General features: G+C 38.7%; 1 protein-coding gene across 3 annotated transcripts; it reads left to right on the forward strand.

Annotated features, from left to right (window-relative positions):
* The first annotated feature begins 20,934 nt into the window (after positions 1-20,934).
* Positions 20,935-59,255, forward strand: mdfic (MyoD family inhibitor domain containing). 3 transcript variants are annotated; one of them, XM_052030330.1, is made up of 6 exons: positions 20,935-21,299; positions 21,613-21,747; positions 29,128-29,262; positions 46,018-46,278; positions 55,835-56,127; positions 57,879-58,007. In XM_052030330.1, exons 2-5 carry the CDS (start codon positions 21,663-21,665, stop codon positions 56,104-56,106), a joined length of 753 nt encoding a protein of 250 aa, XP_051886290.1. In that variant the 5' UTR covers positions 20,935-21,299; positions 21,613-21,662; the 3' UTR covers positions 56,107-56,127; positions 57,879-58,007. The 3 variants fall into 3 exon arrangements, with proteins under 3 accessions (XP_051886290.1, XP_051886291.1, XP_051886292.1); XM_052030331.1 differs by having other exon boundaries at positions 21,617-21,747; XM_052030332.1 differs by lacking the exon at positions 55,835-56,127 and having other exon boundaries at positions 57,879-59,255.
* Positions 59,256-72,089: the final 12,834 nt, after the last annotated feature.

Below are 72,089 nucleotides of genomic sequence, written 5' to 3' on the forward strand. Positions count from 1 at the left end.
CCCTCAGTTTTACTCCCGGATGGATGGCATAAGTTATGCAGTCCCATTCATCTGAATGAGAACACCAACCTTAAATAAAAAGTAGGCCAGGTAAGCGGTTTATTTATTTTAGTTAATCTATATTTCTAAAAAATGTCTAATAAATTGAAGTATTTAAAGTAAATGTATTATTTTTCTGCTTTAAATTTTTATTTTTTAAATTGTTTAAATCTATTTGAACTGTTTTTTTAATATATGATTATTGGAAACAAACAATTAACAAGGCCTTTGAAACAGTGGCATACTGGGGGAGCTCAGAAACTCTCACCTGAACCGAGGTACTGCTTGCAGCCCATTCTTCCTTGTGATATAACCACGATATCTAGACTGCCAGGTCGATTGTATCCCTGGTTCTAGACATCTTCTACACTTGAACACAAGCCTTATTTATTCAGGCGGAGAATGGCCCTTAGAAAAAAAATTTCCATTGTTCCAGAAAATGGCTCCAAAGAATGGAACCCCATCCTCACCAATGGTGCCATCTTTTATTAATCTTCTTTATTTTTTCTCCTTAATCTGCTCAATGCACGGTACAAGGAACAATCCTGAGATTGAAATCTCTGAGGTATTATTTTTAAATCAAAATGCCAATATATTCAGCCTCCCCTGCAAGAATACAAAATGACTTATTTCTATGTCATTGCCTTGAATGTTAACAACATATCTTGACCATTCTCTTTCCTTTTCTGGCATTTTTATAGCCATGTCACCATAGTGATTATGCTACTTTTGTCATAATCCAGATGACTAGACTGATGATCTGGAGACAGACATTCAAAGTTCCCCATAGCAGCTGGAGAAGGTGGTGGGTTGCCATCCTTGAATCTAATGGGATAATCGATAGGAATCTTTCAAACTTTGGTGAGACTAGAACATTACTAAACTTCCATTGAAGACTAAATCATCCAATTCTTGAAAGACAGAGCTAGCCACACATGCCATTGGTTGATGAAGTAGGGTCATTTATAGTTCCATGACTTTGGTTAGAATGCTGGGGTCTTAAAGCTATTGAAATTATTGATTGTTATGATATTACATCTTAATCCACAGTCAAGATCAACATTTGCTTCTATCACAAGCTACAGTTTCCAGCTTACCATGATCAATGTTGAAGGCTTTCACATCCTTTTTTATCAACAGCTTTTGAGCTCCCCTTCTGGTTACCTCCCCACATAATATTTCCTTTGGAATTCAGCTGTCATTCATTCTGTGCATACACCTGAGCCAGTGAAGTTTTCTTCATTTGATGAATGCTGGAATGCTTGGCATCTTTGCTTCAGCCAGAACTATTATGTTGGAAACTTTTTTCTTCCAAAGATGCCAATAATACATCACTGACAATGAAGATGGAAGTTGTTAAGTCTTCCTTCTTGGTAACTGTAGGTCATCCAAGTTTCATTGCCATACAGCAATATACTACGAATTCAGACTTTATAGATCAGCGTGTTAGTCTTGGGGTGAGTTTGTTATTCTTCCGTGTCTGTTTTGTTAACCGGTGCATGTTGGTAGCTGCCCTCACAATGTGAACATTGAATTCAAGAAAAATCTTGTCTATTAAAATGGATCCCAAGATGCAACATGTGTAGATTGTTTCCACCAGAGTGTTGCTGAATCTAATCATGGACAAAGACACAAAGCTTTGCATCATTAAGTTTTCTTAAACTAATGGTGGGGAAGAATATACAGTAGCTATGGGCAAGACAATCCATGAGATGCTGAGGTTAAGCTCCGCCAGGGCAATGAGAGGAGCATCATTAATAGAGAGGACTTGTCTCACATTTATCTTGGCTTTCAGACTAAATAGCATGAGGAATTTTCCATCTGATCGTGTATGAAAATATATCCATTCATGCTGACAGGGGAATAGAGAAGCATAGAGAAAAAGATGCCAAGATAGCATTTGCCAAATGACATGCTGAAGTTTGCATCATGTACAGTATATGCTGTGGGGTAGAGCCATCTCTTCAACAGAAGAGGAGGAGGTCATGGAGATATGGCAACAAATGATATTTTCCATCCTTGAGAAGATTAGCTGAAATTTAATCCTTACTAGGTGCTTTCCTATATTCCATGAAAGCAAAAGCCTTTCCAACCTTGCTACAGAAGGCTCAGCATCAAGTGCAACCATAACAAGTAGCCGTGGAAAGGCTTCATAGACAGACTAGGAGATAGTCATCAATTGTGAGCATGATTCAGAACAGTGCCAGTGAACTATATGCATGTTTCTGTTAGTGTTTTGCCATCTGAAGATTTCAGGGGGGCAACTTAGGTGATGGTAGGGCCAAGTGTTCTCTGTCATTTCTTGAAATCTTAATTTGTTGGCATAAGTTGATTTAATATAGGTTTGAAGAGAATTCTGCTGTTTTGTGGCAACTGTTTTGGCTAGTTTAAGATATTGTCCTTAATCAATCCTTAATTTGTATGGCAAATAACCTCTGCTCTTTGCTTCAATGAGTAGCGCTGTTTTTGTTAAGTAGGTCACAAACCAAACTTTATTTCAATTTTTGGCCAAAGCCCCTCTGACATTGGGTTTAGTTGAGATAAAGCCCTGTAGAAACTACACGCTGGTACAATTGAGGCAATAGATGGCATTTGTTATATCTGAGACCAAGCCTAATGTTGCCATTTTGCCATGTTCCTACCCAAGTTCATGGAAGATCTGTGAATTTTCATCTGCATTATTTTTATTTAGCTAAGGCTAATCATCTCCTCAATTTCTAAAAGCCTTTGTGGCATTTTCAAAGTATGATTTCTTGCCTAGAAGTGAGTGAAATGAAGATGTGGTAAGAAGCTGCCAGAAATATTGCTGATATAGTTTCACCATAAATGGTGTTTGCAATGTGAATCACTTTTTTATGACTTCAATATTTATTATTCAGAAATTATGACAAAGGTCACTATCAGTTGAAATGGTTTTCACCAAATATCTTTCAAGTGTAAGTTATATTACAAAAAGTTTTCTGAAAGAAGCTGGACCCTTGATGAATCTCTTAGTGCATAAGTGACCTGAAAAAGATCATCTAAGGGCAAGATAACAAAATGTAAAGGATGATTCTGTGGGAAAATTGGTCAATTTCTATTACTACTTGAAAAATGGTCAATTTGCTACTGCTGAGCTGCACAGGCAGAAAGTATAATTTAGCAAAAAAAATGGTTTATGTCCTCATTTATTATTTTCTGGTGTACGTACAACAAGGAACATTAGAGCTCAAAGTAAGCCAGATTGATACCTGACAGAGTTTTAGTTTGAAATATTATTCCATGTTTATGAAAAGCATTATGTAGCTTTACAATTTAGTGTGTGTTATCCTTATTTTTGATATCTCTACAGGATTGACACCAAAATTATTTAGGGTTGGTTGAGGGGAAAAGCAGTCAAGTAAACTGTAAAGCTTGTTTCCCTTATATTAAGGGGCTCCTGAAGTGAAAGTGAAAAAAAGTTCAGCAGGCAGGATGAGGAAGTACCAACAATGTGATATTCAAAACAGGTAGAAAACAGATCAAATTAGAAAAATCAAGGATAAGGAGCTGGGAATAAAGTACTTTAAATATAAAGAAGGGAGATTTTTTATCTTCCAGAATGTAGAATATCTAGAACTAGAAAACAGATCTTCCTAGATGAATCTGGTGCTAATATTATAAAAGTTATCAAAAGAACACTTGCATTATAACACATACACAGTCAAAATAGTGAACCTCTTTACAGGTCAATTATGCTGACTTTGGCCAGTAGTGTGCACAACTGCATCTACTCTTTATAACGCGGAAGTATGGAATACCCTGGAGGTCAAGTGGCTGTGCACCAGACCTCCACTTCACCAATGGATTCAGACATGAAGGCAAATGCAAAGTATGGCTCGATCAAGTGATTATTTTTATTCATGTCTTTTGGACCAACCCTTTGTCAGAGAAATGGAAGTGTAAAAGGTAATACTGAATTTAAATTGTATCTGTCTACATAGGAGTATTACTGGTAAGGCCAGCATTAATTGCCCATTCCTAATTTTCCTGAAGAGGTGGTGGTGAGCTGCCTTCATGAATTGCTGCAGTCCTTCTCATGAAGGTAGTCTGACAATGCTGTTGAGTGGGGAGTTCCAGGTTTTAGAGTCAGAAATGACATCAGCCAGTTTATTTCTTACTATTATGTTTTGATATGGCAACTTGATACAACTGAGTGACTTCCTGGGCTGTAAGAGAGGGCCATTTGAGTCCAATGCAGCACTGCAGGATTATAGTAGCATGTTGACCATAGCAAGCAAGGTTGTTAGATATCATTCTTTAACAACATGAATGAATGATGGGTTTTTACAATAATCAGGTAGTATCATGATCAGCATCACTGATAGCAGGTTATAATTCCAGATTGCGTTGGATCATCCTGGACCCAGCCCACTAGCCAGACTCACTGTTCGTGGTGTCTGCCTGCACTTAGTTTTTGCAGATGTGGAAGGCTGGATGAGCTGACCTTCTGCCTGTGAAAGCCATTGTTGATTTGAAGTGAGTTTCAAACAGTAAGTATGCTTCAGGTGCTGCAACCTGAGCATCTCAGAATGCCTTGACTGCCACTGGCAACCAGCAAAGTGTCAGAGACAACAATAAACTATTTAAATAGATCTATCTAATTAAAACAATGATTAAAACATTTCAAAAAAACCAAGAAATCGTTAAAAACATTTAGTTGGGTAAAGTAAGATGTTTACCTGCACATACCTTTTTCCACAGGGTCAGGGACTCATTCATCTGGACGCAGTCACTGTTCTTCTGTCAGTCCTCCCTGGCTTAAAGCTGAGAGTCAGAAGTAGTGTGACTCCAGATCTTCCCTTCAGTGAGTCACCGCTCCACTGCTGGACTCACTGATGAACCCAGCGATGGAATGAACAGTCAGATGGCCTGACATCTGATATCCAGTTCACCTTGGACTTCTGCCTTCCATTGTGCATGTGCTGAAGTCCGAGATTGAGGCATGGACTGCTAAGTATCAAGCTGCACAACTTAGGTCATTATTTATTAAAATGAATATAATTTCCTCTGCTGCCCTGCACTGGCAGTCTTCAAATTCATTTCTTAGGGTCATTCATTAACATAACCATTATGCTACTCTTCCCAGAGTAGAATCAGTGTGAATTTACTGGATTAATTTTGGCTATGAGGACCTTTGTACAGCTTAGGTTGATCACTTCTGGCCATTCCTTATCCTCTAGTATGATCTGTCTGGTTTGCAGGCATCCGGAATTCAAACATTGCAATGACATCATGCCATCAATGGAATTATTGTACTGCCACTTTTAATGTTAAATTAGGTCATTGCCTGCCTTCAGCAGGAAACTTGGTCAATTTCAAAGTCAATGAAATGTCACTGTTGCCGGGTAAGAGTAATGCAGCTTTGGACATGTAGTGAGGACTTGGCCTGATTTTAACCCCTGCCCTGCTCATGTCACTGGTTGGAGGGTGGGGGGTTAAAACTGACACCTGAGTAAAAATTCAGAAGAATTGAAATAGCTCAAAAAAATAGAAAACAGGACAACATTCTGGGCCAGAAATTGCTTCAAAGATAATACCTTTTTTAAAGTCAGCTGTTTTATCAGTTCTTAAAATGAGATAAACAATGAATTGTGACCCTTCACAGACTGCAGGACAATTTGCACCATTTCTCCTTATCCTCTGTAAAACGAAAAATTGCAACCTCATAGTGAGACTTTCCATTGAAATTAATTGCATGTCATGAAATTGTTGGATTTGGGCTATGATGCATATTAATCTTGTCATTTAGAGCTCGTAATTCAAGCCCTAAGTCCCTGTTAACAGAAGACTTGTGATTTTGACATGAAACACATCCTTTGAAACCCAGAATATGAGGTTGTGGAATTTCACTTCAGAGGGTGGGGAAACGTTCCTGAAGGTTTTTAAAACATTTATTTTCTGTCAACTGTATTTTTGTGCTGCTTTTGCTACACTAGCCAGGAGCAAAAATAATTTTCCACTTCCTTGCAGTGTACCATGTGCAGCCTGCAGCAGCTGATGGATGTGTGTGCATCATTGGACCTATGAGTTTATTGAAGTCATGCATAGGCTGAAACTGAAACACAAAGTATAATGGCTCATGCGGCAACTTCTAAGCTAATCGCCTGAGAGTCTGAAGAGAAAGAGAGTGCAAAATCAAAGCAACTTTCTTTTATGAGGTTGTGATTGGTATCAATCAAGTTTTGAGAGTAGGGCAAGCATGAGGAGGGCCTAGCAGTGGAACTGTACCCGCAACACTCACCTCCTCCCGCCAACAACAATCATTTAAACAAATGGATCATGTGAGGTTATGGACACACACGTACATGTTTACCCCTGAATGTTAATGGCATGTGCACATGCTCTTCCAAAGAGCCAGAAATTTAACTTCATGCACTGGGGTCCTGATTATAGGAATCTGTCACTGCCAGGTTTAGCAGAGTGAATTGGTGCATGGTTGAAAAGAAATGGGCTTAACTTACATTGGAGCCATCTAATCTTACAAAGTTCTGATCACATAGCTCAGGTACCCTATTCTGGTGGCATGGCACTAGAAATGTCTGATGTGGGCACCTCCTGTGAGGGTGCCCACACATGCTCCTACCCAAACCTAACCATGCAAAGAATGGATAAAATGTCATTGTAGGACATGGGTTCAGATGTGTAACATGAATTAAAATGATTGGTGATAGGGCTTCTGCTAACGCTGCACCCTTCAAAACACCCACCATCAATCTCCAGCCCATTTTATCCAGTCCTCGCACAAGCCATCCATGGTCAGATTCAAAACCACGTGTACTATTATTGGAGAGAATGAAACAAAATGTTGTTGCTTTAAGATCTAGGTCAAAATACGCTGTTTTTTTTCCAGCTAACCTGTGTCCACTTAATACAGATGATGTTTGTGCTGGGAGTGAACATTGTAAAGTTCATGGGATTGCCAACATAGTTGCGACTTGCTAAGAATAACACACTCAGTCATCAAGATGATAATTTCTTATTTTAGAATCTGCACTTGGCACCCGGATCAGTGGCAAAAGCTCGTCTATTCAGGCCAGTAGTTGATCTCCAAATAAACTGCAGATTCTATTGTCAGATGCTCATTATTTCCTTGCACATGCTAGTTATTACTTATTATAGCTCAATAGTACTCCAAACCAATGTGTATGCCTTAGATCCTGTATACCTCCTAGCAATTCAACCATGGCCATCTGCTATTCTGCAGATAGACTTCATTTGAAAATATGAATTGGCATAAGTGTGAACAGTGTTACACACCTGTATTAGCATAATGAGAATCTGATAATGCAGTCCACAACCAGCAAATGTAATACCACTGAGGCATCTTTCACTGTTTCTGGTTGAAAAATACAAATTGTTCCTGTCTCCCTCATTCAGCCTACATCAACATGCATCTTTATATATACAGATTGATTTCAGATCCATCTCACTCATTGTACTCATTAAATATCATTTCTGGGATAGTGCCAAGGTTACCAGCTCTGTATAATTAAAGCAGTTAATGTTCCTTGGCTGAAGAATGTTAATAGCATATTAAGTGTCAAGAAGGTTATGAGCAGTTTCATTGCTTCATTTTCTTATTTGCTCCATTCAAATATTTGCTTTGATTTAGAACTTAAATACATAAATGAATGTTTCTATTTTACCATGCTTTCAAAGCTTCAAACAACAAACATCACTGACCAAAGTAATTCCACTCCTTAAATGGATCAATGGGATGTTAGAGGGCCTCCAGTTGTACTTCCTTCAACTAAATGTCTCCCAGCTAGAGGTCCTAGAAAGTAGGTTAGTTCAAAGGTCAGCTATTTCTTATTTAACTTACAGCAATGGCCATCCCATGCTTCCGGCTGTGTGCCATTTTTACTCCCCTTCCCATTCCCACATCGAGTTATCCATCCTTGGCCTTCTCCACTGCCAGGGTGAGGCCTAACACAAACTAAAGGAACAACACCTCAAATTCTTCCTGGGCAGTCTACAACCCAATGGTCTGTGCAATGATTCAATTTCAGGTCTCCTGTGTTTCCTACACCCACCCCCCCCCTTCTTCCAATCCATCTCTGGTCCTCCCATTTTTGGTCCCTTTCCCATACCTCTCCTCCAGCCCCCTATCACCCAGTTTCATCATCCGCCCCCTCCTGGTTCATTCCACCCACTACCCACATATTTTACCCACTGGATACCCCACTCCCTCCTCTGGTTCCATCTGCCCTTCAACTTGCCCCTAATGGTTCCCATTATCACCTTCTTTACTAATTAGGTTCCAGCTCTGGTAGGCTTTGTGTTCCCACTGATCACACTCCTAGTTGTCTCCAACTTCATTCTCCCTCCCCCACCCTGCCTGGCTCCATATGCCTTTTTTGTCTGCCTCTGCCTATCATTCACCTGCCTCTGTCTCCCAATTCCACCCATACCCCTCCTCTACCTGCCTCCCTCTGCTCATCATCCTTCACTCCTCCATGGACCACCAATCACCCACAGGCCTCTTTCTCGCCACTCCCCTCTTCTTTTTATACTGGCTATCTCCCTCTCTACTCTCAATCCTGATGCAGGGTTTTCACCGAAAATATTGACAATTCCTTCTCCAACCCCCACCCCCCCCCACCCCCCCCCCCCCCCCCACAGATGTTGCTCAACCTGCTGAGTTCCTCCAGCAGATTGTTTGTTGCTCCTCATTTGCTGAATTCTTTACTGCTGGACTGCCCCAGAGTTCGGTGAGAAGTCAATCGACAACAATATGCAACGGTGTATTTCTCTACAGAGTCCTGGTTAAGTATCAATTAAAGCTGTAAACAGAATCTACTGGAGGATTTTTGCCATAAATGGGATTTTCATCCAATTTCTGTTTTTATTTCAGAATTCTAATATAAACTGAGAAAAAAAGGAGACTGGAAAATTTACCTGAAACCAGAACGCAAGTAACGAGGCTGACACTCCACTCCAGCACTACAGGAGTCTTGCACTGTCAGGGGGATGTGAAAAGCACTATTTCTTTGCAACTCATTCTTTATTTGCTGAAGAACAAAGAAATCACAAAGCATACTTAATGTACACATTATAACCTCAGATATTGGCTCCACTTTTGTTATTTTAATATTCCCATGACAATACTGACCCTTGTCTTAAGTTTGATAGAGTTTCTGAAAACTGCAATTACTTCATCATGGTCTTGCTGGATATGTACATTATATGTTCTCTGTTGTTGAATATTGTTCGAAGCTTTAGAGCTGGTGAAATTATCAAACTCCTGAAACAATACTTTGTCACTGGAAGAGGTTACCAGAAGGACAAAAAATTTAAGGATATGCTCAAAGCCTCGTTGTAAACAGGTAACATTGTATCTGACTCTTGAGAATTCCTGGCCCAAAGTGGATAAGGAGCATTCAGGATGGCATTGGGAATCTTGAGTTCATGCATCAGGGGCGCACAGAAGCCCTTTGTGGTTGGAGGAAGAAGCGTATCACCTCACAACTGTCAACATGCCCACCCTATCAGGCACCTCATGTCCCGTCTGTGAAAGTGTCTGCAGTTCTCACATTGGCCTCTTCAGTCATCTCAGAATCCGTAAAACTCATGTGGAAGCAAATCATCTTTGTACCCAAGGGTCTGCCTAAGAAAGAACAAAGAACAATGAAGAATGAAGGAAGTTCTTTACATCAAAACATGCTGCCAATAGTTTCCAGTATGTCTGAAGTGACAAAATTAAAATCAGTGACTCTGAAGATCGTGGGACACTATTGCAGCAGTTAAGGAATTGTATCTGCCAAAGCCCCCAGCAGTGATTCTAATGAAATTTATGGAGTTAGTAAAATGGCCATGAAATATGATGTCTTAAACTCTTAGAACTTAATTTACTTGGCAGTTCATGTTCGCTCATCTCCTTGGGTACATCCTGCTGCCCACTTGTATCAAGTTGCTGAAAACTCTGACTGCCCTCAAGTTAGATTCTTTTCAGCCTGGTCCTGTGGAATGGTGGAAAACATTTTGACCCCACAACTTTCACCTTTAGATGATTGAAAGTATTGCTAATTAAGATTTCTAATCTATGTACACCTTCATTCAAAGGATTCAAAATATACAGTGACTTTTATTGTCTAACTCCAGGTAAGTGAATGATTCCATTAATAATGATGCATGATGTATCATTTCCACATAAAAGGATATCTGACTGGCTGTACATAAATTCTTTTGTGGCCTTTCTTGGGGTTAGTATTCATGAGGCAGTACCTAAGTCTAATTTTGTACAACAATAGCTATACTTACACATTTTTCTGTCTAATATAGTTCAAATCGTCATTTAGACTAAAGGACTGCATTAATTGCAATTAAAATATATCAAATGAGGGAGGAGTTCAGATTTTTATTTCCATTTATTAGTTCTCCTTCATTCTCATGTATAATACCTTGAAACATTTATGTAGGGTATTTAAGATGTTAAAGGTCTGCAAGGAATTTATTCTCACAGAGGGTGGTGAATCTCTATAATTCTCTATCCCAGAGGATTGTGGAGGCTAGATTATTGGAGGCAGATACATTTTCAAAAGATCAGGGAATTTAAGACTAGGGGGGAACTGGCATTGAAGAGGAGGGCTGGAGCAGTTTAGTTTTGATCATATTGAATGGTGGAGCAGACTTGAGGGGGCTGGTGGCCTACTCCTACTCCTATGTTGTTGTGTTCTTGGTACTCCCTCAGAACCACTGGGGCTCTGCTGCCATTACTTATCTCTGCTAAAGGGTTTCCTGCAGTAATTGTTTTGTACAATTTTACAGTAGCAGTTCTGAGGAAAATCCTGACCTAAGCTGTGTGGATTTTCCTGTCAGCACTGCTGGATAGAGTTTACTCATGTGATCACTAACTCAAATGATAACTAAGCAAAACACTTGTCCTGTAGCAGAAGAAGCAAATTTACTTTTTGTTTCAGAAGCCTTAAAATAATTAGAATTAAAATAAAAAGTGACTTTACTGACAAAGTTTCAAAGTGGAGATCAATAATGAGTCATCTGTGAGATTTAGGCCTAGTCCCTTGTTATGTAAACTAGTTATGACACAGCAACTTTGTTCTTGATATTAAGGCAATTACAGATGGACAAATGTCCTAGCATATATCATCATGTGTCTTGGTCACCTTGGACAATGTCTTTTGTCTGACTAGCTATTAATTCTACAGTTTTATGCAATTTCCCCTTAGCTCTAGATGCCCTGAGATTATTGATACTGAGCCTGGACTCTCACTTTTCTAACCAAGAACATTTGTTCAAAAATACACTTGAGGTTATTTTTAATCTGTTGAGGTTAATGCCATCAGTGGCCTTGCTGAAGCTGCCGGCTGCTCCTGTCACTATTGCACACATGGCCATTAAAGACCGAGGAACATCCTTTTCCAATTTCTGCTTTCCTTTCTGATGACAGACTCAGTTACTGAGAAAGATCTTGATAGATGCTTACTCACAGTGTAATGTGAATGTAATTGGGTAGATCTTGACTTTGTGTGATAGTGTAAAACAGATGATAATGAGTTAGCTGCCTGTTTTAGATCTTTCCTGTTTCAGATTTTTGTTTCCATTGACTCAGAAGAACAATTCAAAGTGCTACACAACTAATTAATTCCTTTTGAAATGCAGTTCCTGCTCTTTCGTTGACAACTGTGGCAACTTACGTGCAGCAAATCTTATGAATAACAATAAGATTAATGGGCAGTATTTTGCTGGTGTTGGATCAGGGAGTCATGTTGGTCAGGATGTGACAAGAGCCCTTTATCAAAAAAGAAGAGCTGCAGAGCTTCTTACAGCTGCAGAACAAGCATTTGCTCACTATATTATCTCACCTAAAAATTGTACCACTGAAATGCAACATACCCTCCATATTGCACAAGCATCTGCCCACAACAGATGTTCAAATACTGGAATGGGTCATTGCGCAATGTTTTATTCATTTTCCTGGTATCAGGGCATTAGTGGCTCAGCCACTGTTTTTTCTCAATCCTAATACTCTTGGACATCTAGCCAAGTTGACTCCCACACATCTAAAACCCACATGATATTCTGCTTTGTGTCAAATCAATTCTCTGCAAAATTAACTTGGTTTTCAATCTCTAAGGTACATTGAATGAAGAATGTAAGGATGCAAGTAGACTATTTATCCTCTTGAGCCTGATCAGCCTTTCAATGAACAAAAAAACAAACTGCCCTAAACTGACCTTCCAGGTGAGGCAGCGATTCACACGCATCTCCTCCAGCCTTGTTTATTACATTGGGTGCTCTCAATGTGGCCTCGCCTACATTAGTGAGACCAAGCACAGACTAGGCGACGACTTTGCTGAGCACCTGTGCTCCATTCACCATGGCCTTATGGAAATCACGGTTGCTAGCCATTTTAATTCCCCTCCCCATTCCGACACCAACCTGTCTGCCAGGGTGAGGCCGAGCGCAACCAAAAGGAACAGCACCTCATATTGAAGCTGGGTAGTCTACAACCCAATGACTGGAACATTGCATCCTCCAATTTTAGGTAACCTACTCCCCCTATATCCCTTTTCTCTCTTCCCTTGATCTACCCAGTTTCACTCTCCTCCTCATCCACTCAGTTCCTCCTACACCCACCTCACTACCCACTCCCCCAGCCTCCTACCTTTCCTCTCTCCCACACAATCCATCTGTCCATCACCCACACACCTCTTCCCATGCTCTTCCCATCTGCCCACCCCACCCCTCTTATTTGATTCCAAACTTCACCTTCCTTTTCTATCAGATTCCATCATCTGTAGCCCTTTGTTGTCTCCACCTATCACCTCCCAGCCTCTGTCACTACTTCCACTCTTCTATCTGCCTATCACCTCTCCTCACCTGGATCCACCTACCACTTCCACTATTATGCTCCATTGATTACTTCTCCCTCCATTCAGTCCAGTTGAAGTGCCTTGACCCGAAATGTCGACTGTCCATTTCCCTCCATAGATGCTACCTGACCTGCTGAGTTCCTCCAGCAGTTTGTATTTTGCTCCAGCTTCGAGCATCTGCAGTCTCTGGTATCTGTAGCCTCTCAGAGAGATGTTGGGTGATCTGTGAGCAAATGACAAATGCTTTTGCCTGATACCCCTTAAAACTTTGATTAATAAAAATCTCACATTTAAAATTAACACTTGATCCAGTATTCAATTATTGTTTACAGAAGGGTTCCATACTTCTGCTTGATCCTCTACTGTGAGGGCCTGAAAGCAGACAATGGCATGTTGGGGGTGGGGGGAGGATGGAATCGTAGATTCATAGAATCATAGAAATGTACAATGCAGAAACAGGCTCCTTTAGCCCACCTCGTCCATATGCTAATCCCTTTTGTATGCATCAGGCCCCTATCCCTCCATGCCTTTCCTATCCAAGTAACAAGAAATACACAGGAAGGTAAGTTGCACAGTCAAAATTGCAAATAAAAACATTTAAAAGCTCCACTTAAAATTTCTGCCAATCAAAAACATTCAAAAGTTTATTGAAATCTGTTAAAACCTTTAAAAAAATTGTAGCATGTTCAGGGCAGAAGTCTGCAATATGGCTCATTAACTGTATCTTACTCCGTACATAGTTTGGTTAGTCCCTGATGCCGTACTTGTTCAATAAATAGATGCACCTTCATCAAGTGAGGTAATAATTGAATCTTAACAAACTGTTGATTTCAAGTGCACTTCAACAAGGATTTAGGCTGTTGGTGGGGACTCAAAGATGGACCTCCACAGGAATCTGTCTTTTCCCCTATTTTTTTAAATTTGTACTCCAAAGAGATCCCGTTGACAAATCGCATAAATTTATTCATACTGATGATATTGCATTAAGCAGAAAAAGTGATTCGGTGTATCCTGTTAGCTGGCAATATTAAGTTCCCCTTCCTACCATCTTGTGGCCAATCTCAGTCTCATCTCAGTAATGACATTCTTCTCCTTTGCTTCCTCCAATAGTGAATGGTTACTAGACACAGATATTAATTTGTTGTACTACTTTCATAGTTTACTTGGTGCATTTCTCCTCTCTAATTTCTTTAAATTAGTTTGAGTTACCCTTTACCTGTTGTTCCTAAAGCACAATTTTTAGAGTTTGGTCTATTCTTTGCATTAAGGCACTATTTGTAACATCATTTCCCTTGTATTCTCTTCCCTGTTATCCATTTTCTAGTTTAAACTTCTTGTGACTGCTCTATTTATCATTTCAGATAGGACACTGCCCAAGCTCAGATCAAATGGAATGTGTCCTAATATTGCAGTTCGCTCCTGTCCCAATATTTTAGACAGTATCATATTAAAAATAGAAAATTCTGGAAACACTCAGTAGGAAGAGAAATTAAGTTGATGTTTCAGGTAGAAGACCCTTCATAATAACCTGCTGTGTGTTTCCAGCAACTTCTGTTTTTATTTAGGTTTCCACCAAGTGCTAATTTTTGATTTTTAACCCATGAAGTGGAACTCCTCTTTGTCACATGACTCCTTCGTTCACTTAGAATCATAGAGCCACTTGGCCTGCAAATTACATGCCAACAATCAACTACCCATTTAAAGTAAACCTACATAAATCCCACTTTTTGTTCTCCCCATATTCTCATCAAACCCACTCCTGCCAGATTCTACCACTCATCTGCACACACCAGGAGCAATTTACAGTGGCCAATTAACCTACTAACCCATGTGTCTTTGGGATGTGGGAGGAAACCCACGCAGTCATAGGGAGAGCATGCAAACTCCACACGGACAGCAGCTGTTGTCAGGATTGAACCCAGTTCTCTGGTGCTATGAGGCAGTGGCTCTACCAACTGCAACACTGTGTTCCCCACAAGTTGACCTTTTTAATCTGCTTAACTCTTAAATAGATTCAAGAAGCCAATAGCTTGGTACGTACAGCCAAAAATACTTAATACTTTGTTATTTTATTAAATGATTAAACTTGAAGTGAAAAATTATATGGTTAATATACAAAGAAAAAATAATTTAAGCAGTGGCAATTGCATTTAAGATTGACATTTTTAAATTCTAAATTGGTTTTATCTGTTTTATGTTGCAGGGTAGTGCATTATGATTAATGTTACAGTATGAAGCCAATCTTGACATTTCAGAAGCTTCTTTGTGTTTGTTTCAGAGGATACTATGAGAAATTAAAGCTTAAAGAATACTGGTCCTGAGTTTTTTGGGTCCTTTGCTGCTTTCCGGCATTTTTTAACTTTAAGCATGGAATCAGCCTCCATTATTGTATGATTGCAACCACCATCAGCGATTCTGCTCTAACACCATCTACAAGTCTGCAGATGATACCACCGTAGTAGGCCGTATCTCAAATAATGATGAATCAGAGTACAGGAAGAAGATAGTGGAATGGTGTTGTTGACAACAATCTTTCCCTCAATGTCAGCAAAACAAAAGAGCTGGTAATTGACTTCAGGAAAGGGGGCAGTGTACATGCCCCTGTCTACATCGATGATGCTGAGGTTGAGAGGGTTGAGAGCTTCAAGTACCTAGGAGTGAACATCACCAATAGCCTGTCCTGGTCCATCCACGTAGACGCCACTGCCAAGAAAGCTCACCATCGACTCTTCTTCCTCAGAAGGCTAAAGAAATTTGGCATGTCCCCTTTGACACTCACCAACTTTTATCGATATACCATAGAAAGCTGGATGCATCACGGCTTGGTGTGGCAAGTGCTCTGCCCGGGACCGCAAGAAACTGCAGAGAGATGTGGACACAGCCCAGAGCATCACGGAAACCAGCCTCCCCTCCATGGACTCTGTCTATACATCTCGCTACCTTGGTGAAGCAGCCAGCCTAATCAAAGACCCCACCCACCCGGGTCATTCTCTCTTCTCCCCTCTCCCATCAGGCAGAAGATACAGGAGCCTGAGGGCACATACCACCAGGTTCAAGGACAGCTTCTATCCCACTGTGATAAAACTATTGAATGGTTCCCTTATACGATGAGATGGACTCTTGACCTCACAATCTACCTCGTTATGACCTTGCACCTTATTGTCTACCTGCACTGCACTTCCTCTGTAGCTGTCACACTTTACTCTGTATTCTGTTATTGTTTTTACCTTGTACTACGTCAATGCACTACGTAATGAACTGATCTGTACGAACGGTATGCAAGACAAATTTTTCATTGTACCTCGGTACAATTGACAATAATAAACCAATACCAATACCATCATCAACTCTTCAACATTTGCCACAGATTGATTGCTTGTCCAATATTAAGCCAGGACTGAAGCTGTACGATCCACAGGCATATATAACAACATTTAGCCATCATTCTATAAACAGAACATAAAAGCAGAACAGTTTTGAAGAACAATTATAAACCTGAAATGTTCTTTTCTCCCTCCACATTCAGAGCCTGAAATACTGAGTTTTGCAGTATTTTTTCTCTTTTCTCTTTGCAGTATTTGCAGAATTTTGTTTTTTTATTTGTGTAAAAGTCGGCATTTGTCTCATGCCACTTTCAAAAGAAATCGTCTCCAAATTTAACTTTATTCCCCCTTTCTCATCCCATCCAGCACATCACCTACTTGGTGCCTTGGAACATTCTGTTCTACAAAATGAGACAGAGAAGTACAATGGATGTTGGTCCTGACAGCGGCTGCTGATCATAAGAGGCAAAGCCCCACAAGGAAGAGAAGTAAGGAAGAGAAAAGTAAGTGCAACATAGATACAGACAAAGAAACACAAAAGATTTATCACTAAATTTAAAGTATGTAACCAATACTTTAGTTTGTGTTTGATACTATTAAATGTAAAGTTCAGTAAACATGGATGGTAATTGATCGAACTTTCCCTTCTCCTGCTCACTCCTAAGAAGACTGGTGCCTGCCTACCTATATTTACAACTGGCTGTAACTGCATTACTTCCAGCTGTGCAGAACTCCTGACTAAGGATATTTAATAAACTACAAAAGACCATAATTTCTTATTCTGCGGTGAAACACCTTTACTTAAGGTTGAGAGATTATAGTAACCTTGAGGTAACAGCTGACACCAGGATTTCATTCATTTTCTCTCTATCCTTGAAAACCTTGAGTTGAACACGCTGTATACTCATGGCAATCTCGGAAGTCAATCAGCCTGCAAACCAATGAGACATGACTTCTATCATCTTTCCCTTACTACATCCGTTGTCCCAGTGGTCTACCTGCCAACATCTGCTGATGACTGACCAGGTCTTCCTTCCTGACTCTAGTACCCCATGCCATGAACAATTATGGTTGCAACTTCTCTTTGATATAACAATCCTCCTCACTACCTAGCATGGATGGATAGGCTTCATTTCTTTCACTTTCCCCTGCCTTGTGTGTGTTAGTTGGCTGAGACAATTCTTAATGTTACGATGTCATAATTTCAGAATCCCATCCCAGATGGTCAAACACAACTTCAAAGGTGACCTGGTCAGCAAACAGAAGTTGTATCTCATTGGATTATTAGATAATTGACTCCTGTGATGCTTTTGAGTATATATTTGTTGCTTCAATAAATTTCAAGTATGAAGACAGTTTCAATGAGATCACATATTCATAACGGGGTTACAATTTAGATAGGGAAAATAAAAAAACACTTTAAAAACTTTCGGTACGCTCTCTCTTTGCAAACTAAGCTAATTGCATCATAACATGAAATACCATACAGATGCAAACAAGTCACTCAGCAGTCTTTTTCTGAACCGTTGTAGGCCGTATCTCAAACAGCGATGAGTTGGAGTACAGGAAGGAGATAGAGAGCTTAGTGGAATGGTGTCATGACAACAACCTTTCCCTCAATGTCAACAAAACAAAAGAGCTAGTCATTGACTTCAGGAAAGGGGGCGGTGTACATGCACCTGTCTACGTCAATGGTGTTGAGGTTGAGAGGGTTGAGAGCTTCAAGTTCCTGGGTGTGAACATCACTAACAGCCTGTCCTGGTCAAATCACGTAGATGCCACAGCCAAGAAAGCTCACCAGCACCTCTACTTCCTCAGGAGGCTAAAGAAATTTGGTTTGTCCCCTTTGACTCTCATCAACTTTTACCGATGCACCATAGAAAGCGTCCTATCTGGATGTATCATGGCTTGGTACAACAACTGCTCTGCCCAGGACCGCAAGAAGCTGCAGAGAGTTGTGGACACAGCCCAGCACATCATGGACACCGGCCTCCCCTCCTTGGACTCTGTCTTTACCTCTCGTGTTGGTGTAGCAGCCAGCATAATCAAAGACCACACTCACCTGGGACATTCTCTCTTCTCTCCTCTTCCATCGGGTAGAAGATACAGGTGCCTGAGGGCATGTACCATCAGACTTAAGGACAGCTTCTACCCCACTGTGATAAGACCATTGAATGGTTCCCTTATACAATGAGATGGATTATGACCTCACAATCTACCTTGTTGTGACCTTGCACCTTATTGCACTGCACTTTCTCTGTAGCTGTGACACTTTACTCTGTACTGTTACTGTTTTTACCTGTACTACATCAATGCACTTTGTACTAACTCAATGTAACTGCACTGTGTAATGAATTGACCTGTACGATCGGTTTGTAAGACAAGCTTTTCACTGTACCTCGGTACAAGTGACAATAATAAACCAATACCGATACCAATAATTTTTGACTATTATTATTTCTAAAGATTAGAGCACAGAGGCATAGAGTCTCTGTAATATGATGTATTATGAATAACATACCTCGGTGGATGGGGGTGGGGGGGGGGGAGATCAGGGAAGGTGGGTGGTAGAATCAGCCACATGTCTCCTCATTCTGTTCTCACAGCTTTTACATTTCATAGAGCTCTCTCAGGTAATGCTGGAATAGTACAGTTTTGGTCAAATCCTGGAAAAGTGGACCACAGACTGTTTCTTAATGTAGTGCTGACCCAAAGGTCACCTTCCCCATTAATGTAAGTAGACTTAGCCACTCCTCCTGCAGCTATTGCTGCAGTCCTTTCTGAAGTGGACAGGATGATGGGGATAACTGAGAAGACCAGGTGATTTGTGCTTTTTGCCAGGTTAATTCAGGCAAATGTTCAAGAGAGTATGATACTGGGGAAGGTTACAGAGGAACATCTGTGGAACCAGCCTCATCTCTGACATTTTCTGACAAAGGGTCACAGACCTAAAACATTGACAGTTTCTCTTTCCACAGATGCTGCCTGACCTCCTGAGTTTTTAAGGCATTTTCTGTTTTTGCTTTGGATTTTCAGCATCTGCAGTTTATTTTCATTTTCACTCTTGCATTTTCTACTTTGCATTATTTAACTGAAATTGACACTGGCACAAATGCTCTGGTGCCTTTTCCAAGTAATTGAAAGGGGTGCTGATTTTGGCCATTGACTAACTGTATAAGTGTGCATGGTGAGTCTGGCACAGTATTCTTTCTTTTTGGTTGGAGCGAAGTTAATATATGGGAGCTTACTAGCAGTGGGACCATCTGAATGGTTTGAGTTGATTACAATAATTATAAGTTGTACAGTTGAAATTCTGAGGAAATTTTCTAAACTTTTACTTAATATTCTTTTGAAGAAAAATGCCAAAGAATTTTGATTGTAACACACTAATATAATAGTAAGTTTTCAAACTACTTGCTTTGAAATACTTTTCCTAAAAATATTTTATTTGCCACTTTTTTTTGCTAAACTGGAGAATTTCTTTTCACAGTGATAAAGTTCTTCCAAAAGAAGAATGTAGAGCAAAGCAGATTATGACCTTTAAGTAAATGTTCTGTGTTAGGATGGTGCACTGCGACCTGGCACATGGTCTATAGGGCAGTAGTGATCCCTGTCCTTCTATATGCTTCCAAGTCATCTCAAAACATTTGAGAGTTATCATCAAGGCTGTCTTTGCAAATTCAATGTCAATGCAAGATTATTGAACCAGTATCTGTGTTCTCTCCCAGTCCTATGTTCCAAGCACTGATGTTCTAAAAATAGTTGGCTCCAATGAGCCAGCCACATTGTTCAGATCAGACTCCCAAAACAAGTACTTTATTTAGATCTCTATCATAGCAAGATATTACCAGATAGATAGAAACAATTATTCAAGGATCTTCTCAAAACTTCTTTCCCCACCAGTTGTTGAGATTCCATGGCTCATGGCTGCTCAAATTGCAGAAGGAGCATTAAAGATGCATTAAAGATGATGCTGAAAACCACAGAAGCCCAGGATACACAGGAGGAAAACAGCATGTCCCTAACTTTCTACCTACATGCCCTCTCAGCACCTTCTGCCCTACCTGTGGTGGGCCTCACAATGGCTTCATTTACCACCCAAGAACCTACTGAGCTGGAGTAGAACCAAATCAACTTTAGGCCTGAGGAGCTGGCTAAGGAGATGAGAAAAAGGAAGATACTATACCAGATTACTATGAATTACAGTAACTTTTTTTAAAAGTGCAGTATTGAATGAAAATGTAATTCTACATTTCTCAGAGACACAAGAGACTGCAGGTGTGGGATGCAGGGTCCTGATACAGGATTTCGACCTGAAAAGTTGACAATTCCTTTCCTCCCACAGGTGCTGCGTGGCCCACTGAGTTCCCTCAGCAGATTACTTTGCATTTCTCATTTTGTTGGTTGTGTTAGTGCAATGACAGTGAAAGTTCAAAGGCAGACACTTTATGTCCTGCGCCCTGGGTGCCTGTTTGACAACTGATATCAGAGTTGTCAAATTATCGCATTTAACATCTGGATAGCAAGCAACATTTTAATCCAAAAATGAATCAGCTGTTTTGCACTATGTAACTGTTAATATATGGCTTTCAGTGAAGGAGTGTGCTGAATCTAGCTGAAATATATTTTACTGCAATTCTCCACATAAAGAAAAAAATATATAATTGAACTGATAGCAACCCAGATTAAGAGAAATAATGAGGTGAAATGTCATATTGACTCGCAGTTGAAGGCAGCAGTACACTGGCGGACATGTGGACCCTGCGGGCGCTCAGCGCTCCCGATGGCCCGACTCCAGCGCTGGATACCATCGGCATCCGGAAATGATGAAAAACTGTAGTCTGGGGAGAAAGAGGGAGAAGAAACAGGGGTCCCTGTGAGAAAAAGTGAAGGAATGAGTTGGAAGGCATAGTGTGGGAGCTGCGGGCTCGCCAGTGCCTGTGCGCCGCGCTCTTTGAGCGCCGTTTACCCCCACGGCTGGGCTGCAGCAGTAACCGAGTGGCGCCGTCCGGATACTTTGTAACTTTTTATTAACCCAATAAAATTACCTTCGAAAAATACAAGGGACTGGGATGGTTTCCAGGTACGTAACCCACGAAAAATGTAGGGCCTGGGCTAGCCATGGCGCGCTTTTTGCAGACAGTCCACTGCTTGTCCTTCGATTAATTTGGACATCTGGGACTGTCCCATCCACAGTTACTGTTGATTTTTGTCTTCGGAATTTGAAACAACTGTTGACGTGGTTCATGTGATGGCTCACGGTGGGAACGAAGAAATAATTCTGCAAATTAAACTCGGCACCCAGAAAGGGTAGAGTGGAGAAGCTTTTTTTTAAAATCTTAAACATTCTTGTGGGTGGTTCTCCTGAGTTTTTTCCTCTCCTTGTGTTTTCTAAGGCAGGCTGGTTCTGATTCTGGGAGCTGTGCCTGAGTGAGCTGCTTAGCTGATGTCCCAGGTGAAGGAGTCCCCCGGGCCGGGAGGGCCAGAAGACGACACTTGCACAGAAAGCAGCCTTTTACTCCACACTGATGGTAAGGAGGCTTTGGGGGTGGTGGAACTCAGCAGGTCAGGCAGCATCTGTGGAGGGAAATAAACAGTCGACGTTTCGGGTCGAGACCCTGCATCGGGACATCGAGACCCTTTATTTGGGGGTTGGTAGGGCAACCGTAAGTTGTCTTTTACCGGTGGATAATTCAGCCCTTGAATGTGACCACGGTTCGGTCTAAATTTAAAAGACCAACGTTTGTTGCTTAGTACAATTCAGTATATATTTAATAAGAATTAATTAGAAAAACTATCTTCTCTAGACTTATACAGGACATTTCAGGTTTCTATTAAGCATAGGAATATTTTAGAAAGATCAACCAGGCGTCAATAATTTCAAGTATGCATTTGATTGGGGGAAAAAAAGGAAGTATTTTTAAGGCAGCACTTGGATTGAAACTTGAGTTTTCACAGTTTGCTTTGAACTTAAGCTTTTGGAATATTTTAAAGGTCAATGTTTTGATTTGGTACTTCAAAGGAATGGTTTTCCCCAAGCTTTTCATTTGTTTTAATTGACTTGATTTCACTTTGTGGTACATACTGCATTGAAGATTGGGGTGTATAGTGCACAGGTTCATGGTTCCCTTGGTGGTTTTCGGAGTTACACTGGCACTTCTATGTGTGCAATATAATTTTTGGTTTGAGAATTTTGGAATGTCTGTCTTTTGCAAAGAACATTGGTTTTCTAAAAGATTCTAATGTATGCAAGCTTTCTATTGAAATTTATAAAAAGTGCTGTAATTAAATTTTAAATTAATCAAATCACTTGAAAGCCTCTTTGAAGTTCATTATTGTTGAAGCAGCTGTTTTATATAAGTCCCCAGAAAATTTCATTGGACCACGGTTTGGTGTTATCATCATCTTGTCAAAAGGTAGGAATAACAAACAAGCAATGGAGCACAATTAAACTTAACACAACTGATTTCATGTAAAATCTAGCTCCAGAAAAATTGCAGTTTGAATGCATGAAATTGGTGCTTAGTTGTGCCAGAGTTAAATTTTGGCAATTATTTGTGTTTTTGTTTATTTGTGCTAAGCAGTTGTTTACTGAATAGACATGTTTTATTTCCATTGCATTTATTTATAAAACCTCAACTTTCCTTGGCCTTTCATTATTGTATTGTTGCCACATATGAAATCAATCAGTAACACAGTAATTCTGTTTGAGCTTGGCAGATGTACATATTCTGATAAGAGCAGAGAAATAAATTGAGACTTCAGTTTATGAGTGAAGTTTAAGAGAAAATCAAGTTGGCTTGTTTCATCTGAAGTAAAATAACAGCATTCGGTGAGATTAGAGGCACCACCTGTGAATAAATTGTGATGTGTAGTCGGTTTTTTTTACAGTTGGAACTTTTTATAGAATATATAAATACTTTCACAGTTTCAGTCATTAACTCATTCCCTTTTGAAATTTTTGCTCCTACAAAAACTTTTTTTTTTATTCTCATTACCCATGTTTTAAGAATTTGATTGTTCCCTTTCCTCCAGAGAAAGAAAATGAAAAGAGGTGATGGGTTTTTCATTTTAGTGGGAAGATCAAAGCTATTCTATTCTGTCCCCATCACAAATTCCATTCCTGGCTGCTGACTACATTCCCCTCTTTGCTCTTCCTGTGTTCCCCAAGCCCTGCTTCTCTCTCAACCCCCCTCCCCTTTCCAACTTGTACAAACAAGTTCATCCAAAAATCTGCAACACATGCCCTAACACTTTAGTCCTTTTCATCCAATGGCCTTGTTATCATTAAGTGAAAGATGTTGGGAAATTCCAGGAAGCACTCTCCACACCCCTTTTCCCATGCAAGTCTCTCTCTGGTCTCTCAAATTGTTGTAACTGCATTCCGACAAGTCCCTGGTTCCTGAAGGAGTTCATTCTGGAGTCTTAAAAGCAAAGCAATGTAAATCTCCAAGTCCTGAGTGTTTTCTCTTTGAAGTCTACTGACTTCAGTATTTTACCAGGGTCCCTTGATGCCACACCTGGTCAAATGCTACCTTGATGTCAAGAGCAGCAACTCTCACCTTGCCTCTGAAATTCAGCTCTTTGGTGTATATTTGGGCTAAAGCTGTGACTTAGATCTAGAGCCAAGTGGTCCTGTTAAAACCCAAACTGAGAACGTTTGCTGAATATTGAAATATGTTCAATTCAATTTGCATCAGCAAATGAACTAGCCCATATCTGCATGCAGCAATACCTGGACAATATTCAGGCATATGCCAACACAGATGTGCCAGGCAAAGCTCATCTCCAATAAGAGAGAGCCCGGCTACGTCCCCTTGACATTCAATTACATCATCATCACAGAAACCCTTACCATCAATAACTTAAGGGCCATCACTGACCAGAAATTCAACTGGACCAGCTACATTAATACCACATCTGCAACAGCAGGTCAGAGGCTGGATATTCTGTGGTGAGTGACTTGCATCCTGACAGCCCAGAGCCTTTCCACCATCGACAAGGAACAAATCAGGAGTGTGATGGAATTGCCTGGATGAATGCAGTACCAAAAACTCTCAAGAAGCTTGTTACCATTCAGGACGATGCACTTGAGTGGCCCTCCATCCAGGATGGCGGGAGGTCACAGAGGACCAGAGGAAAAGCCTTTCCACTATACGTTGTCCGAGGTACTATGTGGTAGAATATTGGATCTTTGCCATCAGAAGTGTACCAAATTTGGTTTTCCTGTGACTGATCCACCAATCTCTTTCCTTTCCTTCAAAATAGGAAGAATTATCAGTCCTCATAATGCATTAGTAAAATGGGCAATCATCAGTACTTCATTGGAAAGGAAGTATTGAGCAGTGACATCCTTTTTCAATCTCCCAACAAAGTTGAATGTCCCAAGTTTTACAAAACCATTCTTGTTCTTATTTTGGAGCTTAAAATATCACAGTCAAAATTCAGAACCTTCCCAACATTCCCATGAATTTACCATCAACCATTTTGGCAAAGTGCAAGATCCTGCTTGTGTAATTTGCATCGTAAAACAAAATTCCCCAATTCTGTCCTCGGTTGGACAAATCTTACAAACTTGGTATCTTACTATCATAAGCTCAGTGAAGTAATGGGAAGTGCCATCAGCAATGTTATCAAGAGGTTCTTCTCCACCATCATGATAATTTAGGGTTCTCCTGGTAGCAAGCACTTGGCTCTGGATCTAATTACAGGTTTGGTGCAGACATGGAGAAAAGGGCTGAATTCCAAAAGTTAGAATGACCACCTTTGATATCAAAGCAGCATTTGATCAAATAAGTCTTCAAGGAACTCTAGTAAAATTAAGGTGAATTAGTGTTGTTTAAGTTAAAAGTTAATATTAAAGATTTTTTAAATTTCCTATGTCAGAAATCGGAAAGGAGGAACATAATGAGGAGTTCCCCCTGACTCCAAGTCCTTTGCACGTCACAGGATCAAATTATTGAATGAAACTGTAATGTTTGCAAGGTGGGAAATTCGAGGGAGGTTTTTCACCCAGAGAGTGGTTGGTGCATGGAATGCGCTGCCTGGGGTAGTGGTGGAGGCAGGTACGTTGGTCAAGTTCAAGAGATTGTTAGATAAGCATATGGAGGAATTTAAAATAGGGGGATATGTGGGAGGAAGGGGTTAGATAGTCTCAGGCGTGGTTTAAGGGTCGGCACAACATGGTGGTTCAATGAATTCTTATAAATTTTTTGAAAATTTAATGCACAATTCCTAAACTGCATCATGAACAATCTGCTGAACTTTGCATGTGCCATACGTGCACTGGAATAAATTGATTTGTGAACTCCATTCACAGCATTGTTTAAAAATAAGACAGATAATCAAATGAATCATCAGGATTTTTAAACCAAGACAGTTTTGACCAATATGAAATCTGCTCAATCCAAAATATCTGGACAGAGCATCAATGCAATTCCACGTGTGACTTCTACTTTTTGTAGAAGGAACATGTAGGATGCCATGGATCTGTAAAAGTATTGGAAGATCACAGACAAAGCAGTATTGATGGAATAGCTACAGAAGACTTAGTTTGGGAACTTGAATTGCTTAACTAATCAGTGGCAATAATAGTATTAAGGCAGGCATGCATTAAATGTATTCTGAGATTTAGGAGGAGTAATTAACTCGTGTTTAATCAAGAATTGCAATATAGGCATGTGATAGGCCATTGTGAATAGACAAGCTAAGATAAACTCAAAGATCCTACTGATGGTAATAATGACAATAAGGCAAATGACATTTTCAAGAATTTTGATTCACTTCTGTACCCAAAAGCTATTTATTGAAATTTTGTTCGAGGAAAGAACTGCTTGACATGCCTAAATTTGCCTTTATTGCTTTGAATTTTAATCTTAGTTTGAAATACTGCTGAGGTTATGAATTTACTTTCGCCATAATTTTGAGCTGTAAAGATTAAGAACTTGTCTTGGATTTTTCCTTAATTTTATAATCCAGCCTCGATTGCTGCACAAAAGTATCTTTTGGAATTTTCAGAACCAGTTCTTAGAATTGCAATAAGAATGGAAAATGCTGGAAACACTGCAGGTCAGGCAGAATGTGTGGAAAGAGAAACAAAATGAACCTCCCAAGTCAGTTCCTTTGCCAGAACTGGAAAAGAGAAAACAAGTTAATTTAAAGTTGCAGAGAAGGCTGGGGAGGGTGGTCGGGGGAGGATGGGTCAGACAAAAAAGAAATCTTTGGGGAAACAAATGAAACTGCAGGTGCTGGAATCTTAAACAGAAATGCTGGAAGAATTTAGCAAATCAATTAGCATCCGTGGAAAGAGAAACTGTTAACATTTCTGGTCAAACACCCTTCTTCAGAACTGAGGGAGAAAGCGAATTAGTCTAAGTGGCAGACCAGATGGGGGAGGGCAATGGATGGAACAAAACGAATGTCTGTAATAGGGCGAGATGATGTAGCCATTGAATGGACAGTTAAGCTCCTTTGTGTAATGTGTTTGCTAACGTTGTGAAGCCTGGGTGATGTTGTGTAGTCTAGCCTACTGTAATGTGCTGAGTTGGTCAGAATATACAAATTGGGGTGGGGAAGGGGGGATAGGTAGAGGAATGGCCACCATGAATGGCCAGTTCTGATGCAAACACAAAGAAGGAGCAAGTTATCTGAAGTTGGAGAATTCAATATCGAGTCTTGTAGGCTGCAATAAAGTGAGAGCAGTTAGAAAGTGGGAATACAGACAATGGAACTTGTGAAATGCAGGGCTGTAGGATGTGCCTGGGAGGTGATTCTGTGCTATTGGATAGAGAACAATCAAGCCAATGGATGACTTAAAGCAGAAATGGCCAGTGCTGATACAGAGAAAGAAAACCAGTTACCTGAAGTTGTTGAATTCAATATTGAGGTTGGAAGATTGCAATGGACCCAAATGGAAGATGATGTGCTGTTCTTCAAGCCTACATTAGACAGGTCAGAATGAGAGTGGGATAGAAAATTAAAGCGAGTCACTCCCCCTGACTAAATGCAGGTTCTTCACAGAGCAGCAACCCAATCTGCATTTGATTTCTTCAAAGTAAAGAAGATTGCATTGTAGATGCAGGATGCAATCCATTGGATGGGAGGGTGGGAGGAGATGGAAAAGGACAGATGCGGCATTTCTTGCATTTGCATGGGAAGGTGTCACAAGAAGGGGAGTGGTTGGTGTGGACACAGACCAGGGAGTTCTGAAGGGAATAGTCCCTTTTGATACTTTTTCTTTGCTGTACAGTATAGAAATGGCTCTTCTACCCAACTCATTCATGCTGACTGCAGTGCCTATCTACTATAATCCCATTTGCCTGCATTATGCCCATATACCTCTAATCCTTTCCTATCTAAGTACTTGTACAAATGACTGTTAAATAGTGTAATTGTATCTTCAACCACTTCTGATGGTAGCTAATTCCACTTAATCACCACCCTCTGTGTATGGCGGAGGAGGGGAAATTTGCCCCTCAGATCTCTTTTAAATGTCTCCTCGTGTTGAAAAGGGGGCTGTGCATGGGGGAAGAGGGTAGAAATAGAAGTAGGTTTGCGGGTGGAATCTGTTGAAGTTGGCAGAAAATGTGAAGGATTAATTTAAATGCAATGGGATGGGAAGTGAGGACCAGGAGAACGCTATCCTCCCTGTATCCAGGAGGAGAGGGCATGAGAGCAGAGTTTGGGGGGGGGGGGGAATAGTTGAGATGCAATTAAGGGCTCTGTCAGTTATAGGAGAAGGGAAGCCAAGGTTTGGGAAGAAGGAAGACCTTTATTGCCCTTAATGAAAGGTCTATCAATCTAATACATGAACTCTTTTTCTTTTGATGTATGTTATCTGATCCGGTGAGTATTTACAGTATTTTTGCTTTTATTTTAGATTTCCAGCATCTGCTGTTCTTGATCTTCATTTACTCAAGGTTGAAATGGTGTTTGCTCTTCTCTTGACAGAACTCAATGCAGTACTCAAAAGTAAACTGGACCAAACTTGTACCCTTTTTTGCTTGTATAGTTTGATATCTGGTTTTGTCACCAATTGCTGCCCTGCTGTGATCAATTATTTTGAGTTGAAACCAAGGATTTCTTTCAATTTCATTTTTATCTAGTTCAAAGTGGTTTGTAGAGCTTTGTTTTTCAAATGTGTGGTACTTTTCATTTGTTTGCATTTTAGCTTCCATTTATATTTCTATTGAGACTCTATTCTTGAACAGTAAATTTGAATACATTATTTATCACCACTAAATGTTGTGTGCAGATTTGTGTAGGTTGTGTTTAAGGTTTTAAATCCAAATATTTTTATGTTAACAGCCAGTGTTATCTCCCATCCAAACTCTGGAGCATTCCACTTTTTAAAAAAAAATGACTCATTACTTCCCACATTTCAGCTGTTTTCTTAATTGATTCTTGGGTCTCATTCTGAGTTTGCAGCTGTAAGGTCTTTGGTAAGCATTAAAGAGCATGGTAGGACCAGATGGGACTTCCTCCAAGTATTTAGTCAGGCAGGAGTCTTCCTTTTCTGAAATTATATTAGTTAATTTGTATGCTTCCAGTGTAGGAATCCTTGAATTTATTTACAATCAGTTCCTTTATTGATATCGACTGTCATTGTAATGCTACTACTTTTGTTCTGCCCCTTCTTCCAAAGTAAAATTATTTAACTTTTTATCTCTGTTCATATTTAATTCCTTCTGGTGTGATGTGTTGATATGCTCTTTAAAATGCAGTAAATTGCTTTTTCTTGAAATAGAATTCAAACAGTGATGTTTCAATTTGTTCACTTGAGAAACTTCTGTATCTTGTTCAATGACCGGAATGATGGAAATATTCTAAACCTGAAAAAAGGGATTCCTTTAAACCATTCTTAATAATTGGGGAAGCAGATACAATGTTGAATAATTGTCTCTGGGTTTCAGATGCCAATAAACATGATGAGGAGAGAAAAGTTTCACGGCCGGAGACTTTACCACCACCAGGTAACTGGGCCATCCATCTGGATGCACCACACCCATCAAACCTGATAAATGACACCACTGGTGACCTCATCAGAAGTAAGTTCATGAAAGGTCTTTTGACTAATGTAGTGCATTGTGGAACAAATTGCTGTCTGACAGTATTACAATAATACCACAATTACAGATAGTGATGATGCACAGTTAGCTTGTGTCAAATGCCATAATGTTAGTGAATTAACATGAGTTGACAGCATTGCTTTAACAGAATGATGGCTGTCAGAGAATATTAACAGTTTTGTCAAAAATAGCAGGTATTGCTGAGAAAATACTGCTTTTTTTATATAGTATCATAAAGCCAAACTTGTAAAAGAGTTAATTTTGTGTAACCTGGTGGGGATCTTTACAGATTTGTTGCATTGAAGAACAAATTAAACTGGTGGAATCAGTCTTGTATGCATTCATTGAAACACTACTGTGTGAAGTAATCTTAATGTGATATTATGAGCTAGGTTTAGAACAATTCTGGTTTATACATTTCTTGTTTTATCTTGTAGATACAGATGTAGTAGGAAGTATTGAGAGTACTTTATATATTAGCATTATTTTTCTTTTGGCCTCTTTTTGCTATCTTGCTGTCAGCCCTCTCAAAAAATTCTAGAGATCTATTCTTTGAAAAATAGCAACAGAATTTTTTCAATAATCAATTGAAAATAGTGTGAAGCAGAAGCTTATGTTGTCAGTAAAGCCTGAAGCCAGCACTAATTAACTGTTTTGTGAAGAGGGCTTGTAATGAGTATTGAGTATGAATAAAGAAACTTCAGGTCTCCTGGATAGGCATCAAAAGAAATTGAGCTAGTAAATTCAGTAGTGATACTACTGCCAATGCAGGCAAAAAATATGCAGATTTGTATCCCATTAAATTTCAAGTTGTGTATAAATTTTAAGCTTTTACTTGTATTGACTACTTTTGACTGGTCCTGTTTTTGTTATTACAGATGTAAATAAGTTCTGGAGATACTTGGGTTTAAAACTAATCATGCCATAGATTTAATTATCTTTGTTTAGTTAATTGAGGATAGTAAATCTTAAAATCATCTTTAATATAATTTTGAAGAAGATTTCAAAAGAACAACTTTTGGTGTTTTTTTTTGTAGATGAAGTTGCAACCATTGCAGGGTGGTCTGAGACCTAACTGGGCACAGCATTCCCTACCCCCTCAAAACTAAGTTCTTATGGAATATTTAGTAACATGTCTTCAGTAACCACCTTTCTCCTGTTCCTGAGTTTGGATCTTGTTTGATAGTACGTCACTTGCTTCATGGGACCCCACCCAATGCTTGTACGTGCTTGCTTCTGATTAGATTGAGCAGCAGTTAAACCTATTTTGCCACTTGTCCTCAAGCTTGATTAGAGTCCATTGTATTACTTTTGTTACCTAGATTGCGAGATGATAGTGGTTAGTCTGCAGGGCTTGTTGCCATAATAATATACTTTGCACAATGAGTGAATGTTTTGAGAAATTGTTAATTCAGATTGATAATAGGAATTCTTAAACTATATTTGTATCTATTTCCTTATAAATTAGAAACTAGGCTTTGTACATATTTATTGGTTACCTATCCTCTTTTGATACAGAATAATTCAAAATATCATCTTTTGCGTGTGTTCTCACTGAGCAATTTTGAATTGTTTACACTAAAATCTTTAGTAAATTATTTTTGTCTACTTTTATTTTTGATTTTTGTTTTGAGAAGTAACTAGAAAGAATTTGAGCTGATATTGATTTTACTGTACATTTACTTTGTATGAAGTATTTAATTTGAATTTTTGCTGATAACTTAGTATGAAAATATAAAGAAATTTATTTAATTTATAATTCAAAATTAAACAATTTTAGCAAATTAATACATTAAACTGGTTTCCAAGGCAGCAAAAAGAAAAATGACCAGGTTTTTTTTTTGCTTGAAGTGTTAGTTGGTCAGGACATGGAGAGAGCTTCGAAGAGAATTAAATGAACAGTCTCATCTGAATGAGAATGCCTTTAGATTAATAGCATTCCCTTAGTGGCAGCCTAAATTATATTCACAAATCTATGGTTTGTACCCACCTCGTCCTGACTCGGAACAAGAGGGTTACAATAAGGTCAAACAATACTTGGATTTAGAAAGTAGCACATTATAATCACAGCTGCCTGCATTTGTCTAACCTTGGAGTTGAATTTTTCTGTTGTTGTTTGGTGTGATGCTCCAAAAGTCTGGAGTTTCCACAAGGATGGAAATCCTGCCGGAAGTATGGCAGGATGAGAGTGACGCACTGCTGATGTCACTGGTGCTGATAGGGCTGTAACTTGTAAGGTGCTTTGAGGGTCAGTTTAATTAGCAATTATATCTGCTTCAAGTGTTGTCAACTTCCCTGATTTGGAATTGGTTCACATGGTAAATATCACTTTGCTGCAGTATTTAAAGACCTGCAGGAGTTTAAAAGCCCTGTTAATGGCAAAAGCTTTGGCTGGAGTAAAGTGATTACTGTTCAAATTTTAGGTTGACTTTTCCTGTACATAAAATTTAATGCACTCAGTTTCCTAATAGATTTCTTTGGCAGGCAAGGCTACCGCCCCATCCTGCCAATACAAACTCAAAAAAACTATCTTCTTGTGTCTGTTGCTAAAATCTCAGAGGGGAACGTAAGAACATCATATCACAGGAATAGGCTGGTTAGCATCTTGAGCTGCTTCTGCCATTTGTTGAGTTCATGGCTGATTTAGTCTTTGTCTCAGCCCTTAATTACTTTTGGTTAACAACAGCCCCAGAATGAATTCCACCTTAGTTGCCGATTTTAATTCCATCTGTTTTTTCAAACTTTTATACCATTTTTTTGATGTGTAGAAATGTTACCTAACAATTTCTGAAAAGCCTGGCCTTGTTTGCTTAGATCATCTGAGAGGAATACTGGAGAGAGATGATTAATGCTATCACTTAAATCCTAAATCCATTGGTAAAGTCATAAACCAATGTCCATGTCCTTTTGCTTCCTGGCACTGGGGCCCTAATTGCCCTTAATTAGCTTCTTTGGGCAGGCCACACCAATCTTTCAAAACAGACACACTATTCTGAGCTGTCCTATGTGAAAAGATTACCAAGAGGACAGAGGAAAAGATTCAAGGATGTTCTCAGATTCTTTTTGAAATGCAACATCTCCACAGACTCCTGGGAATTACTGACCCATTCTATTCTAAGTAAAGAAGGAGCAATCAGGATATATTTAGAAGTTTCAAAATCCATGAATTGGAAGCAGACACAAGCTCATTGTAAATGGTGGAAGGAATGCATCATGTCACAAACAATGCCCAGCTGCTGACTCTGCTGAACAATTCCTCTCCTACCTGTGGCAAAATTTATGGGTCTCACATTGGTTTCAACAGGTTCCTTGGAGCTAGAGTGGAAATGGCACCTTTATTCCCAACACAGTGCTGAATAAGAAACATGGTTAACTTTTTCAAAGACCAGGGAGAGGTAACAATTGAATGAAGACTGGGGCTGCACTGTTTAGGATGGAATCACATTGAATGGCTTTCATGGGTGAATTTGGAATGATTTAGCAATCATCTGAGTGATAGCACTTGCAAAGGTCTTGGAGATGGAAGGGTGAAGGATATTGGGTGAAGAGAGGTCTGAGGGCTTGAGCTGAATTTTTTTTACAGACTGGGATAAAAAAAAGCCTTGAAAAATTTTGGCATAAGTTGGGGCAAAGAAGGCTTTTTTTTAAAGTTGGTATATCAAGGGGATGGGCTGGTGAATAATGGGAGTTGAGTGATTTTAAAAAAAAACAACAGTGAATTTTGACAGAGAAATGGAGAGGAGGGAGCAGAAGGCATTGTAGGCTGACAGTTTCTGCAAATGTGTCAGTATCATAGTGGTTTAAATGGTTGTAGAACACTCTTCCCACCACCACTCTGCCTCTATATTGCTAATCTACCACTTTAATTAAAATAAAGTGCTGAATGACATGAGTTTCCAGTATTTTCTTTTTGTTTTGGATTTCCAAATTTTAGAACGGTTGAACTTTGAGACAAAACTTTCATTAAGTCCATATACTTAACATTGCAGAAGAGTGATTTGAAGTAAATAGTTGATTTTATTTGAGTTGGAATTTGGATCAAGTACCTGATAGTTGTATTCGGGTGCAGCATGGAAAATAAGCAAGAAAGCTTTTAACCATAAATTGAAAAACAAATTTTCTTTGACAATTTTGTAAAAAAAAATACAGGTTTTGAAGTGTCAGTGTGCAATGGTAATAAATAGTAATAGTTTTAAATGAGAAGGTCTCCTTAATCTCTTCCCATGGCTGAGATTGGAATGGAGTGTTTGTTTTGGGAATCTGGGGTCAGGCAGGTGAGCAACATAGCCTTCAAGCCAACTGAATGTAATTAAAGCCTCAATGCAAGAACAATTGACATTGGTTTGCTCATTCTTCCAGTGGATTTGGAATGTGGCACTGAGAGTAGAAGAATGAAAATTCCAATTCTGACTTGCACAGGCCAGCTCACCATCTGTACTTGACAATGCATGATTGTCACTGTTATTGATTTAAAAACTATTGCAACATATAGTTTATATTTACACTTAAAACAAATGGATTGTAATTGAGTTATTGTATATTTACATCCACCTAATACTTCTCACAGCTGTTCTTGGCCATTTCAAGTAAATGCAGTCCTTGAACCTGCATACTGATGCAAGGACCATGGGTAGGTATCCCATTGTTGGGCTCCTTGACAGTTTGGATTCCTGTTCAGACCTATCTTTGTGCATGCTTGCATAGGAGTTCCTAACTCTGCAATTATGAGAGTCCACTTGGCGTGCTGGTTTTTAAACAGAAGTTGCAGGCCATGTGTGTTTATGATGTTAGAGTGCGTAGAATAAAAGGAGTGTTCAGGTTTGTGCCATATGTTCCAAAAATTTTTTTTTTTTTTTTGCTTTGCCTTACTAATTACTTGTTTCATAAATCAGCCTTTTTATTTAAACATGCATTTTATTTGCAATCCCACACTTTCATTTCCTCCTCTTAATCCATGCTGAAATTGTTTTATTTCTGCATACTTGCCTGATAACCCCAATTGTTTAGGTTATGACACCAGGTTTAGTATTGCTGATTTGTCTGCTCTGTGTTCTGACCGCAACAATTTGTATCTTTCAGCACCCCAGCATCAATCACTTTGGCACTCCAGTGCTGTTGGCTTGTCATTCCGACAGGTACCAATACCTATAAATCTAGCTTAATAGTTTGCTATCTGTCCCAGTGGCACAATAAGCTTTCTATTCTGCTTATGGGCCAAGTTTTAGAGTTGGGGTTAAATGATAATTTCTTGCTTTCAATTACAATTAAATCATCACACTGGAAAGAAACTTCATTCTGTCCCAGAGCTCTGCAGTTTGCTTCTGACTTCATAGCACTTATTAAAGAGTATTTGACACGTGAAAAGAGGGAGTCTTGATCTCTGCTATTTGGTGAGAAGTTTAAGGGAGAACTTGAAGTATTAGAAGGGTAATGAACAGCAAGATCTTTTTTTCATATTTTCCTGTTATGTGGGCAATGATAGAAAGACCAAATTTACATTCCACTCTGCAATGGATTGGCTTGCTCAGTTAATTTGGAAGGTATTAAGTATCATATGCAGACCAATCTGGAGCTTTCCCCTCAGGACAAGTACTTGAGATCTTTTAGCAGCAATTATTGTCATTGATTTTCTGGCACCACCCCACAAGTTACAGTACTTAATTTTGAAAAGATCAGTCTGGTCTTGAGGCACTCGTTCACTTTGATCTAATTAGTAATCACTTGTTATGAAAATGTTTTTATGGGTTTTAAATGTGCTTCTTCATTTGTGCGCCTTTTTGGGTCTGGTGTTTCTAAATGCCTGCCATCAAAGGGTTAGAGATGAGGATATTCCCTCATCCCGTTATATTTAATTTCAGTCACAACTCCCCTGCAAATGAACAAGCACATGCCAGCCTGCATCAAGACCTAGGCAACGTTTTGGCATGGCTGAGAAGAGGCAAGTAATAACTGTATCATAAAAGCACTACATTTCCAAAAAGGAGAGTATAACCATCTGTCATTGACATTCATTGGCATTACCATCGACCTCCCCCCACCCCCCCCCAATCAATATCTTGGTGGTTACCATTGATCAGAAAGTCAACTAGACCAGCTGCATAAATACTGTGGTTTCAGGAACAGGTCAGATGCTACAATTCTATAGCAAATAGCTTGCCTCCTGACTCCCCAAAATCTTCCACCATCTGTGAGGCACAGGGCAAGAGTGTGATGGAATGCTTCCATTTTGCCTGGATGAGTTCTAGAGCAAAGCAGCATGCTTGATTGGCACTCCATCTGCCACCCTAAATATTCATTCCCTCCACTAATAGTGCACAGTGCTTATATACCGTTTACACGATGCATTATTGTTACTTGCTCAGGCTACTCCAATAAGAGCTATAAAGGTGGACTATAACCCACAGGTTTCTCTCCAGGTCACACACCACCCTGCATTGGAAATGGCTGTTCCTTCATCACTGGGTCTAAATGCTGGAACACTGTACTCAACAGCACTGTGAGAGTATCTTCTACAGAAGGAAGTGCAGCAGTTAAGAAGGCAGTTAGTTCACCACTAACACCTTAAGGGCAATTAGAGATGAGCAATAAATGCTGGCCTTGCCAGTTGCACCCAGATCTCCCAAATGAATAAAATCTATTCGATATTAATGAGTTCATGTGCCAAACAAAACAGAAGTTTAAAAAGCAGTAGTGTCTCATTTGCACAGTTGAATGTTTTGGAGCATTAATTTTGTTTGCAAAATGTCTTGTGTGAGAACTGTTAATATCTCTAGTCAATACAGAAGGTTCACATTTTCCATTTTGACTATAGCATTTGGCATTTGTAAAAAGGCAAAACTTGGACCTGTTTTGGATATTATATCTACATATTTATACCACTGCTGATGGGACTTCCTCAAGCCTCCTGTCATTGGTATGCCAAGTGTTAACAGAATCTTTGCATTATTAATTGGCTTCAGAGAAAAATCAAGATATTTATGTCCATTGTTCAAAAGTTTAGTGCAGCAGGATTTTGATGGGCAACTGTGAAATAAATCCAGCAATATTTTGTTGTTTGCATTCTGTGAAACTGTGGACAGTTGATTTTCCACATCTGTTTGTGATTCTGAGATTTAATTTTCCTGAAGACAAAGTCTCCCTGTTCTGCCGGAGCAATGGAATTTAGCTTGGAGATGGTTAAAAACAGTGCCCAGATCTCAGCAAAGGGCAGTGCAGTGAATGGAAAACATTTGAAAGTCATTATTTCTATGACTCTTCATCATAAAAACAGGCACATGCCAATAACGTGGGGGCCAGAACTTTTATTTAACCTGAACTGCAAAGTTGGTCTATTTGAAGTCTTGATGCCAACATTTTTCATTCAAGAATGAGTGGAATGGGTAAAAGACTGACTTTCACACAGCAAAAAAAATGACCTTTTTTTTAAATGGAAAGGATTTAGAAGATTGTTCTTTGGCAAGCTGTTTTGCATGGTGGTCATGTGCACTTCAAATTACTAGCACAGTGGGAGGGAATAGTTTCATAAAGTAACACGGACTTTTAAGCCTTGTTAACTGCTGGACATCTATGCCATTGTATCACCTAGATATCATGGGACTTGAGTTGTCTGTTTAGTTTACTTGTGGCAAAATATCTATTAACAATTTGTTGCAAGAGCAAAGGGCTATCAAATAGGATATTACCACTGTTTTTATAATCTAAGAATTTGCATATCATTTGAAAAAGTTCTGCCTGAACAGGACATGTTTTGCATTTGTGTAAGTAAATACCTAGAAATAACATTATGAAACCAATGGAAAACTTTAATCGAGCTAAACTTTCCTTTGTCCAGGGCATTTTGGGTTTAATAGTTGGAGTTCCATTTGCAACAGCTATTTAAAGTTGGGTAAGGGTGAAGCTAGCCTAAAGGGAGTATAGTACATCTTCTAATATAGCCACAAACCATTTTTTTTAAAAAGGATTTTCTGGAAAACTAGTAGTTTAGGACTCTTCTACCAAGGAGGTTCTGTAATGACCTTAGCTGGGCAACTTTGAACTTTGTCGATGAGTGCTCTTATCAGTTGGTAATGCTTCACTTTTCCTATATTCTGAACTGCTGAAATATGACACTTGTGAATTTTATGTCTTTTGAGATGCTTGCTAAGGTGTCAAGTAATTCCTCAATTTTGGCATTGATATGGGTTAGCTGTTTGCTTTTATTGCAATCCATGACACAGATGTTTTCCCCACTGTCCTTCTAAAGGGAAATCTGACTTTAGATCTAGTCAAGAACAAAATGATACTGATTAAAGCTGATAATAGAGCACTTTTCTGGATGTTACATGACCTGAAATACTAAGGGATAGGCTAAATTTTAATGGAACTACATTTTGGAAGAAGAACATGAAAGGTGGCTCCCACAATTTTGCTTGGTGCAAGCACTATCCTGTTGACTTCTGTCGATGTAGTGTGTTGTTAATTGATTGGAAATTTTTCTCTTCAAAATTACACCACAAAGCATGAGTAATCAATGCAGTTCTTTTTAAATTGTATCCTTTTTGCAGTATCTCTTGGTGATGTACCAGATGTGATCTTTAAAATCCCAACCAAATGCTTGTCTCATGTTTTAAGACCAAGTTTGATAGCATTTGTTTGAGAAAGGTAGATTGGTCACTCTAAATTGGGCATACCTCAACAAACATAAATGGACTGAACTCTTCCTGTAGTTAAATCCAATCCACGTCAGTTGAATCTTTCTTTTATCATCTGCATTGAGAACATCATTGGGAACAATTATTTTCAGTGATAGTGGGACTGTTTATGGAGACCTGAGAAATGACCTATCTCGTTTCATTTTGTGACCTAGTTTAATTTTTGCAGATGTTGCCAATGCTTCTGCCATGCTGTATGAAAGTTCATTAATAGAGAAAAATCACACATTGTGCTAATTAGTTTTCCACTGTGTCTTTTATTATTAACACTATATCTAGGAGAAACTCGGGCTGTTTAGGAAGAACCTAGCAGGGCAAGAGAAATTATCATTCTTATTACATTGCATTATGAAAACTTTAACTCAATGTGGCATCTTGTTCTGGTATGGGATTTATTTTCCCTGTGTGCCTGGACAACTGCAAAATAAATAGTGATTTCTTAGACACATTTTGTTTCCGTAAGCATGAATACTTAAAAATCCAGATGTACCCATTTATCCAAGAACTGAATAAATTTATCCAAGTCTGGAGGGGGAAAAGAAGCTACAAATGTGGGGCTCTCATGGTCCAGTTGCACGTACAGAACTGGCATGATAAACCGATTAACTTGAAAAGTGCATGAGCAGCTGTTTCAATAGGAGCAGGGGTACAGCTGGGATATTCTCTTGTGACCAGATTCTCTCAAGTGGAAGTTAGACATCTGTAACCTCCTTAAACTTCCTCGGTACAGTGTGTCTGAACACTTGCCAGGTTTTTGTTCTTTTGAACCGTAAGGGGAACATACTATAGAATAAACTGTTGCCTTCAGTTAACATACTATTTCATCCATTTCCTTGTACACAAAACTCTTCCACTTTCAGAGGAAACTTATTTTTAAAGTTGTTCAGCAGTATTGACTGGGTCTGCTGCTTCAAAAAATAATGAAATCACCCTTCATTGTATACCTGTAGCATCAGTAATACAGCATTGCAGAAATGTGTAATTTTCTAATGTATTTGGTATAAGATGCAGGATGAATAAATTTTGTCATCTTTAGTAAATAAACTTGTTTGGTAATAGCTGTGATATTTTCTTTGTGTCTCAGATAAATTCTTTGATTTGTATTCTTCCTTTTTTCCTTTTTCCATGTGAACCTGAAATAGAGGGAATGGTGTGCTGTCTTTGAAAGAACTTCATTATAAGAAAATAAAAAATAGAAAATCTATTGAACTGTTTTGTTTGAAAACTTCATTCTTTTTCAACCTTAGCTGAATGGGAACTGCTTTAGCTCTATGCCAGGGAGAGTAACAAGTCTGCCGATCATTGTGCAGTTCTACTCAATGTTATGGAAATGTTTGATTTTGATTTTTCTGAAATAACAATTTTGCGATGGTACTTCAGAACTGAGCATGGTGTTTCTTTTTAATCTGCTAATAGTGGAAATTTGCCAGACTTTTGCTATCTGTACCCTGAATGACTTGGGAGTAGAAGTGGAATTGAATGGTCTAGAAACGTATTTTGGTTTTCTGGATTGACCTTGTGCTGTTCAGCTGTTTCCTACGTAAAACTTTTATTTGGAAAAAGAAGTAAGAGAGGAACAGATTGTTCATTTGAATCGACTCTCTAGTGAAGAGTATAATGTGTGATATTTTAATTTGCATTATTCCATGATTATGTACTGAAGAAAACTATATGAAGAATTGTGTATATTCATTGCCAATCTAGATAAATAAAATAACCATCTTAACTACACAGCCCTATAAAATAATTTGGTCTCGAGCACATTATTGCACAACTTTAACATTTTTCTATAACATTTTCTATTTTTGTAGCAGTGTATTTTTTTTTAAACACCCAGATTTTGTGTGTTGCAACGAGTTTCATGTATAACCCCTTTTAACTAAGTGAGAATTGGATATAAAGATTTTTGTCCTCGGTAAGATGTGGACATTGCTGGTGAAGTCATAGGGAACTGGGGTTGTGGTGAGCTACCTTGAGCTGCTTCACTCCCAGAAGTGACGGACCACCCATAGTGATGTCAGGTAGGGAGTTCGAGTATTTTTATCTAGTGATGATGGATATCTATTTTGACATAGGATACAGCTTGAAACAGACCTTGCAGGTGATGGTGGTGTCCCAATTTATCTATTGCCTGTGTCTTTCTAGGTGGTAGAGCACGCAAGTGTGACATTTCCTTGCGGTGTAGCCCATGGATAGGACATGGTACAGCTGCGGTGCAGTAAGGGGGAAAGAGATGAATTTTAAGGTTGAGTTTAGGTGCTGACACCATTGCCTATTTCATCCTTCCAGGTTTTGAATTTTGGAGTGGTTTTGGAGCTATCATCAAACAGACAGATTGGGAAAATGACGCAGAAGATGACAATGGACTGAAGTTGGGTTTTGAGGAACTATGTGGGAAATTATTGGTGAAGGCAGTTTGAGTGTTGAGGGATAATGATGCAAGGGTCCATCACCAATGGTGGGATGTGAATTTGCACAGAAGTCATAGGTTGGCAGATGTTGCTTGTGAATTGGGAAATGATGTGGGGTATGGTTTCGGAAGAAGACTGGGGAAGACCATGCAGGAATTTAGAGAAGAGGGTGAGAATTTCAACAGCATTGTGGTAAGCTGTTTGACTCCATTGAAAAATGGTTAAAGTGGGTGTGATCTGTAAATGGGACTTGGTGCAGGATTTAACTCAAATGGTAATGTTCCAGATGAAGTGGAAATTCAGGACCCTGTATATTAAGGAATATCATGACCAGTCAGTGAAGGAGCATTTGGGATGATATTGAGAATCTTGACTCCATACATTGGGAAGTCATAGAAGCCCTGCATTAACGTGTAAGGAATGCACTACCTTGCGAACTATTCATTTGCCTACCCTGTCTGCATTTCCCACTTTGACCTGCTCAGTCACCTCAGAACCCACAAAGCTGGAGTGGAGCCGCGTCCTTGTTGATCCTGAGGTACTGCCAAAGATGATAGATAAATAATTTAAATGTGGAAAATGCTAGAATTAATATCTTGCTGGTTGGGTTTGGATTGTGGCACAGTTAAACAATGTAGCAGAGGTGTATGGAAATGGCCTGGAAGTATCAGAGAAATTCAGTTTTGAACTACCTTGAATCAAAGAACTACTGCTATGTTGTCTGATTTAAATAGGTACATAGGAAGAGTGTGGTCTGAGGGTTAAATATGTCATTCAAGACTAAATGCATGCAAGTGTCAGTTCTCAGTTCTGTGCTTGTGGTTCCATTGACCTCAGTGGAGTCATCTCCATTGGAGATAACTACAACTGGCAACAGAAAAGCTCACCTTCATTGAGTGTTATCCTCCACTTTGAGACTTGTTCAGCTGGAGAAAGTAGCAATTCATTTGTAATTTGGTATCAAATTGTTATGTGGCTAAAACTGAATTTCTAAAAAGATAATGGTGCTGTACAGTTAAGGATCAGAGTTTGTAATCACTTTTTTAAAAACCTAATTTTTAATAATTCCAGCAGAAGTCCCAAGCATGGATTTTCCTTTCATTTATTACATTTCGTATATTGTGGTTACACTTAGTTCTCCACATTCTTTCCTTTGGCAATATCACCTGGAAAACAAAATATGAGGGTGGGATCCACGTGTAATACAGACTGTTAGCTCAACTTAACCATCTCCACTCTCTACCCCTCCACTCTGTCTAAATTGCTAGATTGCTTGTCAGGTAAACATTAGATCATTGCTCAATCTGATTTGGCTGTAAAGTTCATTCCCTCCACTAGTGCCATTTTTCTCCTTGGCAGTTGTCTGAAGCTGAACCAGACCAGTAGTCCACTATGAACTTCAAAGTGCGTAGTTATTGCCTATTTTCATTTCCATAACATTTGCCATATTCTCCCTACTTTAGCTCATGTGCTCAAATCTTTGTCCATAATTTTGGCACCTCAAGACGTGACTGTTCCGTTGAAAAATTGTTTTTTAAAAAAAAAGTCAAAAATCTAAGGGGTATGTAATACCTCAACACACAACTGGCATTTATATAATGTATTTTAACAGTCGTCTCAGGAACTTTGAGTTTCACACTGAGCTGCAAAAGGAGAAAGTGCAACTTTTTTTTGCATCTTCTACCCTTTTGAAGGCATGTGCTCTTCTGAGCCTCCACTGCCCAGTTCCTAACTGAACAATTCCATTTACCCATCAGTCTTTTTATGTCTAATAGCCATGAGGATAATGGTTACTTTAAGGATAAAGAATAACATCATGTGGTTAATCATTGAAGACTGAATGCCACAATAAATGTTTTGTTTAGACATGGAACATCAAGTAAGTGAATGAGTGAAAATGGTGCATAGGTTGACATTGTTTCAGGAGGAACCTTGGGATACTACATTGGTGACAAAAATGGGATATATGCATGTCACAGGTTGTTGAAAGTAAGAATGGGTGAGTTTCCAATTTTGTGAAGGAATGGTAAAATGAAGGGCACTAAAACACTAAGATTAGCACAGACAAAAGGGAGTTCAATGAGATGACAGAAGTGGCACATAAGATGTATTGGAAAGTTCAGGGAAACACAGTAAGATGCAAAAGACACTTTGCATTTATGTGGAGAGTTCGGATATGTTTTTCAAGGCTAAGATGTATTGGTGTGTGGGTTAAGTGATGTGTAAGCACAAGCCAAACTCTTTAGCACCCAGCAACTTTTGAGAAAGCAATGCAAATTGCAGTCTGAGAAACATGAGGAATTTTGGTCTGTATAAGGTGCAGATGGTAGTTTATTGGGCAAAATTCGTGGAAGAGTTATGACAGCATCAGCTATATCTTCTCCATCAGGATCTGGTCAAGTAGGAAACCAGCTAATCATAAGAAACGTAAGGCACAGGCAAAACATGGGCAATAAATTACAGAAAGCTCTGTTACCAATATCAGGTGATAGCTTCTATCTGCCCATTTAAAGCAGCTGCTGTTACATAATTGCAAACAAATTGGACACCTGGCGTGAGTTTGCTGTAACAAGCAGAATGTAGCATACTGAGAATTGTGATCCATAGTTTGCTTTGAGACAAGGAAAGATGCCTACCATGGAGGTGCTATGAATACCACTTGAAGCTATAGATGTCATTGAGAAATGCATGTTGACTGATACTTGTGCCACAGAATACAATACGATAAAGAATGCAGCAAATTCATAACTGCCATTTAAAATAAATGGTCAGGACATTATAATCAATGTGGATATTGCAGTAGATATCTGTTACAGGTCAAAATAAAACTCCATAGGCTTAATTTTGGACAAACTCTAGAGAACTGTTGTGGACAGTCTAAGAAGTGAGGTGCATTTTGGCCCAAGGTAATAGCGATGTTGGGCTGAAATCAATGTGGCAGAATACACCTAGAAACTGAAGGTGTTAGGCAGGGACTGGGTTAAAGCATTTATGACCGATGCCTTTTTTAAGCTCAATGCTTGATGAAATAGGAAGACTGATCTTTTTCACCAGAATCACTTGCTTTACCTTTTGATTCAGCACAGTAGAAAAGAGATGAGAGAGAGAGCTGTTTCTTGCCTCCACTTGTACCATAAGCAGTGCCCAGTAGGTTAGTGCCAGGAAAGAGTGTGGCTATGTAGGAAAGCACAGCAGGGGCAGACAGCTGGAACATATAGTGTGAAAGCTACAGCAGAACGTGTAAGACAAGTGGGTCAGTTGTTTGGAGTAGAGAACTATAAAGTGTACAAAGAGCCAGTTGAGAGTGGAATGTTACTTAAAGTGACAACATCCCAAGGAAAAGTGGAAAATGATGGTTGTGGCTTTCAATGCTTGCAGAGAATCTAAAACAAGGGAAACGATTCAGAAATCCAATAAAGGTTCTCGGTGCCTTTTTTCGGATAAAGGACTGGTAGTCTGAGGTGCCCACTTCAAAACTGACTCTGGGTATGTGTATTTTGCAAGCAAAGAACATTTGGGTGAAATTGAAAGTGGGAGCATGACAGTGTTAGGGTACAGAAAGACTCAAACTTTGGAGTTGAGAAGTAAGGAGTAGCCATGCTGCAAGAGATGAATGGGGCCATATGTCTAAGAGAGTGGAATAAATGCTTCTCAAAGGACCTGCTGGGGTCTCTTGAGTTTTGGAAGATGACAAAGGCAGCAATAGCATGGGACAAGGCTGATTTGGATAAGCTGGAACAGAATCTGGGACCTAGCAGCTCTAATGAAGGAAAGGTTCACATCAAGGCTGACGGGGATCTCATACACAGCCTGAAGCAAGATCACAACGAGCACCAAAGTCTGAGGATGGTGTTTATTTTAAAGATTGCAGGGCAACTGAGACGTTGGTCCTTGGCCATATTGCTAACTATGGAGCTTCTCACAAGCATCAACCAATTATAGATGGAGTGGGACAACTTGAGAGGAGCGTGTATAGAATTCATCGCCTCAGCATTGGGATACAGGATGGACAGTGAATCACTGCAAAGAGAGTAGCTGGTTGAATGCAATGTTTGCCAATAGTTCCTTCACCTGGGAGTGACAATGGTTTTGAGATGTTTTGATGAAGGTGGAAACCAACAGAAGATTCTCCAGAAGGGAAGAAGAGATCAGATCTGCAAATCAAAGCTTCAAAGGGAAAGCAGTAGGGAGGAGCAGCACAAGTGATGGGCAATCTGAGAAAATGAAGTATGTTTAGATCAGAACTTGGAGAGTGCAGAAATGAAAATGAGTAAAGTGGATTGAAAGTACTGAGTGCACAGGGTTCATCAGAGGAGATAGGGATACTTGCAAAGATGTTAGCCTCGAACATATGAATTAGGACAATATCAATTGAAGATCTGGAGCAAAATGGGGATACAAAGCAAAGGGATGCCATAAGGAGGTTTTGGGAGAACTTAAATTTCTTACCAGTCCAGTTTCCATACTTCCTACTGTATTTCACCCATTTGTATCAAATTGATCAGCCAATTTCTTAGTGGTACATCATTACTGGTGTTACCAGCTTGCTTTCAGATACTGAGTACAAAAGAACCTGCAATGTGTTTAAGAGTTGAGTTTTTGTGTCTAAAGGTGCAACAATTTCTTGGATGTAACCAGATTTGCAAGCTTATATTTCCAAATGTAACCAAACGTACACATTTATAATTGACCTATCTTATTAGTGCATATTAGCATTCATTACAAATATTTGTTTTACCTGATGCTGTGTCTAAGTGAGTGAAAATGATGCTAAGCTCTAGACGAGTTTAGAAGAATCCTTCAACAGATGACATACTCAAACATATGCTACTCATTGTCTCCCAGTCTGATTTCACCTCTCTGCTTCTCCACCCGTCTCCCCTTCTCCATGATATTCCTTTGAACCTGTCCTAATTAGGTTATCAGCCCTAATGTCTCCTTATGCAGCTTGTTAAATTTTTTGACAACGTACTTAAGACTTGCCTTGTAATATTGTTGAAAGTGCTGTATAAGTACAAGCTATCATAGAACTTGTGTGTTTTAGAGTAAAAGCTGTGTGTGTGTGGTACGTCAGACTTTACAGGCACATGCTTAGTCAATAGCCCTGCTGGTCACTCAGTATGCCAGTTTGCAAAGTGAATGCGAACGAAGCTTTTACTGTAGTTTGTCCATTAGTTTTCCTGAATTTAAAAGTAGAAAAAAAAATTGATTTTTGCATGGCTCTTTGTGCGATCACAAGACATCTGAAAAAGCTTCATAGCAAAAATAGCACTTTCGAGCTGTCATGACTGTTTTAGGGATCTTTCTCTGCCTGTAAAATGATCCAACTCTAACAGCTGCAATTCATGTCTCATTGTTTTTAAGATTAATTAGGTTGTGTTTGCCCATATCAATTTGTACTAAATTCTGTTGAAACTGATGTTATTTTACATTAAATTTTTTTGCAGTATTTTAGAACTTTCCTTGTTCTGATATGTTGGATTTAAAGATTTTAAAGATTGTTATAACAATCCAACTTTTCCTGAAATCCCAAGGTTATAAGATTTTTACTATCATTTGTGCCAAGATGAAAAAAAAATCTTTTTTGTTTGAAAAATAAAACTGAATTTTCACTTTTTCTCTCATTCTTTCAGCTCAACCTCAATCCACTACAGCACTGGAACAGACTGAAGGGGAAACTGGCAAATTACAAAATAGCCACACAAGTCTGAGTAATGTAAATGGAATCCATAATGGGATCACACATGGGATTTCGGACCACAAAAAGCTCTCTGCTCCAGTCTCTCAGAAAGTGCACAGAAAACTCCAGTCAAGCCTTTCAGTTACTAGTAATGCTAGCAAAAAAAGCAAATTAAGCTCTACAAATTCTCAGAAACCAGCATCAACACCAGAAGGTACATTTAACCAACCAGAATTGTTCTTTTTTGCACACTTCAGTGTATATTTTAAATAATGTTATGGAACAGGCTTTAAGAGCTAACCACCTATCCAGGCTAACTTTTTTAAAAAGGCATGCTTTTATAATTCTTCAGAAGAAAATACTTCAGAATAATAGCATTGTTTTCTTAATATATAGCCAAAGAAGAATTTATTCGGTAAACTGTTGAAAGCAAATGAAAATAAATAATAGTTTCCTTGTGAGCTTAAGAATCATTTTACTTTGCTTGGCCATCCTGACCCACCAGCAAATAGTAATTGGATGTGTTCCAAGATAATTTGGGGATCTGAGATCATACAAATCTAGTTTCTTGCCACGTGATCATGGTATTTTAAAAGACAATGGTATTTTAAAATGCTGTACAACTTTTGCAAAAGCATTGAGCAAGTGTAAGCTAATCAGCAGTCCCCCTCCCCCATTTCCCCCATGCCTTTCCACCATTCTATAAGGGCATGGTTGATCTTTACCGTGATGCCACTTTCCTGCACTAAATAATATCCTTACCTAAAACTCTATCCATTATTCATCTTTGAATGTGCTCAGTGACTGAGCTACCATTGGCCTCATGGATAGAGAATTCCAAAGATTCATTACCCTCTGAGTGAAGAAATTTCTTCCTGCCTCTGTTCTGTACGGCCGATTCCTTATTTTGAGATGAGGACTCCGGATATAGATGCTGCAGCCATGGGAAATATCATCCCCACACCTACCCTGTCAAGGTCCTTAAGAATTTTATGCATTTCTCTCAGATTGCCTCTCCTCCATTCTTCTAGTCTTAAACTTGAGGCCCTGTGATTAATCCCACCATCCTTGGCCCCAATCTGGTGAACCTATTGTGAATTTATTCTCCCTTGTAGAGATCATGCAGTTTCAGCAGGGCCTTGTAAAATTGGTGCAAGAAGCCACTACTCTTGCAATTACTTGCAATATTCTATCTAAGCCTGTCCTTATCTGACAGCCATTCATAAGGATTTGAACATTTTCACACTTCAGAACTCTGATCTTACCCCGTCTCATCCCAGAGATCAACTAACTCGGAGCAGAATAAAATTTGACCTTGAAAATTGCCTGCCCAACTTTCAAAGTGACCTTACTGCTTTGGCACTATTAGCTCCCAGGATTTCTTTGAATATAAAAAGATCTGTCCATAATAAGAGAAAATCCACATTATTTATGCCCTTGCACAGAAATGGTTAGTTTGGCAATGATTGCAAAGTAATGGGCAAAATGTATTGGGTCAGAACTTGTTGTCTGTGCCCACCATGCGGGGAAAAGTGACATTGTCTCCAGACCTCTTGTCTTTATGCCAAGACCTTACACTGTTAATAATGTTTAATGGCTGTCCTACGTTAAAAGAAATTGTGTGGAAACAGCTTTCACTCCTCAGGAAGTGAGTCATCCTCGATCCCATGGAACTGCCTAAGAAGAAGGAAGAGAAAAATATGGATTTGCCATCTGCAGAATCCCTGACTTTAAAATTTTAAGTACTGTTTGATGTTAAATCACGAGGCTGTGCACAGAAGTGGAGCCTTGCATGACACAATGCGGTTACTTGGCTGAGCCAAATGAGCCTTGTCCATGACATGGTTGGAAAGAACTTTCGCACCTGGCAAAAAGCAATTGTACAATGAAAACACAAATCACCAAACACTGAAAACACAAACACGTACTTTGTTAAAATAAACTTAAATTATCTTTTTCTTGTCCCTGGCTTTGTACCTACTCCTGTGTATTCAAATAAACTGGCTCCTGTGTTCTTGCACCATGTCTAACCAGGCTTGCAGCTTCCTTCTCAATCTTCTGGTAGTTTGCTGAAAGTTTGTGCTTCTCCAGTGTTCTCCATGAGGACACGTTAACTCGGGGAAATTACCAGTAGAACTTGGGCAGCAAGTGTGGAAGTTTCAAACCTCCTGATATTTGGGGCAGTTGCGTATAGGGGGCTGGTTTGACACAGAACTGCTGGCATTTCTCAGCAAGTTCTTGAATCTTGATTGATCCAAAACCTACTGCATTTTTGCCTTATTTTTCAATAGTATGGATTATTAAAAATGAACCTATGACTGGATTGTATCTAATAATCCAATCCATGGCATTTTTTTGGTAGGTAGATTTAAGAGCGCCTTAAAGTGATTCCATACTGAGTTACAATGGTTTATTTTGCACAGCTAACATAATGGTAGCTCTAGTGTAGAAGTTGCTCCCTTTTGTGTCTATTTACAGAATAAAAAGTGAGACTAAAAAGGATTTTGGCATTAATCTTCCTGCATTACAGTAAATAGCCTGGGTAGCTGCCCAAATTTGGATTTTAGTCCCCTTGTGCAAGTAAATGAGGAAACATACTATCTGTTTTACAATCTTCCAGAAACTAGTGGAGCAGAATCTGGGAATAGTCCAATTGGAATTCTTGGCTGGTGCATCCAAGCACCAATTTCAGGCCTCCTTTCAACATTCTGGATTGTAAATCCATCACTAGATATGCATCTGGAAAAGGATGATTACCAATTTCCATGCACACAATTTGTTTAACACAGAAATGAGTTGAATAAATGTTTTCAGTCTCAATTGTTCTTTCCACTGTCCTATGATTTTAAATAATTGGACAGTGCAGTATATATTGCAGGTGTGGTAACATAATCTGTCCTCAAAGACCAAATGCAGATGTGCACTATGTGATTGGAAATACTTAGGTGGTGATAGTGAGCATTCCAAGGATACTTGAACACTGATCAAATGAATAAAAGAGATTGATGTCATTTTTGCTGCAATTTTTAAACTTTTTTGAAGTACAGTTGGTTTTCAAGTTGTACAGTTATACAGCATGGAAATAGACCCTCAGCCCACTGAGATGTACTGAACGTCAATCATTACTCCCTATTCTGCCCTCATTCTACTTAACTTCCTCCTGGACTCTTCTTATATCAGGGGAAATTCATAGGCCAATTAACTTGCAAAGTTAACTTTGAGAGAAAAATGGAGCACATGGAAAAAGTGCATGTTGTCATGGAGAAAATGTGCAAACTCCACACAGACAGCACCAGAAGTCAGGATTGAACCCAGGCTGCTAGAGCTGTGCCACTGTGTTTGTTGTATATGTACCAGAATAGCTGTAAGAAATTTGAGTTTGTCTTAAATATTTCCTGAATTCAGTATATGCTATATAATTGTGGGTTTTCCCATGTCAGCCAATACATAATCCAGTGCCATTCCTGTAAAAGGTAGGAATGTAGTAAAATTATTTCTTAGATCAGAACTGGACATGTTGTATTTCATATGTACCCTCATGTTCATTTCTCCAGTGTTTTAATTAGTTGATTAAAACTCTTCAGTGAGATCAGTCAAATATTATTGCTTTGTTGTACAGACAATTGCTGAATGTACAGAGTGCCAGTTATTATAGTCAAATTCCCTTGCATCAAGTTATTCCTGAGAATAAGAAAAATATTAAACTCTACTGAGATATTCCAGTTAATGGGTTAAATATGGCAACCTTTCATCATCTTGCAGAGCAGAGCTTGCAGAGATTTGATCAACACTGGTCTTGCAATAAATTTCAAATTTCCTTTTTCTTTCAACCTTTTGGAGGATCATTTTGATTGGCTTGTTGTTCAAAGATGGTGGGCAACCTCTTACCCAATAAGATTCAACAGAAGACCTATCAACACTGGCTGTATTCCAAGAGTATGTTCTTATCGGAGAACTGCTTGCTGGCATTAGTGTGCATTACCTACTTCCTATATCCATAATGGTAAAGTGTAGTGGAAAATGATATACATTTCTTCCGTGCCATGGTAGCTTCAGTGAATTTTTGTATCCAGCTACCTAAACAATGTGGACATGAATTTTAAAATAAATGTACTTCTTGTGAAAAAATGATCAAAAAGTAAGCAATTGTTATATTTGATATCTAGGACAATTGATATATCTCTCATATTTACTTGCAGCATAAATGGAAGCCATTTGGCCCAGTGAGTCTATGCCAGCTCTCATATCAATCCCATTTTCTCTCTTTTCTTTCCCCCCTCCCCCCTAAACTTATTTCCCTATAAACTATTATCTCTTTCATACCCATCAACACCCTTCTCATTCCCCTGCCGACCACCTACAGAAAGGATAATGTGCGGGAGCCAATTGACCCACCAATCAGCACATCTTTGGGAAGTGGATGGAAACCAGAGCACCCTTGGCAAATAAAGATCAAGTTTTTAATTTGCATGATCTCTTTTTGTTTCTGCTTCTGGCTACATTTGATTGTTGGGGATTTCCAGAATTTTGTTCTCTTCTTTATGCAGAAGATGTAACATTGAAGCTGCTGTACCTTGTGCTCTTATTCTGAATTTTAGTTCCAAGTGGAGTACAACATCCAGCTTCCACTGCACTGCGCACACAATTCAGCGGACTGAGGGCGAATTTTTACCTTGCTTTCTCCCTCTGCCCTAGACTAAATTATACAGGAACCTGGCTTAATTGGGCAATGTCCCACAATTTTAAATCCTCTTGATTGGAATGTGGGGAGAATAAAATGGGTTGGGGTCATGTTAGTGTAAAAATGGGTGCTTGATGGTCAGCTGAAAGGTCTGTTTCTATACTTTACTGTCAATAACTCTGACTGTGACTCTTGCTGCCACTGCTAAGACTGCAATGTCTCAACCATAACTATGGACAATTAAGGATTTTAAGTTTTGACCTAGTATAAATTTAGTTTTATTTTCCAATCCAATGTTTCTGGAATGAAGCAGAGGGAGCATTGCATTGCATTCAGTTGTTAATATAAAGTGAAAATTCATTGAAAGGTGCTCAGAGGGTTCTTTGACTTGATGGTATACTTAAAAGTCTAAAACATTGAGAATTTAACTGTTGGAGAAGGAGTACTATACGCAAGTGTCAAGCTGTGACCGTGTTCGAAAATATAGTCTTGTCACCTCCAGAGAAAGTCTCATCACTTCTGCCTGATTGTCAGTGGAATTACTATTGCCAAACTTTGCATCACTTTCCTGGAAGGAAGAGAGTGTGGGTCTGTAGATCTTGTATGGATCAACCATACAGACTTTGTAGCTTCAAGAGCAATTCAAATTCTAGCTATTCTGTGGCGACTAGGTCACCTATCTATCTAAAGGCTTTCCATAACCTGCAAGGCATGAATAAGAAATCTGATGGAACTTCCATCCTCTTGCCTGGATGAGATGAGGGCAGTGCTCGAGTTGTTTGGCATAATCCAGGCCAAAACCACTTGCACAATTAGCATTCTATTCACCACCCTAACAGTACCCTTCATCCATCAATGGCACATCAAAGTTGCAATCTGTACAATTTACAAAGTGCAGGAACTTGCCAAGGCTTCTATGCTTGATCTGGATCTGTATACCTAGAAGGGCAAGGGCAACAGGCACATAAAAATGTCATACACATCATGACTTGGAAGTACATTGCTGGTTCTTTATCCTCACAGGGTTAAAATTGCTGAACTCCTATCTAACAACACTTACCTTCCCCAGAAGGACTGAAGCAGGTTGGATGGTGACTGAGTTCCATCTTTTGAGGGGCAATTAGGGATAGGTATTAAATATTGGACTTGGTTGTGAAACCACTTCCTGTAGTTTTCTTTAAATAATAAGCAAAATTCACCTATCAAATAGGCACTGTCATCCAGATTCTACATTCCTAAAAGCAGAAACTCATGTTGTGCAAACCCATAGCCTTAAAGAGAAGTATGTCTTGCTTGCTTAACTCTGTGCTGCTCATCAAATGGCACTCAATGGTGCTTAATTCATATGATACTGTGCATATTTTTGAGGCATAACTAGGTGTTCATTTTTTTTATTTTGATCTCTGCTAGGGTTCATATTTATGTTGCGTAAATATAAAAATCTCTGAACTGGATCCCTTCCCTAGGTTTAAAATATATGGGATTAATCAAATGCTTAGTTAGCTCCTTTTCTAATTTGCATTTAAACGGAGAATAGTCTGTTCAGTTTCTGATCTGCATTGAATAAAAATGTGATTTATTCATATGTGCAAATTTCTCTTTCGGTTAAACCATAGCCAGTAGTTTATTTTACCAGTGCCTTATTTGCATTTAATAATAGAGCGTGAGAGTAATTTCCTGAATTCATATTTAACCAATGAAATGCCAGTTAACTCCTGTCCTTAGTGTGTTGTTTTTTTTGTTTTTTTTCGAATCACTTCAGGTTTAGTGAAGCTAGAAAGTACATTATAGTGTTTTAATCGATGTCATGAACTTGGATAATACCTGAAAGTGGAGATAAATTGATGAGTCAATTACTGCTTCTGCCTTCGGGGCCTAACAGTCAGTTATATTAACGATAATTAATAGGCTTTAGGGAGCAACTAATTTTTCAGGAAATCCAAACAGGATGTACAAGGCACAAAGGAAGTGAGCTGAGGACTCTTTGAAATAGCATGTTAATGACTGCATTTTTTCATAAAGAACAAAATCATCGATTGCTGGCCTTTGTGGACTTAATATTCTAATGTTTTGAGGTAAAAATTAATAGATTCATGTGAATTTGTAAAATAATTAAATATTCTAGGATCTCCAGAACAAAAATATTCAGAAATTTTATGCTTTTTGTTTTGTGGAACCTTTTCTGCCATAATGATTTATATCTGAAAGAAAAAGTTACTAGAACTACATTCATCACTGCTTTATATTATGGTGAATTTCCAGATTGCAGGTCCTTGCACATACAGTGTTTAACACTTGGGCACAATTTTGCCCACCTCAAATTGTATGAAATATACTATCTGACAACTGTGCTCTTTTCCCCACTGCCCCCCTCTCCCATGTTTCTATATTCCTGTGCTTTATAGTCCCATTGGCTGAACTCTATTCAGGTATCAGCCATAGTGAAGTTGGCAGTTGCAGTTATTGTTCTTTCATGCTGCTAAGCAATGAATGACAATTGTCATAACACCTGTACCATTGGCGAGTCAGTGAATTTGAATTTCTGCTTGCTTTTGAGTAGTAAGTTAAAAGTGAAATGTAGGGTACAACAGGGGGTGCTTCTGAAATCGGATGTGCAATGTGTGAAGTACCCCGAAGCAAACTCATTGCTGCATCGAGTATGACCAACTGCAGCTGGTGGTGCTGGCAATATTTAAGAGGAAATGTCCAGTCAGGGCTTAGCTTTCTGATCACACATGTGCTCAGACCGAAGTAGGATGGATATTGCAGATCTGCGTAGGTGGTTTTACCTTAACTGTCAGAAGACTGCCAAGGTGTGATAGATTGGTGGGTGTGCACTGTGCCTTACTTTACTCTCATTGAAGTCATTGGAATATAATATGACATATAAGGTCAGCATTTCACCAAGCCTAAGGGTTTCCTAGTCAGTGAGTTAGGATTAATTTCCCCTGTTTTTTTTAACCTCCTACTGATTTGCCTTCTATCTATTCAAGTGATGTAGGAATGGGGGAAGATAATTTGCAGTATAGTGCCTCTTCTGCATACACCCCTCGTGGGTGATCTTGCAATCTTAAACAGCATTTTGGTATCTACTTATTTTAGACTCAAAAAAGTCTTTTTTCCTTTTGAGATCCCATAGGTTCTGTAATGGAGTTCTGTTAATGAATTACTCTAATCAATGAAAATTGGCACTTATTGGTATCAGTGTAGGACCTACTTAGCACTAAATTAAATTTACTGCTTGCCTGTGAGCAGTTGGATTAGAACAATATGTTGATTGGTGGTAAATATGGAGTGGCTTTTCCATGCCAACTGAGTTTGTGTTTAGATCTGTCTAGAGTAAAATTTAAATTGTAGTTAATGGGTAATGGATTGCATTAATATGTTGATCCATAGATCCGCTGCCTGTGGGATGAATCCTCCCTTATATCACCTAAGGGGACTCTTGATGTGTATTGAGGCTGCAAAATTCAGTTCCTTTTCTATGGCCAATAGGTTGTCAAATCAGTGATTGTGTTGTGGGTCATCTTAGAGTGAGAGGTGTGCTTTACCATTGTAATAGAATGGAAGAAGCCTTATTGTACATTTGTTATTTAGTGTGCATGATCTGCACAACTTTGGGACACCAAATGGAAAATATTGATCTAGATGTTTGTTCTTGTAAAACCAATTGTTTGTTGTCATTACACCATCAACCTGACAGTACAGGAAGAGTCAATGCCAAAATCCTAAGGTTGAAATCAGTGATTCCCTACTGTTTCTTGAAGTAAGTTATTTTGCAACCTTCTCCAATGTAATTGAGAGAAATCGGTCCTCTGATGAGAACTTAAGGTACATATGAACTAATAATGCTGTAAAACACACTGAAAATATTATCATTTTACATGAGATTAAGTGAGTTATTAATGCCATGGTAAGTCACAGTAAGTGTTGCACCACTTTTGTCCCTTTGAATCTAATTTTGTATGTGTGGGTTTTAATTCCCTTGGATAAATCAAAATGTAATAAACTTGATTCTTAAAGTTTGACATTTTAGCTTCTACCTTGTATATATTCCAATCTTAATATTGTGCTCTGTAAATTTTTTTGTTTAAGTTAAAAATTTGTACTTTTAGTTCCTTGTTGATGTCTGAGAATTCTTCAAATGTAGTTGCCCTACTTGCCAAATGACATGATCGTTATTGAAATCCAAGGATCCTGTGAGAACAGTTGTGATGCACATAAGGGAAGCTCAAGTTACTGAGCTGACCAGGTGCTTATGGGAAGTTTTGGTCAGTAATAGGCATTGTTGCTTCTTTACTGGTTGCATAATCCAGGCCATTAATTTCTCTAGCACTGGAAACTTCCACCTTTTAGAGAGCAAATAACACCTGAAATCATCTTGATTGTTATTTCTGCTCCTATTAAGTTCTGCATTGTAGTTTTTGCTGACATGGTCTTCTTGTGAAGAGGGCAATGTTATCTGATTAGAAGCTGTACTTTTCTAGTCTTGTTTAGTTTGGTGTTTTCTCACAATGTTAATCTGGAGGGCCAGTTGATGGATGGTAAAACATGATTTGGATTTGTCACCTTTAGTTGAAGCTCCAGCTAACTGTGGAAGGTGCCATTCAGTTGTTCACCATAATTGTTGAATCGGAAACTTGGAATATTCATTGTGATATACACTTGTCTATTTTAACATTGCAAGGCTCCTTACCACTATTCTTTTCTCTATCCTACACGAGGCTAAAATCAAATATTTGAATCAAAAACATAATGTATTTTGTACTTTGCAGGTCAGGCACCTGTGAAGAGAGGAATGCATTAACATTTCAAGTCAGTGACTTGAAGCATTAACTCCATTTCTTTACCCACAGGTGCTGCCTAACCTTAAGAGTATTTCTAGCACTTCTCTGTTTTTGATTTGGGTTTTCAGAATATTTTGCTTTTGTAGTAGGCATGTGAATATTTGACTTGCGTGTTGCAGTATAATATGGATGGAAAAGATGGATTGAAAATATGCATAGGGACATTTTTGAATAAATGTGCTTTTTTCAGTGAAGCTGTATTTACTTTATTGACTTTGTTCAAACCTTTCTCTCTGCATCAGACTGCTGTGCTTCTTTGGTTCTGGCCTGTCTTTTCTGTCACTGCACCGAGCTCACCCTTGGCCTTCTTCAGGTTTGCTCCTTCTGTCAGCATGGTGTCTGTGATTCCTGCTGTGATTGCTGTGGCTGTTGCTGCATGAGCCTTCAGGAGACTCCTGCTGAGGATCTCAACTGTGCCTGTGACTTCGATTTTACACTCTTTGATTCTTGCTGTGAGGCAACTGAATGTCTGGAAATTTGTTTCGAGTGTTCTGAACTCTGCCAGCATGGCTAGCTAAAATCGACCAGGACCAAGGTTTGTGTTGTATATGTGATGTTATACTAATGTCTTGTTCAATCTTAAACTAGCTGTTAAGGGGAAAAACCCTTGAATTTGATGCTGAAATGTATAGTTCAAAGTTTAAATCTTTGCTTTGCTTCCTTCAACTTGTATACTAAAACCCATTTATCTTCAAATCGGGCACATCCAAGAGTTGATTTTGGACTGTTTTTAGCTTGACAGCTATAACTTTCAAAACTGCAGTTAACTTGGGTAAATCATATTTCTGTCCTCCTTTAGCAAGTTTGTGCAAGTCCTTTGTGTAAAATTTCTAGTTCTATGGAAGAAACGTAAAACTAGAATGTTAATACAAATGATCAAGGAACTAGATGATGTAGTGGGTTAAAGATGTGATCTTCACATTTACCTCCCAAGTTCAAACTGAGCCCAGACTCCTGAGGTGAATAGATGTATCATCTGCAATGTGCAGGGGTCCTATGTAAAATGAACTCTCTCTCATGTTTAACCTTCACGGACCTACAGCCCAATAGCAGCTTAGCACAATTCGAAAATGTGCATGAAGTGTTGCTGGGGTGAAGTTTTATAAAGTGTCTTTATATTTAAAACAAAGACAGTTTAAGTTAACATTTTGAAACTTGAGCAAAAGCTTTAAAATTTAAATGAAAGGAACACCAGCTGGAATTGAATTTGCAGTTCCTACTTGACTTTACATCCCTAGTTGGATTTGAGGTATGTTGTTGATAGTTTTCCCTTGCTGTGCTGTGGCTGACCAGGAAGTGTTTGTTTCTGACCCTGAAGTACCTAAATATAAAGCATTATGTTGGCCAACACAAAAATAATATGACCTAAATTCAGTCACTTAATTTCTTGGAATGAAATTTGGAGGGCATTTAGCAGTCATGAGTGATTATTGTTTAATGTGCAGATTTCAATATAGCCAGAAATAAAGTGCAGAATCCTTGAAGTAGCAGGTCAGGTAGCATCTGTGGAGGGGGATAAAAGGAATTAATGTTTTGGATCAATGATGTGTCAAATGAAAGGCTGCTATCAAGAAACAATAACTGCTTCTGTGATCATAGATGATACCTATCCTGCTGAGTATTTCCATCATCCAGATGGTTTTATCCTTCAGTAGAGCTATCTTCTCATCTGTTTTCTATTTAAGACCATTAATTTCAGTGTTTGCTATAGATCATCACCAGTGTTTCAGCATGCCATGCTAACTACGATTCTAAAGAACTCCATCATATTGATCGATTTGAGCCAAACAGTTGTACATTGATGTATAACGTTTTAGGACTATAAAAGACATTTGAAAATGTTGGGAAAGGCTTTTGAGCTTATTGCTATAGCAGTCAGAAGTACTTTAAAGCTTGACAGTCCTACAGTTTTGATTTTTTTAAAGTTTTTAACACTTCAAACTAACAACATGATTTTTTAAAAAAAATGAAACAAAAGTGGTGCTTCAGTCTCTATCACCAAGGCAAGATTTTATGTCAATGTAATATTGTGTCCAGTTTTGTTTCTGTGGGGTGGGATGGGTGTGAATGGTGGTGAGGCAGTGTGATGAGGCATGCAGCAACAGAATATTGAGTTTCTTAGCTATTTCTGTCAAATGTTACCTATATTAATGATTGCAATAAATGAAGTATGGTGTTAGGAATAAAGGATAGTTTGATCTAGCCTTGCTTTAATGTGACCTGCTTTTCCTTCCCTTTCTTTCCCATTTTATAATCTGTTGGATGGATGGCGATTTACACTTGAAGATGGTTGTGTGCATTGCATTCTTGCCTGCCTATTCTGCGAATTCGTCACCTTTTGCAACATTATTCTGGGACAAGCTTCATGCGGTATCTGTACATCTGAAAACACTTGCTGCTGTTGTGGACCAGATGACTTTGGGGATGACTGTAACTGCCCGTGTGACATGGACTGCGGCATAATGGATGCCTGCTGTGAGTCCTCAGACTGCTTGGAAATCTGTATGGAATGCTGTGGGATATGCTTTCCTTCGTGATCATCTGAATTAACATGATCTTTAAAACAAGGTTTAAAAAAATATAGAGATAATGGAGATAATGCCTCTTCATGGACATGAGGTACCAATGTGCTGTGATTATTCTCAACAGACCAGATACACTCAAGCTTTTACATTGGTATTAAAAACAATTACTGTGGAAATGTATATCATCTCTGAACTAATATGGGCAATAGATCTGGCATGTTTATTTGTTAAATGTGCAGTACAACTTCACAATTAAAGCTTGCAAATTTTGCTTTATTATTAGGCAAAGATGTTGCTGTGGAATATTGTACATGTCCATGATCAGATAACGTATAGTTTCAAAACCCAGAGCAATTCCTGCACAAACTTTTCTATGTATTAATGTTTTGTATTGTTATTAAACATGTTTTAAGTAATAGGATTGTACACTTAATGGAGTTCACAATCCAGGCTAGTAGCTTTCTGTCCTGATTTTTTTGTTCTTGTTTTAATTCAAATGAGAGGAAGGGGTTTGGTTGCTGATTCTACTAAATTATTAATTATATGCACATTAATATAAACAAAGTGTGTAATCTTTGTGTTTAGTGCCTTAATTTCAAAAACAAATTTTGTAAATGCTTCCTTTTTGTTGTATCCAACAACAGGAACAATTGTTACAAGTCTTCATCTCTGCTTATTTTCCTGAATGAATTGTTTTAAATTATAAATTTACTTAAGCATACCTGCATGGGGAATTGGGAGGGCTTTTGAAAACACATGTATTTCATTAATTTAAGATCTTTACTTTTTTCTGGAAACTTATCGAGTAGAATCGCAGTGAACCAAATGAAGTTGAAAAGCAATGCAGCATTGCACGATAGAAATATTTACCTTGGGGAGGGGGGGGGGGGGAGAAAACAAGTTGTGTTTTAATTTGTATGTAGCTTCTCTTTCTGAGAGAAACCAAGGCTGACCATATATTTTTATAGCTTGTTTTTTTTTACAGACTAGAGCATTGGTCCAAGCCATGTACTTAAAACCAATCAAGACAAATTAAAAATAAAATAATTAGATTCAATTAAAACATTGGTTACATTTTATTCAAAATGCATGAATGCATAATCCAGTTAACCTATTGAATATGTTGTGCACATTTTGTTCTCTTAATGATAATAACTTGAAAGATTTGCTTCTGATTTTAGTTTTATGATGGAAGAGATGAATTGAGAACCATGTGGCAATAGGTTTATGATTTAACAGAGTCCTGAAAGAATTTGTTCAAAGGACATTGTCTTGAACGTACATACTTTCACATGTACACAGCTTTGCTAAACAAGTTGCGTTTTGCCATCTTAAATTGTTGCCTTATGGGAGAATGATGGAAATTTAATTATGTGATTTAGATTTGGAGCTTGACTGCACACCTCAATCAAAGAATATTGGTATTTATCATGACATCTGACTTGTTATCACCTTTGAATTTGAAAGTTAGTTTGTAGGTAGAATGGGGGAGACCATTATTTGGTGTTCCATATTTTAATATATAATTAGGTAAAGATTTACCATAGTAAAAGTATACATGTGTATTGCAAAGAAGTCAAAAATACCATAAATTTTTGTATATATTGTACTTTCATGAATTTGTTATGAGTAATAAGGTTCTACATGATCAATGTTTTCATAATTTTGCCTCATGGGAAGTTGGGCTAGTTCCCTCAGGCCTGTGAATTCAGAAGAAACATCATCCTAGTATAACTACTTGAATTGGAAGTGAGAGCTTGGTGGAAGTTGAGCGAAATGAGCTCCACTTTTGAATGAATTGTTCCCAGTTTAATCAAAGGAGTTATGAAGTTTGCAAAAATGTTGCAATATTTGCTAATTTGCCTTCCCTCACTTTATTAACAAAATACTTTCAGCCTGCTTGTGGCTAGTGGCATAGCAAAAGACTGCGCAGAATTTACAATGGAATCCAGTTTGGTTTTTGAATTTGGGATGCCCAAAGTCAGAGTAGTTCAGAAGAAATGTTTCCAATTGACAACAGATTGATTCCATATGTGGTGTAATCTGTGGTGGGTTTACTATTCATCAGAGTAAGAATTGGAACACAATGGCTTTAGATTGTAAATTCACTTCTGAATATCTAGAAATTGGATTACACCCATTTTTGGAGTGCTAATAATGTGAGATTCTTTCCAGTGAACCATAATGCCAAATTGGGGATCACTTGGTGGGGGGGGGGGGGGGGGGATATCCTGGAATATCTGTGCATTACCTGTGATTTCCTCCCTTTTCAAGTACCATTAAAACCTGATCACAGTTAAACAGGCAGGCGAATTATCATTCAGATGCTGACTCATGGGAAGAGCTTTTGCCATAGGAGCCATGGATCGCCATGAAAATGAGAGAAGGGGGAGAAGGCAGTAAAAGGGCACAAGTCTCCAGATGGAGTCCCCTTCTTTGACACACAGCCCAAGTAATCACAGGCAGTGGCAGAGTTGGGCCACAGAGGTAAGTACAACCTAAAGTTGTTGATTCATCAATGCTTTACTCTGCTCAGGGCAGCAGGCAATAAAATGTGTAATAACTTGAAATAACTGCATAGATGGGAAGAAGGTGACAAAGTGCTTGGGAGTCATTCCTGTGCTCAAACTACCTTGTACCTGAACCTTGCAGAATAGAAATGTGTAAGGTGCTCTTTGTTTCAGCATTTACCTATACCACCTGTTGGAGATGTAATTGGATTCCTTCACTGGATTTTCACTACATTGTGTTGTCTGTGGCCATGAAGGTCATTGTGGCTATAATCTTTTCATGCAAACTGCTTTTGGTAATGTTATAACGTTAATTAGTTGCACACAGGAATCCAGCAGTTCACAGATGCATTCTTTACAGGGTAATGGTTCATTTTCTTACCCCTGCAGCTATTTGGGATAAATGAGTGCTGCTGGGTTCCTGGAGGTTGGCTAGTGCCCTCTGTTTTCTACCTACCCAACTCCCTACATTGTTGATTCTCAATAGGAAATACTTCAGATTGTTCACTGTTCAACTTTTGGTCCAAGTGGCTGGTTATTATATTGACACCCAACTTAGAAAAATGTTTTCTGACTTGGAAATATACTGACTGCCATCTTTGTAATTTCATAATCTTAAAGTGCAGAATTTCCTAGCAGAAGACATACTTTGCTTTGCACCAGTGATAAATTCCTCCCTTTTATTACATTCAGATTACTGGGCAGAAGCCTGGCTACTGGAGGACAAGGCACATCTTGTTATAAGAGAAGATATCTTTATTAGTCACACGTACATTGAAACACACAGTGAAATACATATTTTTGCGTAGTGTTCTGGGGGCAGCCTGCAAGTGTCGCCACGCTTCCGGCGCCAACATAGCATGCCACAACTTCCTAACCTGTACGTCTTTGGAATGTGGGAGGAAACCGGAGCACCTGGAGGAAACCCATGCAGACATGGGGAGAACATACAAGCTCCTTACAGATAGCGGCCGGATTTGAACCCGGGTCGCTGGCGCTGTAAAGCGTTACGCTAACCGCTACACTACCGTGCCTGCCCAAGTGATCTCTGATTTCACCCATGCCTGCAATCCTGGGATAAGTCAGCCAATGTCAAGGGCTCTCAGAAATCTGCTTCTGAATGATTTGGGTGGGCATTTCAGTGAGATGCCAGTAAGGGTGAAAATTGCTTGCTGATTCATGCAATACATAGGAGTATTACCTGAGAGTTTTCTGAGTAAGAGACAGAAAATGCGGAGTAATTTTTCATAGCAGCAATGCTAGAGCTTTTAAGTTAGGAAGTTATTGAGGAGAGATTCTCCTCTCATATTCACCCTCTCCCCAGTGCACACCACTCCTTCTGACCTAGATCTGGCACTTACTGCAATGCCTTTACACTGTACATTTTATGCCAGTAACTGTTACATTGCTATAATTATGAATCCAACAGCTGCACCAAATGGCACATGCACTTATTTATTCCAAAAGGCTTCAGTCATGTTAACTACAAATCACTCTTGTGCAAACACCTGGTGCCTAACCTCTGTATTTGATTACATATTCTAATACTTATGAGATTGTTCTCCAATGCCTGTAATAAAGGGTCACTTCACCAATGGGTCTTAAGATGTCTGTGTTGGCAAATTCAAGCAACTCTGGCTTTTAAATACCCTGCTGCAATATATTTAGGAACATGTGATCTGACATTAGCAAATTTGAATGCAGGCATCCCATTATCCTGAGAGATCAGCAGTTGCCTCTGCCAAGGAGCCAAGGCGACTTAGAAGACTGAAACTTGGCACCCCCATTGCTGCTTGCAATCATGTTGGCAAATTCTTCAAGCCCTTTTCTGTCAGCCAAGCACTTTGAAGCTTCCATTGAAACAGCCAGTGTTGTCAGTAAAGACTATTGTTGTGGGGCCTCCTTTACTGCCCACTGGCTGTGTGATTAATTATGTGGGCTTGATGCTGTGCAAGTAGAAAGCATGCAGTTTGGAGCTAGACAATTACTTGTTCTACAGTTTTCAATGTTGTTGGGCAGCAGTTGTGTGGAATGTTATCATTCTTCTCACCAACATTGGTGCCTTGCTATCTTCATCTCTATCCTCTGCCACAGGCACATGATACAAGTTCAGCTACCAGTGAGCTGCTTTTTAGACCATTCTATCTCCCTGACCTTGTTGCTGATTGCTGGTAAAGTCCACATTCAGGCTCTTTAGCTTACCCTTTGAACTAGAGCTGGTGGTCTCTGAGCTGGTGTCTGGACATGCAAGGTTGAATGACACTTCCTGTTCTGCAGTGTTACTCACTCTGCTACCTCAAGAAGGAAGGAGGGATTATTGACAACCTGCAGCTAAGCAGACTTCTCTTTTAGTAGATGCCAAATGCCATTTAAACTGAAGAACCATGTACAAGGTTGATGCTCTTCAAAATAAGCTCTTCAAGTTAGATAATGAAATGTTGAGGTAGCACCAGCATCCCATCATGCGTTATTTTAAACTACCAGGGATTAAATTTAAGCCTTTGATGGACTGTGCTTATTCCTCACCTAAGTACTGGTTTAAACCAGTTTTTACTGCCTAATATAGTTCCAGTGCAACTTACCGAAATTTCATCTTTTATACATAAATGAGTATTTTGGAATTTTGACATGAAAGAAAACAATTCAAGGTAAATGTTAAATACAGGTTGTGAGGTATTGTATTTCTTTCAAAGGTCTACTATGTCACGTATAATTAATTTATCTGGGTAGCGCTTTCTTTAGAATTCCCAGTGAGATAAGAGAAGATATCTTTATTAGTCACATGTACATCGAAACACAGTGAAATGCATCTTTTGTGTAGAATGTTCTGGGGGCAGCCCGCAAGTGTCGGCACGCTTCCGGCACCAACATAGCATGCCCACAACTTCCTAACCTGTACGTCTTTGGAATGTGGGAGGAAACCGGAGCACCCGGAGGAAACCCACGCAGTCACTGGGAGAACGTACAAACTCCTTATAGACAGCGGCCGGATTTGAACCTGGGTCGCTGGTGCTGTAAAGTGTTATGCTAACTGCTACACTATCGTGCCAGTGGTGCATGAGCTCACCAAGTTTAATGGGGTTGTAACCTGGAAGTTCGAGTTGAGGGTGATGGTACTTGGTCAATTCAATTCTGCATCTTTTTTTATTTACCTACTCCTTTATTCTGACACTAGTTCATTGTAGATTGTATGAGGTTATCACCAATCCATACTTCCTACAGTTTAATCCTGTTCTGTATTAAAAATACCATTCCTCTGAAAGTTGCATAAGGTAGATTAGCACTTACGATCTGCTCGTTAAGAATTTTGAAATTTTCTGCACATCAAATAAGACTTTGTGACTTTCTGTATTATTGACAAGTATGATTAAAAGCATTCAGTTTCTGTCTTGCATTACACTTGGAATGAGTACTTATTGAATACCATTGTTCTGATGCAAGAATTTCTGGAAAATGCCAAATAATGATGTGAATTCTTTGCAGAAGAATATCAGGAAGGAAAATTGAAAATGAGAGCCTGGCTAAGGTGAGAAAATTGAATTATTTCAGAAATTGTATTCAATCTCATGGTGTTGCAAATGTCTAATGATATGTCATTCGCCTGTCTTGGCCATCTTTGTGCTGGTGATACTCCCTGGCTTGTTTTGACTCGTGCATGCTTTTCTTCATTTAGCTTTCTGTGCTTTCCTTCCAATCTTCCTGTTTTTTTCTTCTTTTCAGGCAAAAGTTGGGGTTGAAGGTTAAATGTGACCTGCAGTCTTTTGTAGCTGTTTCCTTTATCACATTAGACCATACTGCAATCAGCCGTTTTATCCTACCTAGCCTTCCTCTCTGGCATGTTCTTTACTCATTCAGTTCATTTTAAATTACCTTGCCTCTTCCTTCCTCCAACGTTACCTTAATTTTAACCCTTCATGTCTCTTTACCTGTTCCAAATTACACAATCAAACCAAAGGAGGGTGCTGTGAATCCAGAGGACTCCTTTACCCTCAGTTAATGTCCTTAGCTACAAAAATATAGAAAACACATTTTAATTCATACAAGCTTATATTTCTAACTACCTATCATCTGTTTAAACTCTCTTGTGCATTTTGTATGTGCTTTAATTTTATCTGGCAAGTTTCATACTCCATGGATAAATCTACTATCATTTTTCTTTTTCTATACTGCAGTATTCTGTGGACAAACAAGTGCAAAATCAAGATAACAAGTTTAAGTACCTGTTAAGTATCTGCAATTCTGGACTTGTTAACTGTTCTGCAAATTCATTTGAACTGTCAATTAATTAAATTTAAAAGCAATTTTTACCACAAATTGGACCTTCCAGTTGATAGAATGTTCATTAAAGATTGCTTATGAGAAGCAATACACATGACGATCACATTTCAGTTTTGCATGATGGATTTATCTCCTCACTATTAAGAATCAGATTGTGACGTCAAAGCTTAACATGAAAAATAGGATCAGATTTATAGTACTCCTCAAATGTGAGTGATGTTTTGCTGCCAACTATGTGTACATTTTAAGTTAGTTTTAGCAGATTCTGTAAATGTTATTTATTTCGATCAGTATAAATATTTTCAGATGAAAAGGTGCTCTTTCAACATGATTGAGAAATTACTAGATTATTGGAATATAGGGGTCCGTATTGAAAGGTGAAGGGGCATATTCTACATGCATAGAGTACCTGTTGATGACTGCCACTGTGAGAACTTGCAGGAAAGGAAGGTATGTTCTAAAAGTAATCTGTTAACTATGAAATGTTTACAGTCTGAAATCTCTGTAGTTTTACAGAAAGATTGTAGTGTTTGAACCATGAGTTAAAAATTGTCACTTTGCTGTTAAACTTTAACAGGTTACTATCCACAAGTGTTTTATTGAATACACTTGTATAAACAATTTGCTGCATGTATGTTATTGTGTTCAAGACAAAGATAATTAATAACATAATTTACAGTTTTCTTTGGAACCACTAAATTGTTTAATACTTTTACTAATGTGCATAAAGATAAAAGACTCCTCATTAAAAGTTACCTTATTTGACTTGTGTGATTAAAATTCATGTCAAAATTACGTTTTTATTTCATGCTTTTTGACGATTTTGAAATGGTCAAAATAATGTTTTTAAAAAAAATTCAAAGCAAGCTGTTTTTTTTTCCAATAAAACCTCTACAAAGTTGGCATGTTATCAGAAATTGAGAATATTAATTTGCTTAGCATGACCCACAACAGAACATTTGTTTTAATAGAGTGAAAGCACACCAACCTAGAGTTTGTAATCTCTTGGGAGAGGTATGCACAGTTCAATCATATTACTTTATGGAAAAAAAATAGATTCTGAGTATGTTTTTCCATTTGTCTCATTAGGCTGCTAACTGAGATTCAATTCATGACATTCCAAAATAAATTTGACCCCAGTTTAAAAGAAAGCAACCTTTTATCATATATTCCAGTTTAAGAAGAAAAGAATTTCTGTCTCTAAACCATTTCACCTGTGTTAGCCTGGCACTCCCGTTTTGCTTGGGAAATATATTAATAGCTTTGGTGCTATTCAATACATGGAAATATTTCTGATTGTCTATGTCTATCTCCTCCTGTGGTATTCATAAAATTTTCCAAGCTTTTGCAGCAAAATATAATTGTGATCATATATTGCAATTCATGGAGGTATATATAAAATTATGATTTACCAAATTTGTATCTCTTTATTTCAGATATAACCTCAGAGTAATAGCAATCATCTGTTTTCTTCTTTACAGTGCACCCACTATGTCCTTTGTCCTGTATTTAACCGAGTAGCAGCCTTGCACGAGTCTTCAATGTTGTCTGTAAATTCTTGTGGCATTAGTGAAACATGGGCTTGTAAACTTGATGATTACCACCTACCAGCTTCCCTCAGTTGCTGAAACAGTAATGTTAAGGTGGAAAGAGTGCAAAGAAGATTTACGAGAATATTGCCAGAACTCAAGGGCCTGAGTTATAGGGAAAAGTAGGGCAGGCAAAGATTTTATTCCTTGGAGCGAAAGAGACTGAGGGGTGACCTTAGAAGTGCATAAAATAAGGAAGAGGATAGATAGGGTGAATGCACACAGTTGTTTTCCCAGGGAAAGTGAATCAAAAACTAGAGGGCATAGGTTTAAGGTGAGGGGAAAGATTTAAAAGGGACCTGATGGACAATTTCTTCAAGCAGAGGGTAGTGTGTATAGGGAACGAGCTGCCAGTGGAAATGGTTGAGGCAGGTACAATAACAATATTTAAAAGACATTTGGACAGGTACGTGGATAGGAAAGCTTTTGAGGCATATGGGCCTAACACATGCAAATAGGACTGGCTTTGATGGGCATCTTGGTTAGCATGGATGAGTTGGGCCATAGGGCCTTTTTCTGTGCCGTATTACTCCATAACTCTATGATCACTTTGAAAAAGGCACACGATATTCTCTGGGTGGTTTGATAGCAGGGCCACTGACCGGACTGGGTCTGCCTTCCTCAAGCAAGCCCAAGTTTCTCACAACTTGTTACCGTTTGCATGTCACAAATGTACTTAATGTATCCTTGTTTATTCATTTAATTAAAGTTGGAGTCTACCTGGCCACAGACTGATAAATCCAATCATGCTAGTTATTTAGTCAATGGGCATGTCATCTTTATCTTCACTCAGTACCATTGTTCAGTTCAGCTCCAACTCCACAATTCATCTCTCATATTGTTATTACAGTGACTATCCCTTGATTAGGCAACATACTGCATTTCTCTCAGTATCAAGGGTTTTGATAATTAGTGTGAATACCATATTAAACAATACTAACACATTAAATCATATACATGTATGTGGACATGCTAAATACTACTATAGACATAGAACATAGAAAAACTACAGCACAATTCAGGCCCTTCAGGCCACAAAGCTGTGCCAAACATGTCCCTACCCTAGAAACTACTAGGCTTACCCATAGCCCTCTATTTTTCTCAGCTCCATGCACCTATCCAACAGTCTCTTAAAGGACCCTATTGTATCCGCCTCCACCACCGTTGCCGGCAGCCCATTCCACGCACTCGCCACTCTCTGAGTAAAAAGAACTTACCCCTGACATCTCCCCTATACCTACTCCCCAGCACCTTTAAACCTATGTCCTCTTGTGGCCACCATTTCAGCCCTGGGGAAAAGCCTCTGACTATCTACCCGATCAATACCTCTCATCATCTTATTTACCTCTATCAGGTCCCACTTCATCCTCTGTCGCTTACTATATTATTACAATGGTGGTGACTCTAAGAATATCCCATCCTCAGAAACAGCAGTGTCAAGCAACTGATAGTCAAAGCTGAAGCCTTTGCAACCAGTCTTTAGCCAGAAGTGTTGAACTAATGATCCATCTTGCCCGTCTCCTGGTGTTGCAGTCCTTTAACCAATATGATTCTCTCTGCCTGGTGTCAAGAAGTGACTGGATGTAGGAAAGACTAAGTAACCATTCTGAGATGGGCTATATTTTGGAAGACTTGTGGTCCATAACTAGCTCTACCTGTTCCAGTATAGTTACAATACTGGCACATACTCAACAGTGTGGAAGAGCATCCAGGGCATAAGAAATCCAGCTAATCATAGTGTGGCATCAAAGAATCCTGGTACGATGGGAATAGAGGGGAAAACTTTCACTGATTATCGTTTTAAGAAGTGGTTGTTGGGGGTCTCTTGCACTACAAGACGTGTATATCCTGGTATTGCATTTAAAAAATATCTCTAAGATTTGAATATGGTTTGCAAGCAATTTTTGGGTGATATTCTGAATCTCTGTCAAACAAGTAAATCTTTTTCAGTGGATTTTGTCTCTTAAAATTTGTTTCTCTTTTATAGGCTGCAAAGTGTTAACTCCATTTGGATCAGTATAATTTAGGCTTTAAGGCCTACTTTAATTCCACAAACCGTTTGATTCCTAATGACCACTATTGTTTGCCAACTCAAGCAATTGTAATTTGCCAAGTGTTGCTGAACAGTTTTAGTGACTGGCTCCTTCCACTGAATAATTTCCATAACAGCTGCCTCCAATGTCCTCTATAATTGCATAGTATTTTAAATGTAAAACCCTTTCAGATTTTAGGACTTGATGCAGCTGACTCATTCGCTAAATGACGAGGCTGACAACCAGGAAGTCGAATCAAGATTCTTGTTGGCAAACCGAGGCTATGGGTGCCTTGTTGCCTCTGCCTAAGTGCCTGAAGGAATAGAATAATGGAGAAATGCAGATCTATTTTGTCATCTTCAAAGCAATACAGACCAGGATAGTTGAATATAGTACATTGCTGGCATCATGGAGATCTGGTCCACTTTGTAAAAGATAAGGGTTTTGAAACTGTAGACCTTCAGTTTGGAAGAACCTCAAAGGGCATTTTCTTTCTCTCGCTACCTATTTTATAAACTTGTTATTGACAGAATCTATTTTTTTTACTATTAACAGGTCTCATCTTCAATCCATGTGTTAATTTAAGCAAACTGTTTGTTTACTTCAACCAAAGTTTGAAAATTCAGAAATCGGAAGGAAGAAGGAATTTTGCAAGGGATTTCTCTTTCGAAGGAAATCAAGTAATTTATTACCAGAACAAGCTTTCTGGGAAAGCCATTTAAAGAAGGAATGCAAATAATTCAAGAGGGAATTATCTGCAGAAATGCATCTGGATGATATTGAAGAATGTGGACAGTAGATAAGTCAGTGGGTTTAGAAATAAAACACACCGATTCTTTGTGATTTGTTGTAATGATCTTTTTCTTTTCCTTTTAAAGTCCTGATTTTTTTTAATTTGTTCATTATGCATAAAATGACTACTTGTGGCTTAGTACAAAGGGTTATTCCAGAGGCATTTCAGCAAGGTGGTGACCCAGACTGGCATGCTTTTATTAAACATTGTCACAATGTTATCTCAAATAGACAGCTGTTAACATGTGCTTTGGTGCTGCTATTCTTCGAGTACTATTTCAAAATCCAGGTGCTATTTTTACTGCTGTACTTTATGCATATTTTGTACAGGTAATTGGATGAACCAAGCATGTTGGATATAAACCTTTTGATATAATTTTTCTTACTCTTTGAAAATATACAACCTAAATCCTACAAAGTTCATAATTCTTTGCTGTTGAGAAAACAACATTGACCTTTCTTTGAGTTATAGCCACTGACACCTGAACTGAAGAAAAATATGTATGTTGAAACAATTTGTTACAACATTGGTTATCAAAAATGTAATTGAAGTGATAATACCTCTCTTTCAAAAGAGGAGTGGGTCTTGCTCTCTTGGACCATTTGGATTAAGATTGCTTTTTTGTTCAAAAAGATGAACCAATATCAAACAATAGTTGGTGTCTGCTGTATGTTATTTTAGTTACAATGTCATCTGTTTTATTATTATTTCACACATGGGAAATGTAAGTCTGAAAATACTTTTTAGAATGATCATTTCATTTAAAGCCTACCACTTACAATGTTGCTAAAATTGCAGATTTAACCGCTATCTTGATATGAAAATGAATAAAGGAGGGTAAATTTTAGATTTAATTTTTAGTATTTGATCATCTGTAATAAGAAATCTTGATCATGATCAGTAAAATACCAGCAAAGAAAACTACCAGCAAAAGAGTAAAAAGTTCTTAGTAACTTAAAACAAGTTTTGTCTTTTTGGATTTGAGTAGCTATTATGGAGCTTGGAACTGGATTGCAACTATATTACTTTATATCTTAAAACTTGCATCTGGGCACACATCGTACCAATTTTTTTCATTATCAGTTCCTGTGTCCACATTTATGTTGGGAAGTGGTGATGGAAAACTTGAGGTCATAATGAAACCCTCTTTCCAATGAGATCCAGCTGTGTTCCCAGTGACTAATTGATATCTGCAGTATTCATTGTAAATGTGGATACTGATTTTTGTGATGGTGGTGGTGGTGGGGTTGGTGGCGGGAGGGGGGAGACACACAATGTACACCTTTCAACAGGAGATTCAATTTAATCCAAATAAAATAATTAAAATGTTGGTCAAGAAAAAACCGATGATTATTGAGCCAGCTCAAGTTCTTATGATTTCTTAAACATGATTTGTAACATGCTCCACTCAGCTGCAGCTGTATAATCAGGAGAGGGATCAAAGCAATTTTTCAAAAAGAAAAAGAAATTTAATTAAAGCTTTAACTTTTTAAAGTGTCATTTCTAGACGATCATGTTCACTTTGACCGATATTACTTTTCACCTATATTTCAGATGACATGACCTCTGCTTCAGTTAGAATGGTCCAGTATTTCTTGAACAGTATCCAACAAATCAGCATTTGTTCCTTGATCTGTCATTCTTTTCATAGGGATATCCTCGTTGGAATGCAGAATACTCTGAGATCTAACCTAATGAATGTCCACCCTTAATTTCTCCTGAGAAGGTGGTGATGGGATGAACCATTTGATTCTTTGTGATGAAGAGAGAACTGAAGTTGGGTAGGGAATTCCAGGATATTGACTTGGGTTTGATGACACATTGGTGATGTACTTCAAGGTTAAGGTGAATTGTCCTTGTAGGTAATAGAAGCTGCAGGTTTGAAGAAGAGGGGATGAACAATTAGAGTGGTGGACTGCTTTGCCCTGGATGGTACAGAGCTTCTTAACTGTTAATCTGCATTCATCCAGACAAGTGGAGAGTTTTTCATTGCACTTCTGCAGTGCCTCGTAGGTGATGAAAAAGTTTAGTGGAGTGAGGAGAAAAAGTCACTTGCAGCAAGATTCTCGCACACTAGACAGAGTTTTATAGCCATTATATTTATGTGGCTCGTTTAATTAATACTGATTCCTCAGGATATTGATGGGTGTTTTGGATTTGGTGATGTTGAGTGTTTAAGGAAGGGTAGGTGATTATACCATGTCTTTTGATGGCAGCAATCATTATCTGACATATACGTGGCATGAATGTTATCTGAAACTTTTCAGTTCATAACTGAATATTGATCAGGTCTTGTTGCAAGTGGGCTCAGCTTTAATCCGATCCTTTGATTCTGGGGTTACTTAACTCTGCTTATACTATTCTTGTTTCACTGTTCATCATGTGTTTCAACTTCACTATGTTGGCACCTTATTTTAAGCTATACCTGGTATAGCTTCTGCACTGGCCAGAGTTCTTGGGTTCATTCCCAAACTTGGTTGATAAAGTGTAGTGAGGGATATGCTGGACCAGGAGTTCAAAGCTTTGTGCTGGAATACACTTTGGTCGCTGCTGATGACCCACAGGGCCTCCTGCATGCCTAATTCAGAACTACCAAATCTCTTGAATCTATCTGAATTTGAAGAGTGGAAGTAATAGCTGCAAAACACAATTGTGTCCTCAGTGTGAAAATATGACATTCCACCAGGTCTCCCTTTATCATCTCTCTTATGACTCCACCAGATTTATGCCTTTGTTATGAACCTTGGTCACTTTGCAACTAAGATAGAT

Source organism: Pristis pectinata, chromosome 15 (assembly GCF_009764475.1).
Source record: "Pristis pectinata isolate sPriPec2 chromosome 15, sPriPec2.1.pri, whole genome shotgun sequence".
In the NCBI taxonomy this organism is placed as follows: domain Eukaryota; kingdom Metazoa; phylum Chordata; class Chondrichthyes; order Rhinopristiformes; family Pristidae; genus Pristis; species Pristis pectinata.

Coding starts and splice junctions, on each gene's coding strand:
- mdfic (XM_052030330.1), top strand. CDS start 21,663: ATGTCCCAGGTGAAGGAGTCCCCCGGGCCGGGAGGGCCAGAAGACGAC. Junction 21,748..29,127: donor CCTTTTACTCCACACTGATG/GTAAGGAGGCTT, acceptor TCTGGGTTTCAG/ATGCCAATAAACATGATGAG. Junction 29,263..46,017: donor CACTGGTGACCTCATCAGAA/GTAAGTTCATGA, acceptor TCATTCTTTCAG/CTCAACCTCAATCCACTACA.